This window comes from Abramis brama (genome assembly GCF_963993115.1).
Source record: "Abramis brama genome assembly, chromosome: 22".
NCBI classification, from domain to species: Eukaryota; Metazoa; Chordata; class Actinopteri; order Cypriniformes; family Leuciscidae; genus Abramis; species Abramis brama.
The window spans coordinates 28,803,351-28,875,439 of NC_139984.1; the positions used below are offsets into that span (position 1 = coordinate 28,803,351).

Sequence of the window (72,089 nt, forward strand, 5' to 3'; positions counted from 1 at the left end):
TCTCTCTCTCTCTCTCTCTCTCTCTCTCTCACACACACACACACACAATTTAGCATCTCCAATTCACCTATACTGCATGTTTTTGGATTGTGCAGGGAAACCAATGCAGACACCGGGCCCACCGTGGTCAGTAGCCGTGATTATGCTAAGTAAGACGTGTGCCTGGATCGACATCTTCTGCTGATCCTGGACCAGTATTCTTGTCCAAAAACATAGTCCTAACCCAGTCCCTACCACTAAACGATCCATAACTTATCCCTAAAATCAGAGGGAATTGATGGATGAATAACACTAATGTAGAAGCACCTGACCCTAGTTGTAAGCCTAAACTTGACATTAACTGGAAATATCCCTCCAAGTCTGATTGGTTGATTGGAATGTTGTTCCAGGATTAACAAGGAGGGTGATCCAGGAACACGTTTTACTTGGTGAAATCACATTCACCGAAATCACATTCACCATATATAAACATAGGCAAAAATGTAATTTTACCTTGAGTGCTTTGAGCAGTGGCTGCTGGCTGAAGATGAGATGAGCCAATGAGAAAGCGGTCAGTGTGTGTCTCTTGGTGGTTGCTTCAGACATTTATGGACTGTGGAGGAATTTCACTTCATCTACAAAACTGAGCTCCATGTCTTATGACGCACTGAAAACAGTGCTTTTGGCGCATTGCTGACCACATAGTGATAGTGGAAATGTTGTGGTTTCAGGGAAATCCAAGGAATTTTCAAAGAGCAGGGTGTTCAGAATTAGAAAATATCGCACATGTGATCGTTCTCTCCATGAGCACCAGCACAGGTGTCCTAGATTCACAACATAAACAGAGTCTGTAAATTATAAAATCTACAGGATATTTAACAAAAGTATGTAATAACAGGTTGGTCTGGGGTTAAGGAGAACTAAATATTAAGCTGCTTGAGCATCAAATCATTCATATTATGATAAATGATTTCTGAAGGGTCATGTGACACTGAAGACTGGAGTAATGATGCTGAAAATTCAGCTTTGATCACAGGAATAAATTACATTTTAAAATCTATTCAAATAGAAAACAGTTATTCTAAATTGTAAGCATAATAGACTTCTTTCAAAAACATTTAAAAAAAATCACACTCCAAACCAGTACTTTTCCCAGTAGTGTATAAACAAATTATATAATTTATAGGGTGAAATCAGGTAAAAAAAAAAAAAAATCTATAACATTAGTGTGAGGTCCTTGAAGATCTCTGTGGTCTCAAAAAAGAAATAAACAGTCTTTTATTTGATGTATCATATGGCGTGACAATGCATTTTTGCAGTGGGCCTATAGCAAGAGAAGAACAAATTTCTGTGTAAATCATTAATACATAAGTTCGCTCTGCTTATGCAGTTTCCAGGGAACACACAAACTTGTGAAAGAAACCCAGAATGCACTGAAAGTCACTTGACTTAAATGTAATTTTTACAATAAGAACATATATAGAAATCTACACTATACTGTTCAAAAGTTTAGGGTCAACTAAGATTTTTTTAAGTTTTTGAAATAAGTCTCTTAAGCTCACCAAGGTTGCATTTATTTGATTTAAAATATAGTAAAAACAGTAATATTGTAAAATGAGGTTAAAATGTAATTTATTCCTGCTAGCAAAGCTGAATTTTCAGCATCATTACTCACTCCAGTCTTCAGTGTCACATGATCCTTCAGAAATCATTCTAATATGATGATTTGATGCTCAAGAACAATTTCTTAATATTATTAAATGTTGAAAACTTAATATTTTGTGTAAACCATGATACTTTTGTTTTCAGAATTTTATGATGAATAGAAACTTAAAAGAACAGCATTTATTTCAAATAGAAATATTTTGTAACATTATAAATGTCTTTACTGTCGCTATTGATTAATTTAATGCATCCTTACAGAATAAAAGTTTAAAAAATACTTTAAAATAAATAAATAAATAAATAAATCTTACCGAGCCTAAACTTTTGAATCGTAGTGCAGATGGGAAAAAAACATCACCTAATCTGAACCTTGACTGACAGATAGCCGGGTAGAAATTATGGCATAAAGTGCAAGGATCAATAAATCCAATTGAGCATTATGTTCTGATGGCCAGCTAAATGTCACAAAGCATACGTGTCATGCCGCTTGAAAATGTGTTTGTTTCAGCAGTTCAGTGTGGTTTGTTTATCTTGTAAACATAGTAATTTAGTACTAGTGCATGTTGGGAAACAGGAAGTAAGATTGCCATGCGGTAATCAGCTACAGGAATGTGTGAGCTCTATCAGTCGTTTCTGAGTCGATCGCTTTTCCTTCTCCCTTTTTGCTAAGGCGACGTCTGTAAGTATTTCTCATCGTGTAATATTTGGTTACTGCTTACTTTTAATTTTGTAAGATTATTGAGACGGCTAAATTAGTTTTGTTTATTGCTGCTGGTTGTTTCTACTAGCTTGATTGTGTTTATCATATAGGCTACACTGCTATGTTAGCTAAGTGGTGCTACTTACACTGTTATTGTGTATTTGAGTTTGATTAATAATATAGACATCTCATTGTACTGTATTGCAGTTTCACAAAATTCCCAGTAAACTTCATGGAAATGAATCAACTGCGTCCTGGAGTTTCTTGGGAGTGTTTAAGCTGAATGGAACAAAGCCCATGACAATACGTCATCTCAAACTAGTTCCACAATGAGCTCCTTGTATTCCAATGATCTCCACAGTCAAAAGATCTAAATTCTAAAGAGCACCTTTGGTTTGAGGTGGAACGGTAGATTTGTGGCATGAATGACGTCATCATGGAGCAAAATCCTCTCTAGAAAGTTTCTAGCACTTTGCTGAATCCGGGTCACGAAGGATTCAAGTGTTTCGGAGGGTCATATCCTGTTAGAAAAGTGTACCAGATAAAGTAGCTAGTGGTTTTGATGAATGTACGTGATCCACAAATGAGTTACAGCCTGCTGAAAACAATGACATAAAGGGTTAGTTCAATCAAAAATGAAAATTAATTAAAAAATGTCATTAATTACTCACCCTCATGTCGTTCCAAACTGGTAAGACTTTTTCGTTCATCTTCGGAACACAAATGAAGGTCTTTTTGATGAAATCAGAGCCAGTTCTGTCTCTCCATTGACAGCTACGCAACTACTACTTTGAAGCTTAAAAAAGTTCATAAAGAGATGTAAAACTAATCCATATGAAATGAGCGGTTTAGTAACTAATAGTTACACGAGAATGAACCTCATTGGTTCTTGCTGAAGCTCAAACGTGCTGCGTCACACGAGAATGAACCTCTGGTTCTTGCTGAAGCTCAAACGTGCTGCGTCACACGAGAATGAACCTCATTGGTTCTTGCTGAAGCTCAAACATGCTGCGTAACATGAGAATGAACCTCTGGTTCTTGCTGAAGCTCAAACGTGCTGCGTAACACGAGAATGAACCTCATTGGTTCTTGCTGAAGCTCAAACATGCTGCGTAACACGAGAATGAACCTCATTGGTTCTTCCGGAAGCTCAAACGTGCTGCGTAACACGAGAATGAACCTCTGGTTCTTGCTGAAGCTCAAACGTGCTGCGTTACACGAGAATGAACCTCATTGGTTCTTGCTGAAGCTCAAACGTGCTGCGTTACATGAGAATTAACCTCATTGGTTCTTGCTGAAGCTCAAACATGCTGCGTAACATGAGAATGAACCTCTGGTTCTTGCTGAAGCTCAAACGTGCTGCGTAACACGAGAATGAACCTCATTGGTTCTTGCTGAAGCTCAAACATGCTGCGTAACACGAGAATGAACCTCATTGGTTCTTCCGGAAGCTCAAACATGCTGCGTAACACGAGAATGAACCTCATTGGTTCTTGCTGAAGCTCAAACGTGCTGCGTTACACGAGAATGAACCTCATTGGTTCTTGCTGAAGCTCAAACGTGCTGCGTAACATGAGAATTAACCTCATTGGTTCTTGCTGAAGCTCAAACGTGCTCCGTAACATGAGAATGAACCTCATTGGTTCTTGCTGAAGCTCAAACGTGCTGCGTAACATGAGAATGAACCTCATTGGTTCTTCTGGAAGCTCAAACGTGCTGCGTAACACGAGAATGAACCTCTGGTTCTTGCTGAAGCTCAAACGTGCTGCGTAACACAAGAATGAACCTCATTGGTTCTTGCTGAAGCTCAAACGTGCTGCGTAACATGAGAATGAACCTCATTGGTTCTTCCGGAAGCTCAAACGTGCTGTGTAACACGAGAATGAACCTCTGATCAAAATGTATTCAATGTATTCAACCCGCCCCACGCGTCTCATATGGGTGGCGCGTGGGAACGCATGATTGGCATTGCCCGCCGTATTTTGGACTGCATGCTGCTTGAGCAGAGGAGGTCTCACCTTACACATGAAGTTCTGACCACACTTATGGCCAAGGTAGCTGCAATCATGAATGCTAGACCGCTCATCCCAGTATCATCGGATCCGGAATCGCCTGTCATCCTCACCCCAGCAATGCTCCTGACTCTCAAGACAGGCTCTGCTCCTCCTCCTCCGTCAGGAAGCTTTGAGGAAGCGCATCTCATCAGAGAGGAGTGGAAGCGGGTTCAGGGCCTAGCAGACATGTTTTGGAACAGGTGGAAACATGAATACCTCAAAACATTGCAGCTTCGGCACAAATGGCAAGGAAAAAGGCAGAACCTCCAGGAAGGAGACATAGTTCTCTTGAAAGACAATCAGGCAAAGAGAAATCAATGGCCTACGGGCATCATCACAAAAACCTTTCCAGGAGAAGATGGATTGGTCCGGAAGGTTCAAGTGGAAGTCGTCAAGGATGGAACCAGAAAGGCTTTTTCTCGGCCCATTAAAGAAGTGGTTCTGCTTCTCTCTCCAAAGACTGATTCTGTTAATTAATGTGGGCTCTTTAAAGACCCCAAGCGGGGAGTATCATGCCGCTTGAAAATGTGTTTGTTTCAGCAGTTCAGTGTGGTTTGTTTATCTTGTAACCATAGTAATTTAGTACTAGTGCATGTTGGGAAACAGGAAGTAAGATTGCCATGCGGTAATCAGCTACAGGAATGTGTGAGCTCTATCAGTCGTTTCTGAGTCGATCGCTTTTCCTTCTCCCTTTTTGCTAAGGCAACGTCTGTAAGTATTTCTCATCGTGTAATATTTGGTTACTGCTTACTTTTAATTTTGTAAGATTATTGAGACGGCTAAATTAGTTTTGTTTATTGCTGCTGGTTGTTTCTACTAGCTTGATTGTGTTTATCATATAGGCTACACTGCTATGTTAGCTAAGTGGTGCTACTTACACTGTTATTGTGTATTTGAGTTTGATTAATAATATAGACATCTCATTGTACTGTATTGCAGTTTCACAAAATTCCTAGTAAACTTCATGGAAATGAATCAACTGCGTCCTGGAGTTTCTTGGGAGTGTTTAAGCTGAATGGAACAAAGCCCATGACAATACGTCATCTCAAACTAGTTCCACAATGAGCTCCTTGTATTCCAATGATCTCCACAGTCATAAGATCTAAATTCTAAAGAGCACCTTTGGTTTGAGGTGGAACGGTAGATTTGTGGCATGAATGACGTCATCATGGAGCAAAATCCTCTCTGGAAAGTTTCTAGCACTTTGCTTAATCCGGGTCACGAAGGATTCAAGTGTTTCGGAGGGTCATATCCTGTTAGAAAAGTGTACCAGATAAAGTAGCTAGTGGTTTTGATGAATGTACGTGATCCACAAATGAGTTACAGCCCGCTGAAAACAATGACATAAAGGGTTAGTTCAATCAAAAATGAAAATTAATTAAAAAATGTCATTAATTACTCACCCTCATGTCGTTCCAAACTGGTAAGACTTTTTCGTTCATCTTCGGAACACAAATGAAGGTCTTTTTGATGAAATCAGAGCCAGTTCTGTCTCTCCATTGACAGCTACGCAACTACTACTTTGAAGCTTAAAAAAGTTCATAAAGAGATGTAAAACTAATCCATATGAAATGAGCGGTTTAGTAACTAATAGTTACACGAGAATGAACCTCATTGGTTCTTGCTGAAGCTCAAACATGCTGCGTAACATGAGAATGAACCTCATTGGTTCTTCCGGAAGCTCAAACGTGCTGCGTAACACGAGAATGAACCTCTGGTTCTTGCTGAAGCTCAAACGTGCTGCGTCACACGAGAATGAACCTCATTGGTTCTTGCTGAAGCTCAAACGTGCTGCGTAACACGAGAATGAACCTCATTGGTTCTTGCTGAAGCTCAAACGTGCTCCGTAACATGAGAATGAACCTCATTGGTTCTTCCGGAAGCTCAAACGTGCTGCGTAACACGAGAACGAACCTCTGGTTCTTGCTGAAGCTCAAACGTGCTGCGTAACACGAGAATGAACCTCATTGGTTCTTGCTGAAGCTCAAACGTGCTGCGTAACACGAGAATGAACCTCATTGGTTCTTGCTGAAGCTCAAACGTGCTGCGTAACATGAGAATTCCACTTCATCCATTCAGACTAATATAGACACATGTTTTATTAATTAGAGTCATCACAGACTCAGTACCACATAGGTCACAATATATGATCACAATATATGATAGGAAGCTATCAAAATGTGTGACCTCATAAGATGTGCAGCAGCGCCCTCTTGGGTCACAGAATCTGATGGGTCACAGTTTTTGGATGGATGCTATATCAACCCTAAAACAGTATTTTGAAGTTTGACTCATTTATTAGGCAGTTACAGTGAGGTCACACATTTTGACAGCTGTCTATCATATTTTGTGACCTATCATATATTGTGACCTATGTGGTACTGGGTCTGTGATGTCTCTAAATAATTAAACATGTGTCTATATTAGTCTGAAGGAATGCTATATCAACCCTAAAACAGTATTTTGAAGTTTGACTCATTTATTAGGCAGTTATAGTGAGGTCACACATTTTGATGTGCAGCAGCGCCCTCTTGGGTCACAGAATCTTATGGGTCACAGTTTTTGGTGCAACACCGTAATCGGCTACACAGGATAGTTTATCTTACAGAAATGTAATATATAAAACTGACATTTGGATATTTGACTCACCAGTGACCAAATGTTTAACTTACTGCACACGTAGTGTATTTTTAGTGCATGAGTGTCAGGATCCCACAATTTACCCATTCGTTCCAGCCTGTATCAACTTTTATGTCCTCAAACGCTCGTTTTTTTGGGGTCGACAGCTTATGAAAACTTATTTCTGGGTTTCTTAGCTTGTTTGCTGTACACCTTGTCACATAGCAGCTTTTAGGCATTATTCTGTCTTTTCTTAGAAGCAAGAAATGACAAGGAGGCAGCCTCTCGCAATGCAAAGTCAATGGAGACGGTTGGTTTGTTTTCCCATAGACATCATGATGTCTATGTGTTTTCCCCCTTGGTGGGCGTGGTCTTCAGATTATGACTGTCTCTATTGATGGACCGTGGTTATCATGTGATTGACAGGATGCCCCGCCCTCGTCATAAGAGAAGAGAAGAGATGTCTCTATCGGTCTCTACAAGAGGGAGGGGAAGTTATTTTGATTAAAGATTACGAAGGCACATTCATTTAAAAAAATAAATAATGATGTGCACGGATAAATCATTTATAATAAATACTGCAATCTTCCATAAAAGTAAGAATAGTCAATTTCATGGTGACTTTAATGTCCAACATACTTGAGCTTCTCTAGTTGACAGGATCTGGGTGCTTCAGTAGATCAGACAGCCGAGATTGAGGTGATTGTAGCAGATCCAGCTCTCTGAAGTGTGAAGGGTTTGATCTCAGAGCTGAACTTTCTTCTTCCGGTCGGCTACCATACGGATAACCTACAAACATCGAAGTTGATATTATCTGTGACATCAGAGCTGATAACATACAAGTTTTATATCTTTTAATACACGGAATGAGATGAAGAACATTTTTGCTGCTGGGTTAACCAGTGCTTAATTTGTAAAATATGAGGTCCCGGAGCGCAGAGGGGGGCTGGATCCGGCGACTCAAAACGGGGGTTGGAGGTAACGGAACAAAAAAAAAAAAAAAAAATTACACTGCCTACGTAGCTTCTCTGCAGGGACGGCGCCAGAGAATTTTTAACGCATGTGCTGAGGGGGTGCTAGATCAGTGACTGGGGGAGCTGTGCAAAACTTGGCCACTAAATATTTAATATTCAGTTATGTTAATGATCACAATTAAAGTTTCAATTTTAAATTGAACAAGCGCAACATTCAGCATTCAATCAAATATTCTAAAAGATGTAGGCTATTATTAATAATAATGCTATTTCAACATCTCGTTATTTCGACATAATATGTGTGCGTGCAACAAGCAAGATGTGCATTTGTAAATCCGGTGACGCTGTATTGATTTTTATTAATAAACAAGTGTTTTCTCTGACGGTGTCGACTCAGCTGCAAAGATGAAGTTGACGATCGCCATCTCCGTGTGAACGCGCCTAGAGAAATGCACATAAATAGGCCTAAATGGATTACATTCTTTTTTTGTTTTGAATTATTTCGTTTAAAGACATTTCAAGCTTTGTGTATTTGATGTATTTCTCATGTCTGTGTGAGGCATACACTGAGTTTCGTTAAGTTAGGATGAGATGCACTCCAGTTCACGTGCAATGCAAGTGATCGCGCGGGCGCCACCGCCTCCATGATTGTCTGTTATATTTGCTTCTTATTCATTAAATCCAGGCAATTGGTTGATGAAAAATGTATTAAAATTAAGATCAGGGTTCGTACACTTTTTCCAAGGTCAAATTCAAGCACTTTTCAAGCACTTTCCAGGTCCATTTTAAAGCTTTTTCCAGCACCTTACACTACCGTAAATTACATACCAATACATACTTAAAATTCTTATTTAGTGTTTTTATCACATCAAAAGAGATAAACTCATTAAATAATGCGATATTCAATATGCGATACGATAATGCTTAAAGTGTCAAATTAACTTAAATTATCTTTAAAATATCTTTAAAATGATATAACCTACACATACGTGTTTCACATTCTTTTTGTGATAAGAAAATATCCCTACAACTTCAAGACAGTGAACATCAGTGTTTTACTGTAGCATAAGAAGTGTTATTTTAACATCACTGGGGTTTAGGGGTTCAGGTTATCCTACATTAGGTTTATTTAACAACAGAAACTGATTAATCAAATGTAAAAATAAACACTGCTTAGTTTTCACTGCATGAATTAAATATACTGATTCTTATTAAAGCTACAAAAGTTAGCCTATTCAGCCAAAAGCAGTGAGTGATTTTCTTTGTCTTTTGTTCATGACCCCAGTTATTGCAAGCCGTTGCGATATGCAATTATGCATATTGTAATATATACATTTGCAATATTTCGATATATTGTGCAGCCCTAATATTTAAGCCAATCACAAGTGTTATTCTTCAAAATGTATCACTAAGTATATGAATAATATACTTTTCATTATATTAATGTCCAAATATTGCTTACCAGATAATGTGATTTATAGGCTGTAAAACTGAATTAATTTCAAATATGAAGACTTAGAAATATTTGACAGGCCTTCCCGTTTTGGGACACATTCTTGATAGACAAGGTTTGAACAATATCTGAGTGCACAGGCACCTGCCTGATAAATGTATTTCATTGCCAAGATGTCTTGGGTCAAGCCATAACGTTAGCTAATACATTTACTGGAATAGAGCAGTGTAAATATTGCACAGGGCCATCCTAAACCTTACAGTAACAGTATACTACTTATGACACTGACTGATTTCAGTTCAGCAATCAACGACTGTTGTTATGCACTGGGCTAACGTTTGCAGGTTAATTTGCACGTTACAGTTCTGTAATTTTGGCAATGTTCACTGCATATTCCACAAATGAACATAACGGACATGCAATACTTACATTACATTGTCACACCAAGTACTCTCTGTCACTAACGGCCCTTTCAGATAGGACGCGGACCGCGCTGCGCTATGAAATGAAACCGATATATTTCAATGGCTTGCGCCGCGCGACTCGATCCAAAGCGGAGCTCAACGAGCTCGCGCGCACGCCGCGGTCAAAGCTTAAAATAGTTCAACTGTTGCCGCTGCGTGGCCAATAAAAACGGTGCATCCAAACAACCGCGGAAATCAAAATGAAAACTCCGCCTACTTTTGCTCTGGCCAGCGTAACGCAAATCAATCTGTATCTGATTCTGAAGGGCTACATTTTTTTCTCTATTTAATAAAGAACTATTTCGTCAGAAAAATGTTTCTTGTGAAAGAAATAAAGTGACAAATACAGTTACAAATTCAAGCATTTTCAAGCATTTTATCCAAAATTCAAGCACTTTTCAAACCTTGAAAACACAACATCAAAATTCAAGCACTTTCAAGGATTTCAAGCACCCGTACGAACCCTGTAAGATACAATTTATACAAAACGAAATTCACTTTAAAGAAAGGTTTTCTACAAAACAAAACTTGATGAAGTGGTCAAAATCATGTCTGACCCGCTCCATGTCTCATATTGCGCATCCTATCTTACTCTTGCTGTTCACTTTTCATAAATCAACATAAATGAAAAAAAAACAAAAAACATTATAATATTTTAACAAATATGAAACTAAATGCGCTTTTTTAATGGCTACAACAGTATAGTAGGCCTACAGACTCTCTATTTGTAGCTACAAATTGCTGCACATTCATTTAGTTCTGAATTTTGCACACACAAGTTGAAAGGCATTTGTTCAAATCAAGTTCACGGATAATTGTGCGTGCATTTATTAATCATTACTAAAATCATAACAAAGTAGGCTATGCTATGTACAAAAAATCAGATGAGCCCATGAATATGAACGCAATTACACGTTAAGCATTTTCCTCCCATTGAAAACCATTATAAGAACGCTTAATGTGGCTTAATGCAGATTAGAATGTCCCCTTATTTTGTCGAAATAACGAGATATTATGTCGATAGGCAACTGCTGTGTCCACCGTGGTCTCCACATTCTTGATCAGCGGAAACGATGTTTTGCTTGTTTGGGATCTGACTGGCCAGCGTATTTGAAAAAGTTACAACTAGTACAACAAGCGCGCAAGTCATGTGTCACAAACATTGAACACTACACAAACAGTAATTTTATTTTTTTAATTTAGGCAAATCATTTTCCATATTAGTGACACAGGAGGTGCCGGATCCAATAAAAAAGTTTCCGGATCCATTGTCGGAGGTGACGGAACATGTTCCGGCTCAAATTAAGCCCTGGGGTTAACACTTAAAAAAACTGCATGCAATGTCTGCTTCTTTTAAGCAGTCGGTTTACTAAAGGAATTATGGGAATGAGGCAACAGTGCAAACATACCAAAAAAAGTGAGTAGTTTCTAGCTGGTCATGTGATCTTAACATTGCTCCAAGTAAGATAATGCTTTTTTGGCCACTGATATGATTTGAAACTTAGCTGCTAAAGCAGCCCGTTCTGAAATACTTGGATGCTTGAATGCATTAAAACGTAGCAGTTTTTATTATTATCATTATTTGTGATTCCTCTCATCTCTGCATAATGAAATGTTTAACTGTGCATTTATTTTTGCAAGGACAGAAAATAAGTGGGTAATACTTTAGTTTTAAGGTATAACATGGTGTGGGAGCTACAGTAAATGAACTGAAACTGGTGACATTTTTGAAAATATTAAAACAAATGTAATAAATAAATAAAATATTTTTTACAGGCCTTATTCTTCCCCCTTTTCTAGAGGCAAACCTAGAAAAACAACAATGAAAGAAAAAAGGAAGATGCACTGTTAAGAGATTTCGGAAAATGTATTCATTTAAATAAGAGGACAGATGATGCATGCTTGACCTTCAGAAAGAAACTTGCACTTGTATATTTTGGCCTGTAGAGGGCAGTACGTACTTTCTATACATGCAACTGTTTACACAAGACTTAGATCATGAATTATTAAACCTAAAATGTAATATCACCAATGATCTGAACTGGTTTTCTATTTGTATATATTTGAAGCCTTTAATGCATTGCATAAAAACAAAAACATGAATTCTGCATGTCAAAAAACAAAACAAAAAGACTTCCATGCAGGGGGGTAAAAAAAAAAACATGCTGGGGGATGGGGCGTCCTTGTTAGCATGCCCGCCTCCCATGCAGGTGTTGTGCCGAATTTCGACCCCCTGCCAAATTATTACCCCCTCGTTGAAGTAAGTATCTGATTGCCTAATCCTAACCCCACCCCTAAATTTAACCCCTCCCCTAAATTTAACCCCTCCATTTAACCCCAAATTTGCCACAACACCTGTTCGAATCCTACTCGCAGCGAGGTCGATAAGGGCCAGTTACACACGCAGTACACAAATGAGCATTCTACGTCGTCACAAAAGTTTAAAAAGATAGAGAGTGAAAGATTAAAAGAGAGAGAACAAAAAGACAAGTCGACAGAGTGGTTATCTCCCTTGCAACCCATGAACCAGTGTATAAATGATTTCTACCTGATGATCTTGGATGAATTATATACATTTAAAGACATTAAAGTCAAGTTAAGTCACCTTTATTTATATAGCGCTTTTTACAATACAGATTGTTTCAAAGCAGATTTACATTGACAACAGGAAAATAATGCAACAAAGTCTGTTTCGGCTGTACAGCAGATCTAGAAGAACATAGTGTCGTAGTTCAGTGATGGTTCATTTTTGTTGTATAAAAGTTAGTTATTCATTTAGTTCATTTATCTTTACAGCCGCTCTGGAGAAAACAATGATATCGTCGTCCAGCTCATTTGTATAATACAAAAAAACATTTGTATAATAAAAAGGAAGAGTTGTACTGCAAGTCTTTTATTGGTATGATTAACCAAGCCCTACAATTTAATCAAATAACCCATATTATAAAGACACTTCATATTTAATGGCATTAGATGATTTGTTGACGAATGGTAATTTGTCCTCTGTATTTAACCCGTCCAAGTTAGTGCACACACATTAGCAGCAGTGAGTAGTGAGTTGTATTGTAAAAGGTGTTTTAATTCATCGTGAGGCGTTTCGAGCTCTTCAAAACAGTGAATCATTTTGTGAAGCAATTGGTTCAATTGATTCAAAGTTTGATCATGGTTGGAGCAAAACTCTGCAGGAAATTGGGTCTCGAGGGCCAGAGTTGCCTAGCCCCGTCTTAACCACTTTTTTCTACATCACCCGAAGAACTTTCCACTTCCATCGGCTGCATGCTAATTTGCCCTGTTTAGTAATTGTGGCCCTTAATGTCTAAAATTGATATGATTAAGAACTGCATCCATAATGTCTAATTAATATTACATTAACTTCAACATATGTAAGCCATATTTAAACTCATAGTCAAGTTCCCATTTTCAGAGATTTTCACGTACCATGTCAGAAAATACACCTAACTGTAAATCAGGTCTCTACTCTCTACCTCATCCTGATCAAGCCAGTTATGAATTTTTATGATGTTTGTTCATCATCTGAGACTTCTGCTTTTTGTCGGAAGTTACAGGGTGAAAATCACTATTACTTGTCAACTGAACTAAATCAATGATCATGATTCTGGGCCTAAATTAGTTATTAAAGCGCCAATTAAAGTACCATTCAAAAGTTTGGGATCAGCAAGATTTTTTTTTGTTGAAAGAAATAATACTTTTATTCAGCAAATTATTGGTCAAGCATGACAATTGATCAAATAAGACACTTATAATGTAGATTTATATTTCAAATAAATGCTGTTATTTTGAACATTCTATTAATCAAAGAATCCTGAAAAAAAAGAAAAGAAAATTATCACAAAGTAATGGTGGCGTAATAATACTGAAAATTCAGCTTTGCATCTATAAAGTACATTTTAAAATATATTTAAATACAAAACAGTTATTTTAAATTGTAATAATAGTTCACAATATTACTGTTTTTACTGTATTTGATCAAATAAATGTAACCTTGGTGAACGGAAGAGACTTCTTCAAAAACATTTTAAAAATCTTACCCACCCAAAACTTTTGAACGGTAAAATCGGGCAGGTCTGAGTACTGAACTATGGTATCAAGTTTGTTGTCTCTGCATTCTGATGCGCAGAATCCATGTAATGAACACTGGTGCTTGAACATGATTCAGGAACAGAACTGCTTTAAGGAAGCTAAATTTTAAATGATTAAAATCTACACTATCGAGGCACTGCACATATCTGGAAGGGTTCAGGACCAGACGAGACACTTATAGATCCTTTTAGACTCAGCGTTTGTCCCTCCAGAGGCAGGAAGGTAAAACGCTGCATCAGAGACGTGAAGAAGAGGAAGAGCTCCATACGAGCGAGCTGCTCACCTGGACACATCCTCTTACCTGGAAATCATGGTTTGGATCAGTAAATATGCTCATAAACTAAGTAAAGATGATGACAGAGCTGTATGGACATAACCTACCTATTGAAAAAGGGATGAAAGTGTCTTTTTTCAAAAACATGCCATTTTCATCCAGAAAGTGCGAAGGGTTGAACTTATTCGGAGTGCTGTACTCATTCTTGTCCTGTAGGATTGTCTTTAGCAACGGCAGAACCATCACACCCTGTAATAACAAAACATATAGACTTGAGTGAGTGATAGATTCATTACAGAGGACCTATTATGCCTTTTTACAAAGTCTTGATTTTGTTTTTGGGCTTAACTAAATAGGTTTTCATGCTTGCATGTTCAAACAGGTTATTTTCCTCATATTTCATGTTTTTGCAGCTCCTCTCTTCCCAGTCTGTCAGTAACGCTCTGTTTAGTTCCTGTCTCTATGAAGCCCCTCCTTCTCAAAAGCTCAATGTGCTCTGATTGGTCAGCTGGACCAGTGTGTTGTGATTGGTCAAGCACTTCGAGAGTGTTTGGGAAATGTCCCGCCCCTTACCCTAAACACGAGTTTCAATATACTACTAACTAACTCAACCAGGCCCCGGCCATTTATTTTGCGTATGCCTTGGGTGGGAATTATTTAAATGAGGAATATTGTGACATGTTTGTTCCCGGAAGAAAATTCAAGACTACAATGTAGGCGTTTCAGGGAGTTCAGAAACAGTGTTACTGATATTGAAAATAACTCCCTTTGGAGGGACTTTGTGCTTTTGAACTTTGCAGTCCTTTTTCAAACCGTAACATTACACACTAAAGAAAGTTGAACATGCATAATAGGAATTTTCTTAAGTTGCACATAACTGACCTTGTTTAATCACACAAATGCTGTATGGTACATGTATGGTAAAATGCACTGACCTTTGGGATGAGTCGTCCTCCCACTGTTGTGTCCTTGTTGGCCACTCTGGGAGGCGTAAAGGTGATAATGTTTGCGAACCTCTGAATTTCATGGATCACAGCGTAGGTGTACGGCAGATTTGTTCGATCATCCATTTGTAGTTGACGTGTCTGTCCAATCACTTGATCGATCTCAGACTGGACTTTCTCTGAAAGAAAACAGTCAACTAAGAACATGCTGAAAGTACCTTTTGAGGACAAGCAACATGAAGTCACTTTTGTTGATTGACTGACATCCCACCTTGCACATCTGGATACTTGACCATGAAGAGTAAAGCCCATCTGAGGGTAGTAGAGGTGGTCTCTGTTCCGGCTCCAAACAGATCCACTACACAGTACATCAGGTTCTTCTCTGTGAACTCTGCCTCACTGTCCTTACACTGGGAATGATGGAACACAAAAAACCTTCCCATATGGCATAAAGTATATATTTTCAGAAACTACAATACATAGGTGGGTAGGTAAGGTAAGAGAGAGAGCGAGAGCGAGAGCGAGAGAGAGAGAGAGAGAGAGAGAGAGGGAGAGAGAGAAACCGACTTGGTGTTATTTAATAACTTAGTAGCAGAAGGAATGAACAAATTTTTAAACCGGTTAAATCTACACCTTGGCATTCTTAATCTCCTTACCAATGGCAACATTTCAAACTCACAGTTCAGGGTGTGTGTTGTATCATGTAGAATCTTATATGCCTCCCTCAGCATAGATTTTTCGTACAAGGTCTGGAGATAAAAAGGTTCTATTCTGCCCATGATCTTCATTGCAGTTTGAATAAGACGTCCATAATACATATTTTAACTATAATACATATTTAGACTATAATACATATTTTTAAAATGTATATATTTTAATAATATATACAGTATAAATATATATATATATATATACATATACATGTATGTGTGTGTGTGTGTAAATCAACAGTATATATATATATATATATACAGTGAGGAAAATAAGTATTTGAACACCCTGCTATTTTGCAAGTTCTCCCACTTAGAAATCATGGAGGGGTCTGAAATTGTCATCGTAGGTGCATGTCCACTGTGAGAGACATAATCTAAAAAAAAAAAATTCCAGAAATCACAATGTATGATTTTTTAACTATTTGTTTGTATGATACAGCTGCAAATAAGTATTTGAACACCTGAGAAAAACAATGTTAATATTTGGTACAGTAGCCTTTGTTTGCAATTACAGAGGTCAAACGTTTCCTGTAGTTTTTCACTAGGTTTGCACACACTGCAGGAGGGAAGTTGTTGGAAGACCCAGCCTCGACCCATCTTCAATGCTCTAAATGAGGGAAGGAGGTTGTTCCCCAAAATCTCGCAATACACCAGCTCCTCCCGTGTAGTTCTGGGCTGATTTCTCACCTTTCTTAGGATCATTGAGACCCCACGAGGTGAGATCTTGCATGGAGCCCAAGTCCGAGGGAGATTGACAGTCATGTTTAGCTTCCCTGTAGCCCTTTCCAGCCTTGTGGAGGTGTACAATTTTGTCTCTAGTGTCTTTGGACAGCTCTTTGGTCTTGGCCATGTTAGTAGTTGGATTCTTACTGATTGTATGGGGTGGACAGGGGTCTTTATTAGTGGTGGGAGAAAAAATCGATCCATCGATGCATCGCGATTCTCTCTCCAACGATTCTGGATCGATTCTGAGAATTTCAGAATCGATTCTGAGCTTAGTTTATAACCAGATGTGCGATGACGCAGAGTTTGCTTTAGAAACACCCGTCTTCTGCTTGCTAACAATTCCCCACACACGTACCTTCAGTAAAATAATATTTAATAAAGTTCAGAAAGGTTGAAACGAATTATAAGGACATTCACAGGCTTCATTGTACAGGATGCGCTGTGAGAGACGCGCATGTTTGATGTTACACTTGAAGTGTGCTGTCTCGCGCGTCGATATTCTCCTTAAAAATGCTCTACGAAGTCATCGTTTATGTGGTTTGGAATGCAGTGGACTTATATATTTAAAATATGAACCTCGCTAACAGAAGGCTGCTTTCAGTTTCAAATGCTGATGCGCGCTTTGTGTTGACTGCTCGCGCATGCGGCTGTGCGACTCCGTGTAAGTGGTTTAATATAGGCTACTTGTGCAAAATGAACGTGAACACAGCAAGTTATGTCTTAAGGGATTAAACTGTGAGGACAAACCACATTACTACTTGTATTTAAAAAGAGATCCGAGCGTGAATGCAGCTAAATAGATATCTAAGATATCTCAGTCTAATAAGATGTCAAAGTAAAAAACAAAAGTATGATGAAAATAAATCACTCACAGTTCTTGAATGGAAAATGTTCAGATAATCTTAAATACTGAAAGCACTCTTCTGTTTCTTTGTCATTTGTTTCTATGCTTCTCTTTATTAGGCTATTTGCTATTTATATGGTTTGAAGTTATATTAGTTTAAAATTCTTAAAATAAAACTGTTTTAATGTTTTATTTATTTTATTTGTAATTATAAAAAAAATAGACTACTTAATTACTTATGTAAACTTATGAATTAATGGGGGGGAGATAAAGAATCGTTCTGGAATCGGATCATGACTCCCAGAATCGGAATCGGATCGGATCGTGAGGTGACTGAAGATTCCCACCTCTAGTCTTTATGCAGCTAATGACCTCAAACAGGTGCATCTAATTTAGGATAATAAATGGAGTGGAGGTGGACATTTTAAAGGCAGACTAACAGGTCTTTGAGGGTCAGAATTCTAGCTGATAGACAGGTGTTCAAATACTTATTTCCAGCTGTATCATACAAATAAATAGTTAAAAAATCATATATTGTGATTTCTGGATTTTTTTTTTTTGATTATGTCTCTCACAGTGGACATGCACCTACGATGACAATTTCAGACCCCTCCATGATTTCCAAGTGGGAGAACTTGCAAAATAGCAGGGTGTTCAAATACTTATTTTCCTCACTGTATATACACTGTTGGGGATATTTTGGGGATATTTAATTTTATTCTATCAATCAATAAATTCCACTAGAAACAAACTTTGTTGTATTATTTTATTTTAATACTGTGAAGCTGGTTTGATACAATCTGTATTGTGAAAAGCGCTATACAAATATACTTGATTTGATTTGATTTGTTGGCATATACGTGTTCCAGGAACTGCCAATATCCAGCAACTTCGCACAGCCATTGAAGAGGAGTGGACCAACATTCCACAGGCCACAATCACAACCTGATCAACTCTATGCGAAAGAGATGTGTTGCACTGCGTGAGGCAAATGGTGGTCACACCAGATACTGACTGGTTTTCGGGTGGGTTAGGGTTAGCCTATCCCAAGGCGGAGCTGGGGGGTGGGTGAAGGAAGACGCTGAAGCAGTAGGGGTGGAGAGAAGGAGCGCAGCAAGTCCGTGTCGCAGGTAGGGTGATGACTGACCAGGGTGGAGCCAGAGGGACAAGGGAACCCAGTGAAGCCATAAGGCCAAGGGTCTCTGGTGGAGCCGAGGGTGGGAGGAGCCAAGGCGAAGCCAACAGGTCGCCAGGCCAAGGTGGATCGAAGGGATCAGAGGCCGGAGGCGAAGCGGAGGGATCCTTTCGCTCCGGCGAGGCTGGTGAAATCATGACCTGAGGCTTCACAACACTGCAAGATATCACAGGGGAAGGCGAAGGAACCTGGCTGAGGCGGGGCTGAAGGACAGGCTGAACTTAGTAGTGGAGGTGGGAGAGGGAGGCTGGGCGGGATTACTGATAACAATTCAATGTTCATACAGGATAAAGACTAAGGAATTATACTGGGCTGAATCAATGATGAAGATAGTACAGATAAATAAGGTTGGGATAGGCTGCAAATATTCCCTTTGGGACGACTGTTGCCGGCTCACACCCCTGGTCAGACTCACGTCGGGGCTTCGGCTCCGGCTCCGGGGTGTTAGTTGTCGCTGATTTCACAGGCTCAGTATACGCAGCGGGCGGAAGCTCTCCGTCTGCCGGGGGCTCTGCCGCAGTCGTCACCATAGTGAATGGTGATGGTGGGCTGTGCTCTGGGTCTGGCTGCGCAACATCTGTGAGGTGTGGCTGGATGAGGCTGCTGTCATCCTCCGCTTCGCCCACTGTGAATGCGGATCCATTCACCCACAGGGCGAAGTTGATGTAAGCCTTCAGGGTCCAGCAGGGATTGCCGAGGGGCATAACGAAGTAGAGAACTTAGTCCAGTCCACACCAAAATCCCTCCATTAAACAGACGTTGTCGCAGGTGGCATGATGACAGATGCTGAGGAACTCCTCCACATATACTTCCAGGTCTCTGCCATACTGTAACAAACAGTCACTCCTTTCAGAATTGTGTTGCCCCTCATAGAGCAACGTTAATGGAAGCAATTCCCATATTAGGTCTTGGGTCCGTTCTTCTGTCACACTCGGTCGCAGCAAACAGATGATAAAGAGGAAGATCAGTTTACGAGTCTTTAATAACATATTTAGAAGGTACTCAACAAATATAGACGAAATAGCTCAACTGATGCATTAACGAGAACGGGTCAGCGGTTGCGCTAGTGTGACCACCTTGCTTTTTCCTTCAGTGCGAAAGAGCCCCATCACAAAATGCTGTTTTGGAGAATTTTATGTCTCCGCATTCAAAGAGATAGGAGCTGCACTTGCATGCCCAAGAGGCGTTTCAAATATGGCCGCCGAGTGAAATGACTTGTCTTAAAGGGACTTTGGCTCTACGTGTGCACAATTCAATTCGAAAGGTTCATATTCTAAATAAATTGGTGGCAGCCCTTATTTCACTAAGGAAAATTTGGAACTGGCAACAAGTGGTTAAGGTTTGACTAGTTAGCATGATCCAATAAGCTGTAAGATACTGTAACTACACGATCTCTGTAGGGCAGACCTGAATATTCATAAAGGAGGTGATAACGCATGTTCCAAATCCTAATAAAGCCCTCTTAAAGGAATATAAATACACCAGGACATCTTAGGACGACACTACCTTCTCAATTTCATCAAGATAACAGTCAATGTAGTCTCTGGGGTTGGACGGGTCTCTCTCCTCATTGTGTTTTCTGAATTCCTCCTGCAGGAAGGGCTGAAGTTTAGACATGCTTGCGAATGCCGTCTGGTGTTTTCCTGGCAGCAACGACATGAGGGTGGGAAACTGATTATATAACTGTAAAGAGACAAATAAAGGACAAGCATTTTTCAAAAAATGCAACAATTTAACAAGCACTACTATTCCTTGAATGAAACTGATGTTGTTAACACTTGTCAATAAAGCCAATTTCTTTTTTATTTTTAGATTGTTAGCCTTGTGTATGACATTGTGATAGTAGGGTGAACTCGTACCCGACCCCAGTTTGAGATGGGAAGCTGTAACATGTCATCCACATACTTCTGCATCAGATGAAACTGATGATCATCATACTCAAACCTGTGACCAAACACCAACCCGCTGATTATATTAGCCACGGCACTGGTCACAAGATGCTGAGGGTCAAAAGGCAAACCTAGAAACACAACAACCAAATTAAATAGCAATGATATTAGATTTAAGAACAGAAAACCTGAAAAACCAACAAACATCTCCTAAAAAATGTATTTTCCTTTCTTAAATATATAGTGGCATCCAAACTTCTGAGAACACTAACGTTTCAATCCACATGCTGAATGCCACACATTTGCTCACAAATTTACTCTAGACTTGTACAATAGTTAATTTAAAAAAAATTTCCCTTAATTTATATCTAATTTATTATTATTAAAATATTATTTATGTATTATTTCTGATTATTACATATTTATGATTACTACAATTTTATTTAGTCTCAGAATTTTGGATCTCACATTTAAATAAAAAGAGAAAATTAAGGAAAGATGTGGTTTCCCAGATGTTTGACCTTCAAAAAGACACTTGTACTTGCAGATAGTGGCCTCAAGAGGATAGTATGTACACACAGCCCTTAACTACATGATTATGACATTGAACAAGATTTAATTCCCTGGTTACAATATATTTTCAGATTTTAAAAAAAGTGCATTTATTCTGTTTACATATATTCTTGAGTTTTAAATGAATGACAGCAAATCTTGAAGTGAAGAGTGAAGAGAATAAATTGGTGTCTGGCAATAAAATGATGCTCACTGACCTTGTTCAGTCTGTACAGAGTCACAGAGACAGCGACACTCCTGCAGGATGAAGTTTTCTAGAGTTTTCTTCCCCACACCAAAGTATTTTAGTGTTGCCAGAGCAAAACGCCTCTGTTGACGCCACATGTGGCCATTTGACATAAACAGACCTACAAAACAGAATGATTTTTGGTAATGTTTAAGATTTTGCCAGTATTTAAATCAGATAGGTGCAATATAACTTTTTCTCCATCTGTACCTTTCCCTTTAGTGAGCATGTCATTCACAGGGAAGTGCGGCCGGTCTGTGAAGATGTCCGCCTGTTCCACAAATGCCTCTTTGAAAGTCTCGTATCCAGTGAGCATTATGCAGGGCTCGTTTCCCAGATAAAGTGTGCTCACATCTCCATACCTCTCAGCAATCTGATCAACATGATCTTCATGTTATACAGTACATTCACATACAATAATTTTACATATTTGTATGCATCATATGAGACTCACCCTCTGAAAGGAGCCCAGTGGATCACTAAAGCCTATATTTATAAGGTTTCCAATGATAGGCAGAGGGAAGGGTCCTGGCGGCATGTTCTTTGACTGAACATCTCGCAGGTGTTTCACCAACAGCAGCACACACAGAAATATCAGGAGTCCCTGAACATCCATCCACTGACCCATCAGCTGTGACAACACTGACGCCATGCTTACTGAGACCAGAGAGACCATAACACACAGACATTTAACTTACAAAGACATTTATAATGTAACAAGAGATTTCTATTTCAAATAAACGCTGACACACACAAAAAAAAGTTCCGCTGAAGAACGAGTCTGTGCAATGATGTGTGGTTGGGAACTGGGAACCCCCAAATTCTCAGGTTAAGCTGATTGGGAAGATTTTCATGCACAATTTGAACTGTCGGCTCAGAGGAAAGGCCCAAGAAGGAAACTGATCAGAGGACTGCAAAGCTCTTGAACTGGATATGTGTCTTACAGAGGATGCTCTGAGGCAGCTAGGAGGGCATATGAGAGATCTGGCAAATGATATTGAAAATTTGACATGGCAAGCATGTGCCCACATGCCACTGTCAGTTCATGGGATGCGAAAGACCAATTCATCCAGGCCCTTACCCCTGTGGAGCTCCATAGACACCCACCCAAGCATTGATGCCAGTCTGCCACATGTACATGTTTTCCCCACTCCCTTACCCCTCACCTCAGCTGACATCTTCCCCGGGGTGGCCACACAGTTCCCTTCAGAGCCAGTCTTGAGCCTCTCCAGGAGGTTTGGACAGGAGAACGCTGTTCTATTTCTGCCTCTCGAGGAGGGAGAGGGGTTGGTTGCTTTGAAGGAGTTGTGCCTGAAGAATTGTGAGGGCTTGGATGAGAGTCAATGGGAGCAATTTTGGGATTTGTTGGTTAATTTCCAACGTTTCGCATTTGAGGAAGTGGATGTGGGGCGAACACTTCTGGCGCAGCACGAAATTGTGACTGGGGATGCCATGCCCATAAGGCTGCAGCCCCAAAGGCTCCCTTTTGCCCGTCAGGACGCTGCTGATAATGCCTTGTTGTACATGCAGCGAGGTGGCAGGTGTACATGAAGGGGAGGTGGCAGGTGGTGGTGCGGAGGTCGCTGTGTGAGGGTGTTATCAGGGCTTCTCATGAGACGGGGGGGGGTCTGGACACTTTGGGGTTTCAAAAACATTAAAATATGTCAGACAGTTTTTACTGGGGGCTTATGAGGAGAGATGTGGAGGATTTTTGTCGGCGGTGTGATGGTTACACTGCCCGCAAATTCCCCGTAGGGGGCCTAATGGGGAGAGTGGGTGAGGATGTAATGGGTCCTTTTCCATGTTCGGAGAGGGGTAACAGGTTTACCTGTTGATGACTATGAATTATTTCACTAAATGGCCAGAAGCTTATGCAATGCCTGACCAAAAAGCCGAGACAGTGGTGAACAACCTCTTGTACACCCGCTCTTTTGATGTTGGGGCAAGAGACCAGAACACCTGGGGCCTCATTTATAAACATTGCGTACACACAAAAGGAGGCTCACGCCGCTCTCTACGCAATAATTGGTATTTATAAAAAGCAAACTTGAGGGAAAATGTGCGGTCCTTCACGCAAACTCTGACCCAGGCATACGCACAAAAACGGGTGAAATGAGAAATGGCGACACCGTCGGCAGATGTAAGAAACACGTGAATGTGTGTGAAAGTATGTGTAACTGTAAACCGTTGTGTAAAAGAAATGGCAATACTGCCTCTCATAAATAACATGAAGACTTCACAAAGCAAGTCTTACAATTAACAGCCTACAATGTTACAATGAACACCCGTTTGATCGATCTGCAGTGTAAAACAAACAAAATCAAACGAAGATTACAACAGAAATGCAAATAAACACATATTTGCAAAAAGAAAAGTGAAATATGTTCTGCAATAATATTGGCATGTTATGCAATTCATCCTCATAACACATCTGTAGCTTGTCAGATGCAATCAAATGGATGGTAATAAAATGCCATGATGCCATCACAATGCGAAATGACGTAATGACGTAATGAAAGTTACGTTTCTTGGTTTTCCTCTCTGTGTTTGCCATGATTTCGCAATCGATGAATATTAACTTGTGGGCGTTTCACAGAATATTTATGGGCAACTATGGGCGTGACATGAAGCCGCAAAAGCTGCGCTACATTTAGAATTGATTGTGATTTATTAAGGGAAAACTGCGTAGGATGTGCGTGCGCACGGTTTTATAAATCCAAACATTTCTGTGCGTACGCACGTCCTATGTTTCATCCGTACGCCACTTCTGACGCAAATCCTACGCAAAGTTTTATAAATGAGGCCCCTGGTGAAATGGTTTTTAGGAGGCCACCTGGTTTGCCTGCTGTGCCACCGGACCCTAAGCATGCTAGAAAGCTTCAGGACTCATTGGAAGCCACTCATAATTTTGCAAGGAAGCAGTTGTTAAAGCAGTTGTTGCGGGCACCCGGCAGAAGCGAAATTATGACCTGAAAGCAAAACATTGGCATTTCAGAGCAGGAGAGCTGGTGTGGGTGTACAGCCCTCAGAGAAATAAGGGCAGGTGCCCTAAACTTGACTCCCAGTGGGTTGGGCCAAGCAGTGTTCCGGAGAGGGTCGGAGAAGTTGTTTACTGGTTTCAGTTGCCTCCGAGGGGTAGAAAGGTGGCCGTGCACAGACAGATTGGCAACTTATAGAGGAAGTGCCGCCACAGCCCCAGTCTCCTATACAGTTATGCTTACCCAATAGGGCGGGCCAGGATCACAGTCAAGCACTTCCTGTCCTCTGGCAGTCCCACGTGCAGCCACACCTGTTCTTGAGCTGCAAACTTTGCATTTGAATAGTTTTGCTTCAGTTACACAAGAAGGGCAGCTGCAGCCTCAGGGGGGGGCTTTAAGTGTTGTTTGTGTGGGCTTTAAGGGGTGAGGTATTCTGCTGAAGAACGAGTCTGGGCATTAATGTGTGGGTGGGAACTGATCCAGTTTGGAGTTTGTGGGTCTGTGAGGCATGAGCATCGGCCACACAGGTGCTCACGTTAATAAAAAATTAGTCTATAAGAAGTAATGGGAGTTATGGATTGAAGCCAGTTTTGAGGGTAGCAGGTGATAATGTAACACCAACAGTTGCATAAAATAAGATGAAAATCAAATGTAAATGGTAAGCTTTAATGTAAAGAATCAATCTTTAATTCATTTCAAAGTGGAAATGCTGCCATTTTCCAAACGAAGAACAGGTAAATTTGTGGGGCATGTTTTATCTCACATCTGAAGAATCAGTGAATGTCTGACTAATAGTCCTGAACTTTCAAATGCTGCATTCAGACTCCTAAATATCATACAGGTTTCATCGACAAATTCAGACCTGATAAATCAATTCACACAAGAATAATAATATGACACTCTTGACCTTGTAAACACACAACTGTTGTCAGTTATGAATGTTTATGACAGTGTGTTGCAGTTGATATATGAAGTGCCTAGTTTCTGTTGTTTACTGTTATTGTTAGCAGGTCAATTGTTTTACAGGAAAAAGTCACTTCAAGACTCCTTCAGCTCGATGTAATAAGACGACGGCTGTTGGGTCAGAAACACAAACATCTCTAGACATTACACCTGCTGGATTTGAATAAATACATTTAAAAAAAATAAAAATCACTTCAATTCAGAAATAGAAAACATTTAAGTAATTTTAATTAATTAATCAAATAACTAAACCTGACCTGACTAACGTTAATGCATTTAATTCATTTTAGTATGAAAGACCACAATAAAATGTTATGGTACACCTTGATGTAATTTTATATTTGAGCTATATTTAATAAGTTATAAAAGATTTAAAAAAAAATCGAATTTAGCACTCATTTCAATTTAATTTGGCATATCACAATCCCATGCAGATCAGTATAAAACTCTGGGTCAGAGTTATCTTATTACTATATATTAATTACTATATATTACTATAACTTGGGTGATTCTGCCTCCAACGCAAAGTAAACAGAAAAAGGCAAACACTAAAACCGCTAACAGTCCTTTCACGGTAAAAACACAACGAAGTAAAAGTTGGACTTTAACCCGCCTGAGTTTACAGCTCAAACACAAACTGAAGCAGCATCGTTAATGTCAAACATTCGTTACACTGCATAGATGTTGGTCAGGATATCTGTACTTACGAGAATGATGTTTATTAATCAAACAATGGACGGTCGTGGAAATATATAAACGTAGGCTACAGCCAAAACTTTAGGAGTCTGCAAGGAAGAAACTGTGGAATGTTGCTGTGATGACGTCACGGCGTGTCCGCCTACGGCCCACACAGCGTACAAATTCAAAATAAAATCTGAAAACAGACGTGTGTGTGTGACCCTGGACCACAAAACCAGTCACATGGGTAAATTGATTTTTGTAGCCTATTATTGACATGTAGCCTATGCATCACCCGAAAGCTGAACAAATATGCTTTCCATTGATGTATGGTTTGTTAGGATAGGATAATAGCCGAGATTTGAAAAATCTGGAATCTGAGGGTGCAAAAATAAATAAATAAATAAATATAAAAAAATTGAGAAAAACGCCTTTAAAGTTGTCCATTTATGTTCGCGATTGTGCTGCATTCCCTCACAAAAATAAATGTTTTATATATTTATGGTAGGAAATTTACAAAATATCTTCATATAACATGATCTTTAGGCTGCTTAATATAATGATTTTTGGTATAAAAGAAAAATTCATTTCATTTCCACACAATGTTTTGTTGGCACAAATATACCCTTGCTACTTTTGGACATGGTTTTGTGATCCAGGGTCACACAAACACACATATATATGTGTGTTTATATATAAATATAAATATATATATATATATATATATATATATATATATATTTGTTTCTTTTAGTGCTGGACAACGATTAGTTGCAATTAATAGCATGCAAAATAAAAGTTTGTGTTTACATAATATATGTGTGTAGCCTACTGTGTATAATTATTTGGTATTTATAAATACACACATATAAATGTATATTTAAGAAATATTTGCATGTGTATACTGTATACATTTTTTTCATATTTTTTATACTTTATTGTATTATAGCCTTGGTGAGTAGAAGAGACTTCTTTCAAAAACATTTTAAAAAATCATACTAACCCCAAACTTTTGAACGGTGGAGTCGGGCAGTTCTGAGTAACTATCAAGTTTGTTGTCTCTGCATTTTGATGCCCAGAATCCATGTAATGAACACTGGTGCTTGAACATGATTCAGGAACAGAACTGCTTTAAGGAAGCTGATTTTTAAATGATTAAAATCTACACTATCGAGGCACTGCACATATTTGGAAGGGTTCGGGACCAGACGAGACACTTATAGATCCTTTTAGACTCAGCGTTTGTCCCTCCAGAGGCAGGAAGGTAAAACGCTGCATCAGAGACGTGAAGAAGAGGAAGAGCTCCATACGAGCGAGCTGCTCACCTGGACACATCCTCTTACCTGGAAATCATGGTCTGGATCAGTAAATATGCTCATAATCTGAGTAAACTCATGATTATAGAGCTGTATGGACATAACTTACCAATTGAAAAAGGGATAAAAGTGTCTTTTTTCTAAAACATTCCATTTTCATCCAGAAAGTGTGCAGGATTGAATTCATATGGAGTGCTGTAGCCTACTCATTCTTATCCTATAGGAATGTCTTTAGCAATGGCAGCACTACCACATCCTGTAATAACCACAGACTTTGAGTTAAGTGAGTTACAGATTCATTATAGAGGCCATATTATGCTAATTATACAGTCTTGAGTTTGTTTTTGGGCTCTACTAGAATAGGTTTTCATGCTTTAATGTTCAAAAACACATTATTTTCTCATATTCTCCATTGTTGCAGCTCCTCTCTTCCCAGTCTGTCAGTAACGCTCTGTTTAGTTCAAGCCCCTCCTTCTGAAAAGTACAGTGTGCTCTGATTGGTCAGCTGGACCAGTGTGTTGTGATTGGACAAGCGCTTTGTGTGTGTTTGGGAAATGTCCTGCCCCTTTTCATAACTGCCAGTTTCAACACACTACTAACTAAGGCCATGTCCACACTAATACGTTTTCGTTTGAAAACGCATCTTTTTCTCTCCGTTTTGGCCTTCCGTCCACACTGAGACGGCGTTTTTATTAATGAAAACGAAGCTTTTTGAAAACGCACTCCAAAGCGTATACATTTGAAAACGCCGTTTTCGCGTTGTAGTGTGGACTGTGAAACCGGAGGGATTTAAAAACGATGACGTAAATTTAGTCATGTGACGCATATTGTACCAATAGATATTCATGTTTATACCAGTATTGTGCCTGTTATGTGCTATTCACTTTCACACTGTTGCTAAAAATATTCTACATTGCACACTCTTCATATCACAGTCCTGCAAAGATGACAGAATTTACTCACATTTGCTGTCCTGCGGCGAGACATGAGAACAGTCGCGTTTTAGACCAAACATGTGGTGACTGCGTGCGACCTGGACGCATCAGTGAATGGTGAGATATTTTACTAAATAAAATTATCCTGTCAGAAGAATTGCGCGATAACTTCATTATTTATTTTTCCATCTGAATCATATCAGTGAGCTTTTGTGGGGTTTTACACATGCGCAGTAAATGTGAATTTAGCGTTTTCAGGCGTTTTTCAAAAGTTTCTCATCCACACTGAAACGTCCGAAAACGCTTGAAAACGCTAGTGTGGACGGAGAGCGTTTATAAACGAAAACGCCGTTTTCAAATGTATCCGGATTAATGTAGACGTAGCCTAACTCAACCAGGCCCTGCCCCTTTATCCTGAGTGTACCTTTGGCAGGAATTATTTAAATGAGGAATACTGTAACGTGTTCATTCATAGAAGAAAACTCTAGACTACAATGGAGGCGTTTCAGGGAGTTTAATACAATGGGACCGAAAATGCCTGCAGGTCCCTCACCCTCTTAAAGAAATCGAGTTCGGTCAAGAGCAGGCCAGGATTTTAAGCTCAACTGACTCCAGAGGCTCGAAGGGAGCTCTCCGTAGAGCAGAAACAACTTCAGAGAGGTCCCGGGGGGGATAAGGCTTGCTGGTCAGACGCCCTGCCATATTTACAGAGTCCAACTCCACACAGACAAAAGAGATGCTCTGCACTGGGGAGAGCTTGCTCTTTTCCCAGTTGACCCTGTAAGGGTAGTTTGCCTATAGGGATTTAGGCTGCAGGATTGCCGATTGACTAAAGAAACGTTATCAGCAAAATGGTAGAAAACTGTAAATTTCTTGTCTATTACCACCCCCTGCCATCCCAACGACGGAAATAAGCACAGTTATCATAGCAAAATATGTGGTAGAGCATTGCTGTAGAGTGACGATATTGTATTGCAACAGGTGACACATGAATGTTAATACCGAATCAAAACAAGTTGGCACATCATTTGTAATTGAAAGGGTTTAATGACAATATCTGGTTATGGTTACACTTAAAATAGTTACAAAATAGATGTATGAGATAATAAAAACTTATACCATTAATCATACCTAGCAAATATGTAGATTGTTAAGAGAGATAGAAAGAGAGGGAGAGCAAGAGAGAGAGAGTGAGAGAGAGAGAGAGAGAGAGAGAGAGTGTGTGAGAGAGAGAGAGAGAGAGAGAGTGTTGAGAGTAAGAGACAAAGAAAAGAGGCAAAGAAAGAGTGCCCCAAGAAAGGGACCGAGAGGAAAAGAAGACCCAGAGCAACTGTTACAGTCTTCTTTTATCCCTTCCTTGATCATGTGACTGAAACCCAAATGTAAGACATTCAATCTGACCAATCAGATAATTACAACTTCCCACGCCTTACTAAAGGTGTGACAATTCATAGAACCCCGAAAAACACACATTTTGGCCCACAGGCCTTGAGCACCATCAACACCTCTGTCTTTAGGAATTCCAAATGGCCCTTGTGGTAAGAGAGGAGGTTGAAACAGTAAAGCAAATGTCTTTGTTAATTTTCAAATATCTTGAAATTTTGATTATTTTCAATTCTACAACCGAAGCCCCAGATGGCTGAGGTGCCTAAGCACCACCCAGCCTTGTACTGATATGCTCAGCTCTTGAAGCAAAGCATCGGAACGGTCTGCGTTGAGGAAGAACAAGACATGAAAATAAGCGTTTTTCAGGTTGATCGCTGCAAACCAATCCTGGGGCGAGCACACATACGGATGTGTTTCTGCGTAAGCATTTTGAACGGGAGCTTGTAAAGGGCCTGATTCAAGATACTTAGATCCACGATTGACCATAACCCATCACGACCTTGAGTACAATGAAGCATGGGCTGTAAAATCATACTTCATCTTGGCTGGAGGGACAGGCTCTATTGCATCCTTCACCAGCATACCGCAATCTCCGCTCGCAGGACAGGGGAATCCTTGTTTGCAGAGAGGTAAACAGGATGCCGCTGAAACTGGGGGAATGCCAGGCGAACTGAATCACATCTGACTGCCCGAATGAGCCAGCTCCGTGCTAGCGGAACCAAAGGAAAAACAAACGTCCCCACGGGGGGCAGCGAGGAGTGCTAACCCGGGAGGGACAGCGTCCGAAGTAGAGGCAGTGAGTGTGATGCACTTTCCTGGCGCCGTGGGTCCCGTTAGGGACTGGCTAGGGAGCTGTGAGGAAGCAGCATGTCCTTGAATGCACACTCCCTACCTGTGGCGAAAGAACAGGGGCTGGGAAGGAGGAAGCAGAGCGTCGTTCACTGCCCACGCACACCCTGTATGACCAGAAAGTTAGGAAACCGCTCTATCTTGAGAATTAAGGTACAGCTGGCCATGGGACAGTGGTGAAACAGAGCCAAAGTAAAGGCCACGTCATCTTCCTGCGAAGGGCTCGAGCGGCACTTTGAGGCTTAACAGCCAGAGCTGCAATCGTCTCACAGGAGCTGGATGGGAGCCACAGACGATTCCTCCAGATGGCGACACTTTGCGGGCATAAATGCACCGCAATTGCACACTCCACCTGGGAAATCCCCACGAACCCCCTGACCGCCCCACAGTCGAAGGTAGTGAGAGAGGAAGACCTTTTAACAGATTTTGGCACTAATTTTCCTCCATACTGCCAAATCTCTTCATGTACTTCCAGGAAGAAAGGCACGGGGACGGGGCGAGGTGATCTTCGTGTTGTGCTTCGAGCCCAAACCCAATCATCCAGCCGGGACTGCTCAGAATGAGTGCGCGGCAGCACGGGCAAGCATGGCTGTCATCTCTGAATCCAATTCAGCATGAACAAACACAGCAGAAGCGGGAAGCTCAGCATCATCTTCCTCTCCAGAGGATGATAGCCCTCTCACTGATGCAGCTATAAACATCTGATCCTCATCCGGAGCGCCGAATGGCACACTGGGTTGCTCGTTTAGTTACCGCTTGCAGGTGATTGGGCTCCCAGGCGAGACCCCATGACGTCAGTCTGACGTAACGTCAAACTTGACTGACTGAATAGGAATTACACGATCTCTGAAGGGCAGACATGAATATTACTAAAGGAGGTGCTAACACATGTTCCAACTCCCAATAAAGCCCTATTAAAGGATTATAAATATACCAGGGCATCTTAGGACAACACTACCTTCTCAATTTCATCCAGATAACAGTCAATGTAGTCTCTGGGGTTGGTTGGGTCTCTCTCCTCCTTGTGTTTTCTGAATTCCTCCTGCAGGAAGGGCTGAAGTTTAGACATGCTTGTGAATGCCGTTTGGTGTTTTCCTGGCAGCAATGACATGAGGGTGGGAAATTTATTATATAACTGTAAAGAGACAAATAGAGGACAAAAACAATTTCAGATAATGCAACAATTAAACAAGGACTACTATTCCTTGAATGAAACTGATGTCCATACTACTTATCAATCAAGCGCATTTAATTTCCGTTTCAATGATATGTATGAACTTTTTTATTTTTAGATTGTTAGCCTTGTGCATGACATTGTGATAGCAGGGTGAACTCGTACACGACCCCAGTTTGAGATGGGAAGCTGTAACATGTCATCCACATACTTCTCCATCAGATGAAACTGATGATCATCATACTCAAACCTGTGACCAAACACCAACCCGCTGATTATATTAGCCACGGCACTGGTCACAAGACGATGAGGGTTAAAGGGCAAACCTAGAAACAAAACCGAATTAAAGAGCAATGTTATTACATTTAACAACAGAAAACCTGAAAAACAAACAAACATCTCCTAAAAAAACACCTTTTCCTTTCTTTGACCTTCAAAAAAGACACTTGCACTTGCAGATAGTGGCCTCTAGAGGATAGTATGTACACACAGCCATTCAAGACATGATTATGACACTGACCTAATATTTTATTCCCTGGTTATAATATAGACTTTTTAAAAAGTGCATTCATTCTGTTTTCATATTTTTTTTGTTATATATATAAATAATGACAGTAAATCTTTTCTGTGAAGAAAAAAAAAGGTGTTTGGCAATAAAATGATGCTCACTGACCTTGTTCAGTCTGTATAGTCACAGAGACAGCGACACTCCTGCAGGATGAAGTTTTCTAGAGTTTTCTTCCCCACACCAAAATATTTCAGTGTTGCCAGAGTAAAACGCCTCTGTTGACGCCACATGTGGCCATTTGACATAAATAGACCTACAAAGAAAGAATGATTTTAGGTAATGTTTAAGATTTTGCCAGTATTTAAATCAGATAGGTGCAATATAACTTTTTCTCCATCTGTACCTTTCCCTTTAGTGAGCATGTCATTCACAGGGAAGTGCGGCCGGTCTGTGAAGATGTCCGCCTGTTCCACAAATGCCTCTTTGAAAGTCTCGTATCCAGTGAGCATTATGCAGGGCTCGTTTCCCAGATAAAGTGTGCTCACATCTCCATACCTCTCAGCAATCTGATCAACATGATCTTAATGTTATACATTCACATAAAATAATTTTACATACAATATTGTATATGTCATATGAGACTTACCCTCTGAAAGGAGCCCAGTGGATCACTAAAGCCTATATTCATTGCGTTTCCAAACAAGGGCAGAGGGAAGGGTCCTGGCGGCATGTTCTTTGACTGAACATCTCGGAGGTGTTTCACCAACAGCAGAACACAGAAATATCAGGAGTCCCTGAACATCCATCCACTGACCCATCAGCTGTGACAACACTGATGACATGCTTACTGAGACCAGAGAGACCATTACACACAGACATTTAACTTAAAGAAACTTTAAGTTTTAAGTTTAAGAAACTAAAGATTTAGACTAGAACAGGTTTTCATACTTGATGTTCAAAAAACATCATTATTTCTCCCATATTTGTCATTGTTGCAGCTCCTTCCCAGTCTGTCAGTAATGCTTTGTTTAGTTCCTGTCTCTGAAAAGCGCAATGTGCTCTAATTGGACGGCTGGACCAGTGTGTTGTGATTGGTCAAGTGCTTTGAGTGTGTTTGGGAAGTGTCCTGCCCCTTACCATAACCACCAGTTTCAACAGACTACTACCTACAGTTGTAATCGAAATTATTCCCCCCCCCCCCCATTGCAAATCAGGTTTATTGCCAAAATGTACAGACTTCCAGCTGTTTGTAATGAACCAATCAAACTAAAGTAATTGAAATAGCTCAACATAACAACTGTTTCAAGTGGTTTCCCCAAATTCAACTGAAAATACAAATTCTAATGACTTCTGCAGTCTAAAACAAACAAACAAAAAAAAAAAAAACCTGAATAGAATCCCTCACAACAGCGCAAATCTGCGAAACAGTTGTTGCCTCAAGCACACCTGATGCAACTAATCAAGGGCATCATTAGTTGCATCAGGCGTGCTTGAGCTAGAACACATGAAATATCTGAACTGGCTAGGTTTGTTGACTGCATGTTAGAAATATGGCTAAGTCAAAAGAATGGACCAAAAAGTTAAGAGAAGATATATCGCCCTTCACAAACAAGGAACAGGATACAAAAAGATAGGCACTAAATGTTCCTAGACACATGTTCCTACACCGTTGGAGGCATAGTGTCACAGGAACGAAACACAAGATCCAGTTGTGAATGAAGGATAATTTATCAAAGTAAACAGAGACAAGATCAAGACTGAATGGACTGATGTAGAGGAACAAGGAGAGGAGACTGCAATGGGCTGAAGTCCGATGACCCTCATAGAAGTACATCGTAAATTGAACAGAATAGTCCAAGGCTAGAGAAAGCCGGTGACTCAGGAACTGGAGACAGAAAAGCACTGACAAGGCGTGAGCAGTAGAACGATCTGACACTGAACATGACAAACACAAGACTACATATAGGACACATAAACGAGCCGCACCTGCGGCTGATCTGATTGCTCGTCAGCGCAGCTGCTAACTAAGGCCTCGTTTACACTGCAGGTCTTGATGCCCAATTCTGATTTGTTGCCTATGTCCAATTTTTTTGACCGTCTGTTTACACGTTCTTTCAATTGTGACCCATATCCGATTCATGTGTTTACAATTGCCATACTATCTGAAACATCGCACATGCTTAAAGGGTTAAATTATCTTGCACAGATGGACAAATGCAAAATATGATTGATGCTAGCTCTGCGATATACACAAAAAATCGGAATTGGGTCACATTTCAATAAAGCGTAGCGTTAGTTCTGGCAAGTCACGTTAGTCAAGCTCGCATCAGCTGACCCTCAGCTGATCCACATCTACCTATAGGAATACGACGCCTATCACCGTATACATATACAAGCTCCTTCAGTATTATCAGCAGCTATCGCGTTTCTCAGGAGCTAATTACCCTCCTCCATCCCCAGCTCCTCCTCTCGCCCAGTCAGGATTTGGCATTCTGATTCCCCTTTGAATCAGACTAAATTCTCGAATTAAGTTGTACTTTAAAATCTTGAATTAAAGCCCCACTAGGTAGGAATTCCATTTTGGTCAAACAACGACCCCTAGAGTCGCTGTGGACTACTTGTATTTAACGTTACTGTCGTAAATACCACTCATGCAGAGCAGTCTCTTCACTCACGGCCTGATCCCCTCCCCCCTGTATACCGGTCCCTGTTCAGTCGGATGGAAGCTGTAACGAGTGGAAATAAGGTGTGTCCCCTTTAAGAGCTGCGCGCCCTGTTTAACTGTCGGCAGTCTGTATTGTATGTGCGCCTCGAACACCCCGTAAGTGGGTTGTTTCTGTTTGATGCTCATTCTTGTCCTATTTTTGTCTATCAAGTAATGCTGTGGACGGTAGAACGTGTGACAGACAGTTACACGAGTTCAATTGGGGAATAAACACAACGCGTTACAATCGTCGTACATCGAACAAGCACAGCTATAGCCTCCGAAGATGTCTAAGTTACTAATCCATCAACAAGAACGCCAGGTGCTTTTTAGCTCACACCAACGAGTGAAAGCTTGTCCGAGTGATATACAATATAAGCAATATACTTACAAGTCCAACAGCATGTGAGGACGTGTTGGGGGAAGTGAGGTAGCCTATGCCGTAAAGCAGTCGAATTTTGTAGTTCTTTTTGTGCTCGGGTTACTACCCGAACCCCAAAGTTTAAAAGTACGATTAAAAACGATACAGACCCTGTGAGGCTATGGCAGACGTGTCATTCAACCTATTGTAAGTCGATGTACCATCACAAGAGTCTTGGAAATATATTATGAAGGTTGAAAAGTTACCTGGTGCTGCTTTATATATATTTGCAAACTTTCATGTTGGTTCTGTTCTGTTTACCCCAAGGGGGGTTATTGCTGCTCTCCCTGCTCTTATTCATGCTAGGCTTCATGGATGCGCAGGGAGTTCTCGCCCAGAACGGAACCATACCGCCAATCCAAACTCTATGCTAATTGTCAATCGTATTTGACGGTAGTGGTCCTGACAGAACTGACAGCGTAAACGAGGCATAGGTAATCAAACCAGGACAGTACACAAACATAACATAAACAGGCAAACTTGCGAACCGTGACACATAGTTTGCAGGTTCAAAGTTAAAGGAACAGTGGTTACACTACCTGGACGGGGCAGAAAAATAAAGCTATCAACGGCTGCAACCAGATTTCTAAGAAGGCAGGTTCAGAAAAACCCTTGAGTGACTGCAAAAGACCTGCAACAAGACTTGGTGGGAACAGGCACTGATGTTTCAGCTGCACAGTAAGGAGCACACTAAACGCATGCCTGAACTCCAGGAAGTACACCACTACTGACCCAAAAGCACAAGAAAGTCGGCTCCAATTTGCTTAAAATCATATAAATAAGCCACAGAAGTTTTTGGATTCTGTCTGGAGGAAGAATGAAGCATATGCTGAAAATAACACTGTCTACAGTTCAGCATGGTGTGGCTTGGTGATGCTCTGTGGCTGCTTTGGATCCTCTGGCACTGGAAACCTGCAGCAAATATTTGTGTATATACTTGTATATTATACATAAAGTATATATTTATTTACCTAATTAATCTATCTAAGAAGTACTGAGTTATGGATTGAAGCCAGTTTTGAGGGTAGTGAGTGATAATGTAACACCAAAATGTTCATAAAATAAGATGAAAATCAAATGTAAATGGTAAGCTATAGTGTAAAGAATCAATCTTTAATTAATTTCAAAGTGGAAATGCTGCCATTTTCCAAACGAACAACAGGTCAATTTGTGGGGCATGTTTTATCTCACATCTGAAGAATCAGTGAATGTCTGACTAATAGTCCTGAACTTTCAAATGCTGCATACAGAACTAGGACATAGAGTATGAAACATGTCAGAGAGAAAATCCTCCTAATTATCATACAGGTCCCATCGAGGAACTCGGATCTGATAAATCAATTCACACAAGACGTTATATTACACTCTTGACCTTGTAAACACAAACTGTTGTCAGTTATGAATGTTTATGACAGCGTCTGTTGCACCTGATATGTATGAAGTGGCCTAGTTTCCCACTGTTATTATTGTTTTATTGTTAGCAGGCGAATTGCTTTATAGAAAAAGTCCCTTCAAGACTCTTTCAGCTCGATGTAAGAAAGACATTTGATGACTGCTTCCTAACTGAATAAACCTGAATTAACAAGTACAAGCAGGATGGCTGTTGGGTCAGAAACACAAACATCTTAAATGTTAATATGGGATAATTGCGATCGCTTTTCCACTTGCCCTTCGCGCTTGATCCCATTTAAGGCTTATGGAACTGTGGTAACATTTCATCACTGTGCTAAAACCCACTTCATTAATTTTAATAAGTGAGGGGAGATAATTGGCTGTTCTCAATGGCAGATCAAACTGAGTCTTCATGACAACCATCAAGTAAAAAGTGTACTTTTACTTTTTACTTTTACTTCAACTTGATCATTATTTTCGTAAGTTATAATTTTAGTTATAAGTTATTAGGCTATAAGGTTATTATACAAGTTATTTAAAAAAATGTTTTTGGTAAAAGTTTTAAAACATTTTTTTCAAGGTAAATACAAACAAACAAAAACATTGTTTGCAAGTACCAACAAGTAATTTTTTGTTGCTATTTTACATTTTCTAGACATTACACAAGCTAGATTTTAATAATACTTTAAATAAATAAATAAAAACGACTTCAATTCATAAATAGAAAACAGGTTCATTTAAGTAATTTTACATGAATTGATCAAATAACTAATCCTGACCAGACTAATGCGTTTAATTCATTTTAGTATGAAAGACCACATTAAAATGTTATGGTCTACCTTGATGTGATTTTATACTTTATTTTAGAAGTTATAAAATATTTTAAAAAATAATAATAATTTAGCACTAATTATTAAGAATATTGGTTGTTTTGATGACATCACGGCGCGTCCGCCTACGGGCGTCACAGCGCACAAGTTCAGAATAAAATCTAAAAACTATTTATATAGAAATGTAATTTTTGGTTTTCATGAATGTGAAAAGAAAAGTGATATTTTATAAACATTGTTTTTCTGTAATCTAAATATCACATTCACAAACGTAAATTTTCTAAATGCAATCCTCTATTTTTAAGATTTTAACTTGAAATGAAAATGTATTTTTAATCTATTGAGTTCTCTAAAAACTTAAGAGCTATAAGAACAGTGGTTGTGTAAGGACTTGCCACTTAATCTGGACTGAAAGAGTGAAGAAGGATTCTGGACTATTGTTAGACAATTGACCAAACAGAACAATTGTCATGTTATGACAATGACGATAATTGTTGTTAATGTTTTTTTTTTCTTTTTTTCTTCAAGCATTTAATAAAAATATTATATATATATATATATATATATATATATATATATATATATATATATATATATATATATATATATATATATATATATATATATATATATAAAAGAAAAAAAAAGTAACATTTATAATATTATACTAAAATAGGCTATACATTTTTGACAATTATAATACATATATATTTAAAATAGAATAATTAACCTTTGCATGCATGTTCCTTAAATCATTCTGTGCTAAAGACTTATTTGTTTTCCTGCTAGCATTGGATCACTGAAAAAGGATCCATTAATAACTTTTTCATATATATTTTTATTAAAAATGTGTCAGGCTTTGTTTTGGAGCAGAACATTTTTTTGTAAAATATGAATGTCAAGTTGTTTTAGATAAATTTGACATAGTGTCACATTTATTTGTGTAAAATGACATGACATGAGAAACAGGAAAAACATATTTTGTGTTTTTCTACAACTTTCATAAAGTATTCCGATTATTGTTACATGGCATGACTGGACACATGGATCACAGAACAATTTTTTTTTCCTTTTTTTTGACTACATGAGAAAACAATTACAATTTGGCAGCAAAGGTGAATACAAATTGATGCGGTAACCAGGAAAATTGCCTAGAGTTATTTTTTTCACCTTTACTGAAAATGCATGAAAGAGGGAACAGCAGAAGTGGACGAAGCCTTCAGTCTAATGTCTCAATCTCATTTCTGAATGATAATTATATTTCTTTTGCCAGTTTAAAACAATTATCCCCTTTTTTGAGATTGAAAATCTGTTTTGTGATGTGATGTTTAGGTCTGAAGCTTCGTTAAGATGATCTGAAATTATAGCCCTTATTTGTGAAGTAAACAGAGATATGAATCTTTTTAGATCATCTGTCAATGTATAAAACCATTTATAAGTGTATATAACTGCCATTTTCATTCATTTATATACATATTTTCAGTGAGAAGTGTTTGTGTATAGTGTCTCCCTCCATTATAAAACACATTTTTGGTAACACTGCTAGATGAAAATAAAACACATCTGCAGTTTTGTTTCGCCATTTGTGATCTTTTGTTTTTTTCATCAAGGGCTGTATATCTAAACCATCAACCCGTAGTGAGCAGATCTCTAAGTACTTCTGTTTCTAAGCAGCATAATCAATTATAGAAAACCTGAAAGTGAGTAAAATGTAAGTATTCGCAAATACAATAACGCAGCCCAAAGTACTCAGCCATAAATATCTGCAAAAAAAGTGGGAAAATCAAACCAAAGTGGGTTGTGGGTAGGAAATGGATAACAGCAGAAGACTATTCTAGATTCACAGTGCATGTCTCCACAAAACAAGAAAAATAACACTGATATGAATGATAAAGAAGAGTCTCTCCTCTTTCTCGAGTTCAAATTCAGTTTGAGAATGTTCAGTGTCTCACAGCACTCCGATAAAGAGCATGTAATGTATTGTGATTCCATTCCTTCTAAAGTCTCCCAGCTTCCTCATCATGACCTCCAAAGGTCGTTTGACTTCACTGCACCGGCTCACAGATGCCGATCAAACTGAAGCAAACATGCTTTTCTCCTCGTAATAAAGGGCTGAATCAAACCGTGCTTGTTTTTCTCAGTTAGGTTCCACTGTAAGCTTCACGAGGGAGCTGCGAGGTCTCGTCGATGGTGACCACCAGTTCTTCTGGTCTGATGGCGTTCGGGAAGCCGGAGTGATTGTACACGATGTCCACTGGACGAGAGAGTTCGCTCATTTCATTGACGCTGCTGCTGATGCAGTTCACCTCACTCTTGCTCCTGCGGTCGTCTGAACGAGGCCCAAACACCCACTCTGATGAGACACACAGATTACAGATGATTATCAGTCAAAGGATCCACTGCACGAGGGGACATTATCACTCTTAAAAATAAAGGTGCTTTATTGCCATCGATGGTTCCTTTCCACTCCACAAAACGGTTCTTCAGGTTATTAAAATGTTCTTGCTCACTGAAAAATGGTTCTTATATGGCATCACAACAGTTTTGGAACCTTTATTTTTTAAGAGACACTCAAAAAATATTTACTCGTAAATTTAAGATTTATGTATCTGGATACATAATAATGCACATACAATTTCCCTCCTCTTGGATTACTAAACTAATCAAGTTAATGTGATGCATATTTGTCAGTCAGACATAAAACGAAACTGGTAAGATTTCTGCAATAGCACTAATAAACTGAATGCGTTTCAAATACACAATGACCAGGTTTATATATTTTTCATCAATCATTTTCATTTTCATACATTTGAACTGCTTTGCTTGTTTCACGGCAAGTTTGCTTTTTAACTAAATAAAAGTAATTGTTTTCACAATGAACAGATTTATGCTGATTCTAAGCTATTAAACAAATTAATTTAGAATTTTTTTAAATAAAATCAAATATGTTAAAATAATTAATAATAAACTATACAATGATTTTTGTTTTGTTTTAATCTGACATGTTTCATTTATGCATGCCTGACAGATATGCATCACATTAAGCTTATTATAGTTTGCTTGTGTTTCCATCCAAAATAATTGACATTTTATTTGCAATTCAAATACACAGATCTTAAATTTAGGCCTAAAGATTTTTTTGAGTTCATTAAAAAAACAATGGTTGCTGTGCTGGATTCTGACAATATAAATCATTCCAGTCAGGCTAAAAGACATACAGTAACATCACAGATGTAAAACACCCGTTTTGCGGCTGTATATATCACCGTCAGTGTTGGGGTAAATTACTGTAATTTAATTACTTTTCCCTCGAAAAAGTAAAGGATTACTCTTAATTTTTCTGTAATTTAATTACAGTTACTTCTGATGTAACTGAGCTAAATACTGTGTATAGACCAATCCGATCTCACGGCAATTCGTACGCATGCATTTTATGAGGTGGCTAAATCGTACGACCTCACTCGTACAAATTCGTACGAATTAGCCACCTTGTAAAATAAGTAAATGTCATGAGGTATAAACCAGTGGTTCTCAACTCATTTTGTATGTCTCTCTTATCTGACACACTCAGTTCAGTTCATGGAGTCTCTCCTGTGTGCTGATGATCTGAATCAGGTGTGTTCATTTAGGGAGACACACAAAATGTGAAAAAAAAAAAATCTAAATAAAACAATAGTGGGTTTAACACCGAAATGTATTGTCTGATGTTAAAAAGTATGTTTATTATGTAACCTTCTCCCTTTAAATTGTTTGGTCAGTTTAAGGATAATTCATGCAATTATTATTTATTTGAAAGAATTAAAACAGTTTCATGCCTATCCTTGTATTTTTCAGCTGGCTGAGGTTGAGGATTTAGAATGTAATTATTAATAAGTAATTAAATACATTTTAGAGAGAGTAATCAGTACAGTAATCTAATTACACTGTTGAAGAGGTAATTAGTAACTAGTAATTCATTGCTTTTTTAGAGTAACTTACCCAACACTGATCATTTCTGGCATTTCAACACTGGCATTTAATATTTTATATGTTGCAATTTGTTGGTATAAATTAAGAAAACCTAATTTTATGTCAAAAATATGCTCACATTTGTAGAATATATATAGTGATTCTCAAATGGATGGGTCCTTGCAATGTAAAGGCCCTTTCACACCAAAATTGCAATGAATAAGCCTTAGGCTCAAGCAAATGCAAATTCAGTCCTGTACAGTACAGAGGCTTCTGCTTCATCACGCTCCTTTTCGAAGTGAATTTCGGCTTTTGCATAGTTTGTGCTGTTTAATAATTATTTTAAACTTAGGAAACTAGCATGGAAACTAGCAAAAAACCTTAATTAAAAAATTGAATAATCAATTAAATAGGAATTTATACCTTATGATATTACACTGTACCCACATTGGACCAGCTGTTTGGAAAATGAATGTATGGATGATTCAGATGCGGGCGCCATCTTCTGGCGAAACGCGGAAATTCATTCGGCATGAGCATCACAGTGCATTATGGGTATTCTCTAGCCTTTGAGTGTACATCGGTTGTACAGTCGTTATTGTGGTGCATTGTGGGATTGATTGAGTGCACTTGATAACGTCCACTATGGTTTCGGACAACACTACAAATGGCCGTTTCCTCAAATAGTGCCCTATTTAAGGGTAAGGGAGGCAAATTCGGACACAGCCCAACACTCTTACTTCAGCAATAAAAAAAAAAGAAACACAAATGTGATGTTTATCTTAAGTAATTAATTTTTGCTTATTAGTATAGTTGAATTGGATTATCGAAGGTCAGCAGCAAGCAAGACGTTAATAAAGTGAGATTTCATACATAAAGTATATTTGAGCTATTTCACATATTTAATTAATTTTGGTTAGTGTAATATTCTGAGTTTGCATTTCACTTATTTTTATGAGGAATTTTTTATTTAAATTGGTCACCTTCTGAACAATTTTAAAAAGTGACCTTGCATACCAACACACACACACACACACACACACACACACACAATGTCATTGATTATTTCTACAATGATGTCTTTTGTATTTATACATAAAAGGCTCGTACATGGTGGATAAAGAGAATAAAGCGGCCATAGAGTACTTTGTTTTGAAATGGCCATAATGAAGTTGGGTGTTTTTCATGCCAAAAGCTTGCTGTGAATAGGCCTTTACTCTGTCACTGTCCACACTGATTCGTTCCTAGTTTAATGACAAATAGAATGACTTCTCTCCAGAATAGGGAAAAAACACAGTATTTTTGTCAGACCAAATTTATACTTTAAATGGAACTTTCATGATTCAGAGTTCTGACTCTAATCAACTCACAATACACAGAAAAATTCATCTATTGAGTCCATTTCGACAAAACAATGTGAAATTGTTTGTTGTGGAAAATGGTCTGGAGACAGATTCAGTCAGAAAACTGTGACCGAAAGCACAAGACACAAGACACAGAGAAGCAGTAAACAGCCTCTGGCAGCAGAAGTGAGATGTTAAACCATGATATGCATGCTGTACTGACAGAGGTGGAGATAAACATTAATATTCATATTCACAAGCCATTAATGCCATGACATTAATGTACATTTTGTCTAGCACAAAAGAGGCATGCACACTTTCACAGACACATTATACAAACATTACACACGTTATCATTCAAGGACATAAACTAAGTTAAAAATAGCCCATGAGTTGATTAACAGGTCTGATTTCAATAATTTAATGAAAAGCATGATGGAAAATGACAAAGATGTGCAGGCTTCTTTATGAAAAAAAAAAATATATATATATGAGAACCTCACGAAAAACAAGAACATGTCCGGATCATATTTCACAATTCATGAAAACAAAATTTATATTCCAGTTAGGAAGCAACAACAGCTTCTTTCTGTAATGCAATACACACTACATATTATATATGAGCCCCAGGCTGATGTCTGACTGCATTAATTAAATACCTTGCAGTTCACCTATTGATAATTAAAGTACTACACTGCTTGATAAATGATTCAAATAACTCGTCCGGTCTGAATGCTCCATCAAACTGCACACTTAGTTCAGATCCATGACAGAAGTCACCAGCCTGGCAGCGCTAAACGCATTCGCCTTTGACTCAGAAAGCATCCTGGAATTAAGATGAGCAGATAATACAGCAGAGTCAGACTGAAGGGTGCGAGTAAACAAAAGTGGCTGATAAGCAGAGACATGTGATGGCATGAAAACTTCCCACATACACATTTATGCCAATTAGGCTGAACTGCTTCATTGAAAGAGGGAGAGGGAAAATAAGCATGGCAAAATAATCGGATATTATTATAATTCCGGAGAAAGAACACATGCTGTAAGAGAACTGGCTCTTCTATACATTCTGCATGCCTGAATCATTTATATATATATATATATATTGCATTGACTTTTTATTTGACAGGTTGTGTAAATAATCCTCCAATGTTATGTTATTTTTTAATTTTTTTAATAATTTTAAAAATAGTTCATAATAAACACTAGTGCTGAAATATTAGTGCTGCTTGGTCAATGCCATTATTCTAGGGTGTTCATGGTGGAGAATCAGCAATAATAATGAGGCTTTCCATTTCACAATAAACAAGCAGACGAAATGCAAACTAAATAGTGTGCATTACTATAGGATAGAAACAGAGAGCTCCCTACTTCCTGTCTGACCCTGGAGAGAGAAATACTACAGTGAGAATCTCACCAAACAGACAATCTTCACATTTACACCTCCAGGATCGACACAAATGCACAGAGCACATTTATAGCTCATAAAGGATGAGAGCTCGCTGTAACCAGGGCTTTTGGGGAAATCTCTTAGGTATTGTTGAGTGCTCATGTCCCCTCTCTGCTTCTTTTGTGCGTGTGTGTGTGTGTGAAACTCGCCTGCTTCATCGCTTCAGGTAAACGTCAAGGTCTTTGAAAAACAGAAGTGAGGGACTGTAATTCCTTTTCACTCCCTTCCGGATACTCAACTCTGAGCTTTCAGGAATCAGCCGAGATGTTTGTGGAGGTGAATGTAAATGTGTGAATGTACAACAGAGGTGCATTTTGGCACTGAGACTCCGTAATGTAAGAACTGATGCAGACAGTAGTATGCACCATCAAGGACCTTGCAAACAAAATATCATGAGTCTATTAACACTCACGTATATGCGTAAATATCAAACATAATGGAGCATCCCCCAAAAAAACACTTCAGCAAAACTCATCATAACCCTATGTGAATGCTTAAACACACCAAAAGCTCACAAAACCCCCAAAGCACACAAATACACACTTTCAGTAAACTATTTCATATAATATTATGAAAATGACTATAATACTATATAAAATGACTATAGTACTGGTAAATGGCTGTAATAAATGAATAAATGAGCTATAAATGTATAAGGTCCATGTATATGGTAAATGTTTTAACTGGTCCAGCGTGGTCAGGCTGATCTGTTGGCTGGTTTTAGAGAGGTTTTACAGGAACACTCTCTGAACTTTGGCTAACGTTCTGACAATGTTCTCTCAATGTTATGAACAAACGTTCTTCGAGTAACATTGATAGAATGTTTGTTCAACTGGACTTTAGCACAAACCCGTTATTTATACATCATTCATGGAACTTTTTTTCTGAAACGTTTTACAATGTTGAAGGATGACGAAATGTAATGTTCACATAACCAAGAAAAACGTTTTGAAAACATTAAACACGTTTCGAACGTTCAGTAAACATTAAGAAATAACGTTTTCATAACCTGATGGGAACATCAGCAAAACGTTCTTAGAATAATTTTTTTGTTAGCTCGGTATAGGCACTTTTGCTTAGGGCTGGGTATCGATTCAAATGTTCCAATTCGATTCAATTTCCATTCGCAAGCTCTCAATTCGATTTGATTTCGATTCTCGATTCTAAATTCGATTTTTGATTCCCGATTTGATTCTCGATTCGACTCAATGAATATAGATTTAATACAAATCCTATATTTATAAAAAAGAACAGTGAACATAAGTTTACAAGTGGTTAATTAATAAAAATAAATTAAGAGCCACAAACCTGAATATAAAACTCTTTTTATTTTAGGTACACTTGGGTACATTAAAACAGAACCCAACTCTATATTTCAAATGCATACAATGAATAAACAGGATTCTGATGCAAGATTAAAAAAATATGCTGAAAATTGGACAAGTCAGAACAATTGCATGTCTTAATCAAACAGGATCAGGTTATTTTATGTTTAATATAAAATAAACATAAAATCTCACAGCATTAGCTGTAACATGGAGGCTGCAAGCCTATGAACAGTGTAGGGAAACTAATACTGGCTTTTGGGTGATAAATAAATAAATGTGGAAAAAAAATCGATTCGTGGCCTTTGAGAATCGATTTTGAATCGACCACATTTTAAAAAACGATAAAAACTTTTTTGCCCAGCCCTACTTTTGCTGGTTTAGGCTGAGAAACCAGCTTGAGACCTTAGGCTTGTTTTATTTATTTTTTTATCAGCAGCAGTGCAATGAACCAAACAGGTGCAGACAGAGTTGCATTTTTGTAGTTCAGTGTTGAATCTTTCTGATATTAATGCATACCCAAAACACACAAACACTTTGCACAGTGTTTCGTCAGAGTGTTGTTTAGTTGATCACACAGTATGCATTTCCAGAATGCACTTACCCAAACACTCATGCACGAGATCCTTCACCAGGTGCCCCACGATCGCGTACGCCACGGCCACCACCACCAGCGCAGCCATGACCAGGTACAGCACCGCCTTGGGCAGCGGTATCGAGTCCCTCGGCGGCGTCCTGTAGTCCGTGTACTGCAGGTCACTCTCAGAGTACGAGTACTGAAAGACGTGCTCCGTCCCGGACGTGTGATTGGAGTTGAGCGGCGGGTGACTAGCGCTCATCCCGGTCAGATCGGGCTCCAGAGCCGTCACCATGGTGCTCGTAACAGCCTCCACCCGATCCTGAACAAATCCCGCTGATTTATTCACAAGAGGCAAGATCTGAGAGAGAAAATAACTCCAGTCCTTGATGGCTGTGGTGTTGCATAAAAACATAATGCCTTTGGATGTTAGCCTATCACTTCTGGTGGAAGTGACCTCCGGCATCACCGGAGGATGTAGTTGCGCCAAACTCTTGCTGAAGTCTCGTAACGTTCAGTTTATCCAAATGAGGGTATCAGTTTCCTCATGCATCAGTGCAACATGGATTGTCCTGGTTTAATACGAGAAAAATTTGGACCTAACGCAAAAAATGATTGGTAAATAAATAAGAATTCCAAGAACATTCCCAAATTCAGCTGCGTTATTTACACATAAACACGACATTCGCTTGTTAAATGAGATACATGTTCTGTAAATGAAAATGCTGCAGTAAGAGCTTTGACTATAAATAATTAGTGCGCCGTGTTCTATTCAGAGCATTCCCAAATTTAAAGAATTTCCACGTATAAGACGATCGTTCACGTCCACATAAAGTCGCAAGGAGCAATAAATATCCTGCAATATGTCAAACACGTCGTTCAAATGAATACATCTCATAATATTAAAAACGTTTTCAAAGGCAAGGACGTTCTCAGAGAAATAGTTTCACAGAGGATGTTTGCGATGATCATTCGAGTTTGTTTGCTGTGGAAAGAATTCTGGTTTCCTCGTTTAATGAGACAAAATGCAAGCAAATATTATTTAGTAAATGGAAAATGGTGCAGTATACGAGATTTGAGGATAAATAATAGAACATGTCTGCGATTATATTAACTATTCGAAACATTTTCAAACATTCTGTTTTCCAAATAACAACATCTTTGCGATGATATCGCGTCCATAAAAAGTCGTTAAGAGTAATAAATATCCTTAGCAGGCTAATGTCGTAACCTATACACGACGTTTCTCATTATATAGAAAATATACACAAAAATTCCAAATTCATGTCCTTCTCCCAAGAAAGTGTTTCCGCGTAAACGAAATATTCGCGTCCATAAAAAGTCCTTAAGAGTAATAAATATCCCTCAGCAGTCTACACGTCAAACCGCTGACGAAACGATCAAACGCGTCAGCATTTTCCTCACGAGCTCCAAACACGCGCGTCAGTTTTGTATGCAGGTGGTGGCGGGATTCAAAGCGAGCGCGTTCAAGAGCGTAACGAGGGTCGCCTTCAGCGGGTCTAACCCCGCGTTGACCTGGAAACTGGTTTTATACGGTTTTCCCATCCTTTTCTCAAGGTAGTAGCCTATAAGGACGCCGCCGCCTGCACTGGGAGCGCGCGCAGATCAGTGCTGAAGGGAGCGCGCGCGGAGAAAAAACCGTCAAGGCTACTCGAAGGTAGCAATAACTTTCACAAAAACACTTCAAACATAAGCTTTTTTATGACATGCATGGGAACTTTCAAGAGGAAAAGAGAATTTCATTGCAGACATGTTAGAGTTTTACCATTTCAAGGTTAAACGGGACAGGCAAAGTGAACGGAGACATCACTTTAAATGTGGTCAGAAATGGTCTTAAATAATCACATTTATACAATCACCATGACTAGCATGGTAAAGATGGTGGTCCTGGGTCTCAAACCCCTTACTGTGGCTAATGTGTCACCTAACTACACTCATAACTAGCCGTGCGCGCCAAAGAAATCACGTGTTCCTTTTTTCTGATTACGTCTCGAGATATCCTCTCTTGCTCCTGATAAGAGATGAAGAGAAAACATCCTTCGTGTGACCCGTGCCTCACGACTCCAAGAGCCGAGAGACAGAGATACATATCTTAATGTGACCAACTTCGTTGACTGGACGACATGAACATAAGTATGTATATGTTTACCCTACCTGAAACTCTCCCCATTACCTTACTTACAAAACAAACATAGACAAGCCTAAGATGTTTTGCTGGTCTAGTTTGCTGGTTTTAGAGGGGTTTGGGCATCTGTCGCTCAGTTGTTCAGGCTGGAAGACCACAGGAAAAACTAGGCCTGGAAAGAAGACCAGCTGAACAAGCAAGCAAGATAAGCGAGATAATTAAGCCACATTATTGGTGCCACCAGAAATACATAAATTCAATCATATTTGGTTTAGTGCCTTCAATGCCATCTGTACAGTGATTTTTCTCTACACAAGACAAATATGACCTCATACACTGAATGCCCATACTTCCCAAGAGAAATTTGTCATGGATAGAGATTTAAGGCTTATTTTTAGAAACAATCCATTTCATGAAAAAGTATTATTCTTATGAGAATGCATGAATGAAGAGGTAGGGCTGTTCCTTTGCTGCACGTTTGAATTTTCAGTTACACTTTATTTTAATGTGTCCCTGTTAAGAGTGTAATTATACATTTAAGGACTGAGTAATATTAATTAGCTACATGTACTTATTATTGTGTTAGGGTAGGATTAGGGTTGGTTTAGGGTTAGTTGCACGTAATTATGCCTAATTATAGTTATTGCTACAGTACATGCAACATGTGTAACAAGGGCACATTAACATAAAGTGCTCCCGAATATTAATATTTTATTACAAAATCCAGATTCCCGATGATTGATGTCAGCAGGACTCAAACCTTCAATTCTTTTACCTAAAGTCAACCAGCATATTTATGACCATAAGACCATTATGCATGTAGTGGTTTTGAATTTAGGCTGAGAAATTTATTTAGGTATTTATTTAAGCCATATGTTCAGCTACATGTGTTTGAAGAAAAGCTTACATTTGTTTGAGTAATTTTGCAAATTTAGCACCAAATACTGTAATATTAATACTAATTAGTTCTTACAGGTAGACTTAACATCTAAATTTCTTGTACCGTATTGCTTTACTAATTTTATTTTTCAAAATTACTTTAAAATGTTATTTTCTTAAGTCAGACGTCCCTGACATGTAAATTAAGGTTAAAGGTGCCTTGTGTAATGTCCGCCAAAAAATCAATTCATACTCCACATTCCATACCAGATGGGGGCAGTATACCTCCAGAAAGTGAGTTGGTCTACTCTAGAGTAACAACCGAGAAACGGCATAGTCTCTCCGCCCCTACCTTCACAGTGATTTTGAAATATTCAATTCAATTCAATTCAAATTTATTTGTATAGCGCTTTTCACAATACATATTGTTTCAAAGCAGCTTTACAGAAAGTGCATTTCAGAAATGTACATAGTTATATTAACTAACTGTATATAAAAATACAGTTAGTTAATCATGTATTAATTTAGGGCATAAACATATCGCCAGCGTCGAGTCGTCTCTTCACAGGCTTCGAGTCGTCTCTGCACGGGTGTTGGGGCATCTGTAGTTTCCATAGGAGGCTGGATACAAACGAGCTGACGATCTGTATTTACCTGGGACTAGCGTCCCGAGATAACAACAGAAAAGCAGATGGGAAATAATTAGCGTAGCTGCTGTTCATAATATTAATGCATTCAATCTGATTCAACTGTAGTAGGCTATAAAAGGTAAAATATGACATCTTCAAGCTACTCCCCTTCACCTTTACCAGTGAATATGTTCATATTCGTTTTGTTCATATTACATTTTTATTGTTAGTTTGAATTACATTAATTTGACAGACAGCATTCGCTGATGTTGACCAAGCTAGCGCCAACATAACCAGAGCTGCCAACTCTCACGCATTCACTGTGAGACACACGCAATTGACACTTCACACGCTCTCACGCCACACATCAATTTTCTCACGCACAGAAAAATCGCGAAGCAAAGAGGACACGGAGACCGACAGACTAGACAGAGCAGGTTAGTTATGATATAAAAAAATCTCAGCTCTCAGATTCTGTCAATTTTATTACGTTTTGGCGCTTGTAAATGTTACACGATCCCTATCGCACGTGAACCGATCATCTCTACTAATAGTAAAAAAACACGAACACTGTTGAAAGATACAGTAGGCTACGACTTACCAAAATGTATTCCTCATACATAATATCGACCAATCAGTGTTTTTTATCAGCGTGAAGAGGTCAATAACACAGTTGGAGAACAATTATGTCAGATTTACCTCAGGAAAGCCATTTAATAAACATAATATAGGTCACGTAGTTGGCAAGAAAAAAAGAGCTATAGAGATTGTGCTATATATGTGTACTATATTACAATACTATATTTATGTACGTTATATATACGTTTATCGAACAGCCTTCGATACATTTCTATGTTATAACTTCCCGAAAAAACTACACAAACATATAAAACAAACTTCTAACGAAATACTAACAGCATCTTACTTACCAATCCAAAAGAAATGTTGCAAGTTCGGAGTCGAACCTCATTTCTTTCATGTCCATTAGTTGTCTGGTTCTGTTCCTTTTTTTATCAGATTTTATTTGAATGTAGTAGTGGGCAGTACTTTCCACACGATTGACATCAGGTTCAAGTACGCCCACAAGCCGTGCGAGTTATTCGTGTATTGCATGTTTGGCTGGTGGTTATGTTGCCCGCATACCGCCTCCCATGGCCGAAACTGGTATTACGACACCTGTCGGGCCGTGGCTAGTAATGTTAATGCTAATTCAGGTTGATATCTCTGCAGCACTATAACTTGTCATTTTTTTAATGACATCATCGCCCTTATTTCTTCTCATTCTTTTGATGCGTGTAGCTCATTTTTTGGATATTTTTAACTCAATTCTGACACATGGCACCTTTAAAGTCACCATGATATCAAAACATTTTTAATGGAATATTGCATTTATTATAAATGATTTATCCGTGCACATCATTCTTTCTTTTTTTTCTTTTTTTTTTCATGTGCCCTTGTAATCTTTAATCAAATAACTTCCCCTCCCTCTTGCAGCGACATCTCTCCTCTGATGATGTGTTTACTACCTACGTTTGTTCTTGTTCGAGAAGCTGTTTCATTTTGATATAGGCTATGTCACAATGAGGAAGAAAAGACTTTGACAAAGGCTTTTGTGCCTCAACTATCATATGTTTTAGCACAGCAGAAATGCTGTACTGACCAGTCAGGAATGGAACTAATATAACTTTGTGAATGATGTTGGAAACCATCCACCATTAGCTGAAGAGTTCACCGGCACTGACCCTCATGAGTCCCTCTTCAAATACAGCGCTAACCCCTTTCACTTTTCTCTGCAGGAGGTCATCTCGTCTGCGCTTGTCAATTACCTCCTGTGATATTTTGCACACCTTTGTGTCCACTGGCCTCGCAGTCTCCCGCTCTCTGATGGACTGGAGTCAATTAAGAGCATATCAGAGCTTTCAGCAAGAAGAAGAAGAGGAAGCGACGGGAGTCAGTGACCTCACACAGCAAAGGGCTGAATCAGGTATAGGGTTTTGTCGTGGTGGAGGGAGGCGTGTGAGACTAAGTCTGAGCAAGATGTGATGATGAATATATCAAAAGACCATTTTTTAAAGCTTGGCTGAAAGCACCAATGCTCCTTCTTAGAACCGTCTTCTTGTCTGCAGGTGAGATTAAAGGGATACTTCACCGATTAGCATTAAGCTTTGTATCAGTAGAAACCCGGTAGTATTTTGGAATGCCCGTGCTTCCCTCCCTCGTGTCCCCCTGAGACGAGAGATTTCTGTATTGTGTGTCTGTAAAAAAACCTCCGATGATGCAAAAATCGTCATTTAGCGCCATGATCATCGGAGGCTTGTTTGTCCAGAGGCGAGAGACTACAGCCAGTAGGAGGAGCTCGTTCCGGATGTTTTTAACCCACTCATAGGGGGATCTCACGATAAAACAGCGTATTTTCAGTTTCGAGTCGACTAGTAGCCTAGTTGTATCATTTCTTTGATACTGCCCTCTGTAACCGGTAGGCGTGGCTTGGGAGTGTCCTCGTAGGGAAGCGAAGCAAGTGCATTCTGGGAGTCGTTGTCTTTCATCCACATGAGCCAAAAATACATTTTCTGGCTTTTCTCAGTCTAGAGGGCACCAACTTCTAAAATAATTTCACATTTTTACTACATAAATTACCCAATTTAAATACACATTCATCTTTCCAGCAGTGAAATATCCCTTTAATATCCTACGGGGAAGAAAAACACACGTTTTATTACATTTTATGTGCATATTGCTTATCAACATCAAGATATGTATTTTAAATGAATTACTTTTGTTATTATTTTCCATTATTTCAGCAAGCACTGTTGATTGCATGCCACAACAAGTTTACAACAAATACCCTTTTTTCTTTTCCAACATACCCCAGAGAATATGGTGTTAAAAAAGAAAGGAATTTGCATTGTAACCTCATTAGTTACCAAATTTGAACAGTCTACATACTGTAGGCAGCAATTGCATAAGTCATTCAAATAGTGTTCAACAGAGCTTTATCTTGTTGCTAAGATAACACAGTATTTTAATATGCATTATGTATGTGGTCTTTCAATAATGTATGAGAGTTTAAAGCTTTTAAAGTTGTATTGTTTTAAATACAGTGGTCCATAACACTGAAATCTCTGCAATGACGATATCCGTTCAGTAATCTCTCAGATGGAAACATCTGCATTACAAGAATAAAACACACACTCTCTCTCTCTCTCTCTCTCTCTCTCTCTCTCTCTCTCTCCCTTGCAATAAAGCAGTGAGCTACCACAGGGTAGATTAAAGGTTTCACATTTTCTGAAGGCAATCATTTTAAAGGCATGCACAGGGAAAATGGAGATATTCTGGGTGGATAATCTGAGCGGAATGGCTTATTAAAAACATCCTAATCCTCTCAAAAAGTGTGCTAATTTCAAGCGCTGCCATGTCATTGGTCTCCAAATATGCACGTACTAAATTGAGTTGGTTCACTCAGCATTGAGATGACTGGGCATTTTGGCAGAGGAACAGTAATGAACTTTAAATTGATGACCGATATCAAGTAATGAGCAGTTGCCAGGCCCAGACAGAATAGGAAATTCTGCTGATTTCTGCAAATATATGTTTTAAAGCTTTTTAACAGTTATCAAGATTGAGCCAAAAACCTAGGACTAGTTGGCGAAAGTAGGTTTTTGAAATAATCTCCAATATTTAATGAACAATTTGATTCGACAGTGGTGGTGGTCCTATAGAGGCAAAGTTGTTCAGAATAGGGAGTTCTACCATATAGTATGAATGCCAAGGGCATGTGCGAAAAATCGTGTGAAATGCATTCCTTTACGCACATAAAAAACGCAAAGGCGCCCCTATAGGTGGCTGATTTCTTTGTAATTTCTCACAGGCCGTGAGTCAAACAGGCTTAGCGAGTTTCTTTCTGATTGGCCTCCGTTAACCTTCTCTAACAGCTGCTTGAACTTCATTGGCCGACGGCAGCCGTATTTTTCAAGATATGCGAATGCCCATGTCACATTGGACAAAGATACTGCATGCCAGTTTTCAAGTCAGTCTGACTAACTGTTGAGTATCTATAGCCGTTCGTGTTTTTTTATTTTTTTTATAGGGCTACCAAGTGGCCAGTCGCCGCATGTTTTTTCACACTACCACAGACTGAGCCTGTACATAAGTGTACCGAGTTTGGTGAAATCTCATTCTGTTCAAGAGGGATAGGCGTTTTTGTAAAAGTAGCCACGGCCACTTCAAAAGTTTTGGCGTCCCTTCGCAGACGTAAAATAAAATGATTTAAGGATAATTATTGACAATCAGACTCCAGAGATTATTTATGCACTGGTTTGGTTCTGATTGGGCAAAAACCTAGGACTACTTCGCAAAAGTAGTTTTTATAAAAAAATACAAAATACCAGAAAACTTCACCATTACGTACTTTTGATTGCTGTAGCGCCACCATCAGGCCGATTGGGGTGAGCCTTGGTGATGTTAAAACCCCAAAGTTTCAAGTCTCTACGACATACGGTTTGGTCTGCCCGATCACTTTTAGGGCAGTATGCTGATCCTTGGAAATTCTAACAATTACAATAGGGTTTCAGCGCTATACGCTCGAACCCCTAAATACTAATGTTCACGTCAATTAAACATGAAAACGGAAACTTTTAAACTCCAGCAATTCAAGTAGCTTTTGAAAACCTCTCGAATTGTACCGTCATCTGACAGTTTCCAAGTTTGGTTCTTTAAAAGAGTTTGTTCCAGACAGTTGTTCTGTTTCGTCTTTCATATTTCATTCATAACCTTTTTGTCCCAGCCAGGGACGGCACATCTGGGTGTTTTGTAGATCTAGGCCAGACATTTCATCATCCAAGTCCTCAGGAGAGACGTTAATCGCAGAGTCCCACACTGATATTAGTAGAGCTTTGGTGTTTTTTAGCTCTGGGTCTCTAGAAGCCAGAAAAAAGACAAGACAAGAGGTCAAGTGGTTGAAAGAGAAGTAAATATCACACCACATTAGTGTATAACCTAAAGCACTCATAAAATATCTGATAATGCAAATCAACAGTGTGTTCAAACCAATGTTCAGGACATTCTTCAACATTTTTCCTTGTCCAAAACATATAAATGACATAAGGCATGAGTAAATAATGACAGAATTTAATTTTTTTTTGGATGATCTGTTCTTTTAACCTACTGTATATTTATTCAGCATTCTGTAATATCAAGCTCAACGATGCAGTGAGGTGTGTGTTTTGATGGTGTTGTAGGTTACAGCGTAAGAAGGAATTTGTGATTCATTAGGTATGAGTGAAGCATTTGGTAGGTGCTTGTGATTCTCCAATCAGAACTAATCAGCACAGATTCACATGAGGATGGAGGAAGAGGAGCTTTCCTCTCTTCCTCGTGATCTTCACGGCGACACTGCGTAATAAACAGTCACAGTTGTGTGGAGCTGCTTATCTCAGATGAAAATGCTCTGATGAAAATTGCTCGGTACTCTCAGCTCACTATACACTGCTTTAAATCAGGTATGACCTCAGAGGGAGCAGCACATTGCACATTGTGTGTGCGCACGTGTTTCTCTCTTTCTGTGGATGCTTTTTCTCCATGTCCTTGTTTCCTCTTCCTGTCATTTGAGAGGCTATGTGTGTAACATCCATCAGTGAATAAATTAATTTCATTCATTCTTTACAGGGCTTTTCAGGCCATGTTCCTCAAGTATTCTGGTTAGGGTTTGTTCTAAATCTTTACATGCAAAACATTTTTTTTTCTTATTCAGTACTTTGTCTTGTTTTCCATTACAAATATCTAAACATTCTTAAATCAAGATGCATTTACTTGAGAAGCAAAATGACTTAAGATATCAAGTCTATTGAAAAATCATTACAATTAAGTGAGTTTTGCTTAAAGTCCAACTTGAGTATTTTCTCCTTAAAGGAGACATATCATGCTTTTAAATCGTTCCTTTTTACATATAAATCATACATTTGTAGTCTATATAAAGCGGAACTGCAATGCTTGGGTCTGAATTCCTCATTATTATAGCTCCACAGGACCCTTTTCTACCCCTTTTCTGATGTGTTTCTGAGAGCAACTCGTTTTGGTGCGGTCTCTTTAAATACAATTGAGACACTTCATACCCCGCCCCCTCTCCAGGTTGTAGCGGTGACACTCGGTTCAACTCCACCCCGTTCGGCCATTTTTGTAGTTTGATAGCAGAGATACGATTATCTAGCGGCACAGAAACGTTTTATTCACACGTTATTAACAAAATGTCAACAACGGAAGACTTGTCCAGCCAGCCTTACATGTTCGAGCCAGAGTCGGAGTCAGAGCGAGATGAAAATGAAGACGACGAACCTGCAGAACAACGCCTTCATATGGATGTATCGCGATGGTGTGTTACTGTATTTACACATGAAACTTTGGTCTTCCGACCTTTTACCACCGTGTCGATTTATTTTGATTAATATGTGCGAGGGAGAGAGAGCAAGACAGCGTCTAGTTTGGAGACAGTGAAGTCTTGTTTACACTTTCGCCTGGCTCCGAAGAGAGGGAGTGTGCGCGCGCGTGGCCGGGTCTCTCTCTCTGCTCGTTCTTTCAGTTAAACATGCGCACTGTCACAAGCGCGGCAGTTCATCTACATTAAACGGTGTAGTGAAGCGTGTGGGTTACTACATCCAACAACCGAACATTTTAACTTACCCTCTCATAACTTCTGCATCCTTTAGCTAAGGATGGCTGAAGCGAAACAGTCGTTCCGAAGCTTTGCGAGATCCCGAAGCGCAGATGTGTCGAAACACTGATCCGAAGCGTGATTCGAAACACCCATGTCACGTGACTATGACCAAACGAAGCCTCGAAGTGTTTCACTAAGTGTTTCATCAGGTGTGGTCCGCCGAATCAGCGTTTGATTGGAACGGTCGGGAACAGACCACACAATCGCACATCTGTATAAAAGTGAAATAAACGCATTTTGACCTCGTGGGTTTTTGTGAGAGGATTTTTTCAAAGGCTGGAGAAATTATCTGTAAAAAAAGAAGTAGGCTAAGTCCTTCCACAGCAGATAAATTAATATTTTTGAATAAAAATCTCTAAAAAAGTGAGACATTGTGGCTTGATTTCTTTTATTAATATTCATTTTTCATGACCAAAATAACATGCACAGTGAGGAGCCTATAGGTTACAAGCTTCACATATTAGAACATTATAATAATAAAAAAACAACACATTTTTTTAATGGCTCGTCAAGGTTGTTTCAGATCAACACCTGCAAGTGACCACTAGGTGTCACCGTTGAGACGGGTGTCGGATTGATTCGAAGCCTCGAAACAATATGGCACATTTGGTTCAACTGTTTCATTGGTTCACGAGGCCTCGATTTTGCCATCACTACCTTTAGCTTGGACTACAAAATTGCAGCGAGAAATAAAAATGGCGGATTGCTCGAAGTGGTGGGCCGGAAGTCAATGTCCTTATTTGGCAGTTCCGCTCATAGATATCATATAAACGCTAGATGTCTTATGGCGCAGTAACTTCCGGCATCACCGTTCGGCCATCTTATCTCAGTGAAGCTGTGAATTAAGGTGAATGATCAGCACGCACACAAATCCTCTTATCTCGCTGAAATCTTGACGGATTTACAAACGGTTTGGTTTCTTACAAACGTTATTAACGTGGCTATAATTCAGAATGCTTGAACATGTATGTTATAATTTTTCATATGTATGCAGTATGTATGCAGTGTCATAACTACATCTCTGACGTTTATAACAAACCAAACCGTTTGAAAATCGGTAGAAAATTGAGCAAGTTATTGTTATTTAAAAGTACATGCACCATTAAACAAGTGAGCGAGAACACTGTGGCAAGATGGCCGCCACGTGCGGACGTCGACCTCCATTGGCCAGCAGCGCGCACGAGATATCTAGCCTTTATATATGATATCTATGGTTCCGCTGCAAATACTGTGACATAATAGTAAAAAAAACGTCATAGAGAACAGAAAAATCGGAACAGGTTGAAAAATATGACCAAAACAGAATATAAAGATATCAACGAAGCACCTGAAGAGAATAATTTCAACTTTTCTGTACTTCTAAACACTCCAAATATACAACAAAATGCATTTAAGGGCTAAAAAAGTGGATTTAGCATGATATGTCCCCTTTAAAACTGCAGTGAACCAAAGACAGTCTCAAAAACACAGTTTGAAATCGCTGGTGTTGCTGACGTCACAAACTACCTTGTAACCAATCAGATCAACGTGTGATCGTCAACGAGTGGATCTCTGAGCTGAGTGAGTGAGTGGAGGCGGGGCTCATTTGCATATTTATAGAACCGCGTATACTAAATGAAGCAAGGGTGTAGAGTTACATTCAAGCTATTTTAAGACATGAAGAAATTAACTTTTTTCAGAGAATAAATTTTTTTTCAAGGATTTTTATTTTATTTTAAAAATATGTAATTTTGGTGATCAAAGATGAGTTTTAAGGGATACAATTATTGACTACAGGACTTTTAAAATAAGAAGTTTATAAATAATTGAAAGGGAAAACAATGGGTTACTTAACGTAATCCCGGGTTCATTGACACAGAGTGAGGTGTTCCCTATTAAAAATTGCATACATTTTAAAATCTATCTATCTATCTATCTATCTATCTATCTATCTATCTATCTATCTATCTATCTATCTATCTATCTATCTATCTATCTATATTCAAAAAGCTATTGTGTTCCTGCCTTGCAAGCGCTGCTATTTCTCTTATGAAATGCAAATCTGGTTGTGTTTTCATGTCTCCATCTGTGCTGGCTAAAAGTGAGGTCATTTGCTGTGCAGTGTAAACAGTCAAACGGAGAGCTTGATTTCTCTCTCATGTAATGTTTCAGTTTAATTCTGTGAGTCCTCAGGTGAGCTCAGCACTAAAGCAGACTCAATTTCAGCGCCGCCGCACCATATCTCCATTAGACACCCTTTATATCGTTCATTTCAAGATGACCCAGAGGCCTCTAAAAATAACATTAATGGCTGATGGGGATTAAGTCTTTGGGAACATGCTGTAGTGGTGATATTTAGCCCTGAAGTCTTAACAAACTCATCTGTTTGGTGTGGCAGACTAAAACGTAACTGTCCGCGTGAGCTGAAAACATATTAAGGTTGCTTTCATGTTCAAGTGCACTACTTCAATATCTTGTTGCTTGACTATTAAAAAAAGACAACAAAATCTATGATATTTAAAGTAAAGAAAAATTACATTCTAAACATCCAAGTCTGACATCATAATGTCACGATCAGAGCTGTTATTTGTAGCCATTATGATTCACCGTTAATCAATTTGTTGAAATGCTAATGTGACGATATTCAAACTAATGGCAATGCATGCACGACACATATACTCTTTCAAGGCCAACTTACATTGTTTACATTTCAAAGCACCTTCATTTCACAGAGAATAAAAGAGTGTTACTGTTGTATAATTAGTAAAACATCAACCTTGATTGCAAGAGACTACTGGCTTCAACACAAAACATCAAATAAAGATATATACATTATTTATATATGCACTAAAACATTTATATTTCAGTATAAAAGCCAAATAAAATGGCACAATTGAATTAAAACATGTTTGTCTCTTCAATAAATGCACTTTTTCTGGCCCAGCGTGCATTTCAGCATTCATATGAAAGTAATGAAAAGAGCCCAGAATAAAAATCTCGGTTACGTGTGTCTCGGTTACGTTACCTGAAGAGGGAACGGGACGTTGCGTCGAAATGCTGTGGGAACGCCTCTGCGTGATTGCGTCATGAAGCACGTATGAAACCAGTCCAATGGCGTGACAGAACGTCATGTGACGTCATCGACCAGAAAACTATAAAGCACACCTGAACCAAACAGTGTCAGCTTCTGATAAGCTGAAGCAAGTCGATCACGGGCATGCCGGGAGTATGGCAGGGTGACGTAGCGTCTTGTTCCCTCTTCAGGGTACTAGGGTTACATATGTAACTGAGGCGTTCCCTTTCAAGGGAACTTGAAACGCTGTGGGAACACTAAAACCCACGCCGCCATAAGAGCAAGTGTCCGTCTGTGTGAAATCAATGCGCACATCTAGGCGAAAGCACCTGCGCCCCTGGATTGGAGCCGAGGTCCAGCTAGTGAAGCCTCGCGAATGTATGCAGTGAGGACTAGCCTGCCGCATCACAAACATCTTGGAGGGAAACTCCTGACAGTAATGCTTTAGAAGCAGCCATACTCCTAGTGGAGTGGGCCCTTACAGCCAAAGGTGAAGGCTGACTGGCCGACTCACAAACAAGTGAGATGGCCCGGCCCGGCCCGAGGATAGTGTCGAGAAATATCGGCCCGACCCTCATGATCTCCCCCCAACCACTGTTTGCTTCACATGAAGTGGCAAGTCTGTTTCGATAACTACAACATTCAGCTCCTCAGAACTGGATAATTGCAGTACTGGTACCTCATTTGGGGTGGAAGTAACCGCAAAGCGTGCTTCCGACCCGGAGATGAGACACTGGACTTGGCAGGTGAAGGCAGAGAAAGCTGCTCTGCCTCGGCAGAAGTGGGACGCGAGCCGCGAGGAACGTGAGCCAAGGCGTCCTCCTCAAAGAGCGATCGGCGGGAGCAGAGCGTTCTCAACTGTCTCACAACAATGCTCATATTCAGCCCCCTCGAGAGATGACTGAGCGTGCTGCACTCCCAAATGAACAACGCACAATACATGTGTATCCCCACCCGTGATGTAGATTGGGTAGGGATGAACACACTATTGGAATGTTGTTCGCTCACCATTATAAATGTAATCATTTTTTTTTCATATATATTTATGGGATAAAACTCCTGCCTAGCAAATTCTAAGACAGACAAAAAACACCAGGGACATAGATTCACATAGAGCGATTGCTGAAGACACAGAAGCTGATGCTGTTTGGTTCAGGTGTGCTTTATAGTTTCCTGGTCGATGATGTCACATGACGTTCCGTCACGCCATTGGACTGGTTTCATACGTGATTCATGACGCAATCACGCAGAGGCGTTCCCACAGCGTTTCGACGCAGCTTGAGTTCCCTTGAAAGGGAACAATATTTTGCATTAAGTAATATAAAAATCAATATTTTGATTTTTTTTCTTCTTTTTTTGCATTGTAACATTTTCATGGTAACACTTTACAATAAGGTCTCATTTGTTAACATTATTGTTAACATGCACTAACAACGAGCAATGCATTTGTTACTGCATTTATTAATCTTTGTTAATGTTAATAAAAACAGTTTTTCATTGTTTGTTCATGTTAGTTCACAGTGCATTTTAACAAATATAACTTTTGATTTTAATAATGTATTAGTAAATGTTGAAATTAACATTAAATAAGATTAACAAATGCTGTAGAAGTATTGTTCATTGTTATTTCATGTTAACTAATGTAGTTAACTAAACCTTATTGTAAAGTGTTACCATTTTCATAACAGTTAAGCACATGCCCCCCTAAATTCTCATTATTCTTGATTCTGGTTGTTATTTGACTCCCAGTATTTCTTTACTGAATTATAGTAAAATAGATCAGCATAAATTAAAGGTGGTGCAATTAATACTAGCATGAATACTTTGCAATTTAAAGGGGACCTATTATACCCCTTTTTACAAGATGTAATATAAGTCTCAGGTGTCCCCAGAATGTGTCTGTGAAGTTTCAGCTCAAAATACCCCACAGATAATTTATTATAAACCTTTTTGTAAATGTATATTTTTGAGTGGAAGGAAAAACTTGCTGTTTCGTGCATGTATCTTTAAATGCAAATGAGCTGCTGCTCCCCACCTCCTTTTCCAGAAGAGGGTGGAGCCTTTACAGCACGTTCCTCGGATACTCTGCCAAAAATGAACAAAACATCTGTTGGGTTTTGATTATCATCTCTATCATGGTCACACTCACGTAACATTGCAGTTCTTCGTCATCATGAAAGTTTATTATCTGCATGCATTTTAAAGCCATATCTCATATCACATTTCTTACTTGAATGTTGCCGGCCAGGAGATAAACATGGCGCGGACTGTGTACAGCTCACTGAGGATGGGGTTTATGCTAATTGTGCATAGTCCATCAGCAGTCGTGGGCATGTGTGACATCACAAAAGCTAGAATCTGCAAACGGTTTGTTCTGAGACACTGCTTATGATTTATGGAGATTAATAATAAAAAAGGAGTGGGTGGATTTTTACCATTATAGGGTGGTTGTGTACAGCACACATTTATGTTCAAAGATCATGTAAAAATGTATTTTGCATAATATTTTAATAATTAATATAATAAAAATAATATAGAATATACATGATTGTAAGATAGGAATATGTGACAAAATATGCCTAATTGTCATGAAAATAATGTCACAAATCAATATAGAATTTTTAAATAGAAAATTAAGGTTTACATAACTGGCACAGGTTTTCAAAAAAATAAAACTAACTGTACAAAATTACAACATTTCTAAAAAGTCTTTGTTTTTTTAAGTAATTATTTTATAATCTTTTAAGGAACTAATGCTGTTCCATTCATTTTCTATTCAGTGACTTGAGGAAACTAATAACAAAAGCGAGCGCATTCCTCTACCTCTCACGAGCGATCTGCTATGTTCACATTTATCAATCCTGCAACACCATCAATCCCGCTCTCTTTTTTATTGCTACATTTATTGCTGTTGCATTGTACAGCCTGTCACTGCTCTGGCCACTATTGCTCTCAAGGTTATGTGTGATGTAAATTTCAGATCCATCACAGCAGCTGTCAGAAATTATGAGGGATCTCCTAAACTTTATTTAAGATTTCCTATCTAAACAAGGCCAGCATCCTGTCCTTCAGGGCTGACAGTTTGGATTTTCTCTGTACTGTAACATTTCTGTGTTTGGTTACTGTATTTGTTCACTTTTAACCCATATTACTTATCATCTCCAAGTGTCTAAAGGAACAGTAAGTTAGAAACTTCACTTCTAGACAACTATCAATCCGCTAGCAAGCACTCAGAACACCCTTGCAGCTGCATAGTCAACACCCTGGTGACCACTCAGAATATCCTATATTAGATTAGATTAAATCTTTAGATTAGAAACCTTTATTAATCCCCTTGAGAGAAACTCAATTGCCACAATTACAAACAGCACAAACAATAAACATTACAGCACAATCAATCCATACAATAGTTACTCAGCTTCATTAAAAAAATCTCACTGTGGCAGGAATAAAAGACCTTCTAAATCACTCAGTAGAACACAGAAGCATCATTAATCTCTCACTAAATGAACTTTAAAGTCCACTAAATATGCTATATACAAATATGCTAAGTCAAAATCCTAGCAACCCATGACAGCTACTTAAAATATCCAAGCAACTACATAGCAACACCCTGGCAACTACCCACAACACAATAGCAGCCACATAGCAACTCCCTGGCATCCACTCAGAACACCCAAACAACTACAGTCAACATCCTAACAACCAAATATCCCAGCATCTTATACACACAAAAAAAAAAAAGGTAAAAAATGGCAACCCCCTGGCAACCACTTAAAATATCATATAGCAACTACATAGCAACACCCTGGCAACCACCCACAACACCATAGCAATCACCTTTAAATGGCCTAGCAACCACATAGCAACTCCCTGGCATCCACTCAGAACACCCAAGCAACTACACAGTCAATATCTTAACAACCAAACAGCAACACCCAGGTAACAACTCAGAAAAGCCTTGCAACCCTATAGCAACCCCCTGGCAGCCACATAGAATATCCTATAGCAACTACATAGCAATGCCCTGGAAACCACCCACAACACCCACAATGCCCTAGCAACCACATAGAAACTCTTCCTGGCATCCTCTCAGAACACCCAAGCAACTACATTGTCAACATCTTAAAAACCAAACAGCAACACCCGGGTAATCACTCAAAATATCCTAGCAACCTTATAGCAACCCCCTGGCAGCCACTTAGGATATCATAAAGCAAGTACATAGTCAACACCTTAATAAGCACATAGCAACACCCATGTTACCACTCAGAATATAGCAATTGCATTTGCAAGTTTAATGTTTAATTGTGTTATAAGAAGTGGTTTCAGTCTTGATGTGGAAAGGCCCCCCCACCCCCATCCTCTGCATTGTGTTTTGTGTTTTTTTCCGCTGGTTATTTGGTGGCCTAAAGAAGACTCCTATCCTTGTTGATTTTTTCCCTTTCGGGTGAAATGAAATTGACCTCACGCAGTAACACAACCACTCAGTCTTCAATCAACTTTTGCTGCCCTCCTCTTCACTCCATTCAATCCCGCTTCATCTGTATGAGGGGAATTCTGCAGCAATCTTTCACCTTAAGCAAAGATCCGCTCTCTATTTCACAGAGCGCAGTAATGACTTCTGCCACAGTCACAGAGTCGCCATCCAATGCTCCTGAATACATAACACGAGAAAAGAAAGTCTTTTTGAATTTGTAAAAATGCAACTGATCTCTAAGAGAGAGGTTTATTACTCGCTGTATTTGAAGTCCACATGAAAAGCTGTTCACAACCCATCTTACTGTAATCTGACACATTTCAAAGTGGCACTGGATATTGAAATGATAAAAAAATGTAGGGTGGGACATGACAGTATCCAACGGGAATATATTGGGTCAGGATAAATGTGTGTGAAGGCAGCCTTGGTTTTTTGTCCTTCTTTCGGCCTGTTTTGAAGGATGCAACCGATGTATCCTTCGCGGCCTTAAATCACCCATAATCCTTTACACACATAAACTGAGTACTAAGCTTGTCTGAGTTAATTATGAAATGTAAGACAAAAATACTGTTTTCAGATGTGAAAGTGTTGATGTTATCTTTTGTTTTGCTGTATATTAATCACTAACACTAAACTGCCAGTAATGTAAGCCACTGGGAGACTACATATGGCTGTCATTCACTGTAGTGCATTAATAGAAAGCCAGTTAATATAAATATTTGTACTGCAAAGTATTTTTCTGAAATTAAGTTTTAATAGTATTTAATGTATTAATACAGCCGTCCTTTTGAGAAGCACCATATAAGCCCTGTGTCTTGTTAGTGTCACACTGCATTTCTGAGTGCTCTCTCTTGTCTCCAGTGTTATGGTTCTGACCTTCTGCCCAGTTTCCTGGATTTCCCTGTGTGCCTGTATCTTGGACTTTATTGTTTGGATTATCTATCTTCCCTGTGGTTTTGGCCCTTACCTGTCATTTGGATTTCGATTGTGGATTACCCTTAATAAATGCGGCTGTAACTGGATCTTCAGCCCCTGTGATTCAGAGCAGTGTTGTGACAAAAAGAAAAATTTGTCCCAGGAACTTTTTTCCCCCAGACCTGTTTCTGTCTGCGTTTCCATCGCGCTCTACCGTGAATTAGGGCTGTGCAATTAATTGAATTTCGACTTCGATTTCGATTTTGGCTCCCAACGATCACCAAAATAGTACAATTGAGTAAAAACTATTATTTTGCCATGTTCAGTTTTGTTCTGAATGACACGCGCACATCCGCCCCTCCCGAAGCCATAAACTCTCTCAGCCTATACAGTCAGGGAGGCAAGTCGTGTGCATATCATCCGCTGGAATTTAAAAACTCAGCACGAGTAAAGATGGCAGAAGGTGGGCAGCCATGGCAGCGTTTGGGGAGCAAAAAAGGCAAAACCAATTCCGTTGTCTGGGAACAGTTTGGCTTCGAGGAATCTGACGATGAGCAGAAACATGCGATTTGCGACGTGCAAGACGTGAAACATGCGACGTGCAAACGATTTGCTACATGGTAGTGGCTGCAATGCAAGGGAACACCACAAATTTGTTTAACCACTTGAAAATTAAACAGAGTGACCAAGTGGTTATAATTTTTACTTGAATTCTTGAGTACTTTTATACTTTGATTTTAATATCTGTTATATTATTTATACTTTTTAATAGTTCAAAAAGTACAATAAATGTTCAAATTTCGATTTTTTAAGAACTGTTGAAAGGTGTCTTTTTAATAAATGCAACACGTTCCCAAAGTCATGTGAAATAATCGTTACATAATCGTGATTTCAGTACTGAACAAAATAATCGTGATTATGATTTTTTCCATAATCGAGCAGCCCTACCGTAAATATTAGGCAAATTAGTCCGATGACGTATGCCTGCGCGCGACTTTACAGTTCCCGCTTGATTTTGTCCTCCACATATAAGCTTAATAAAGCCTGAACCTCGTATTTTTTAAACTACATTGTTGATTTGGATAGCAAACAACTCTTACCACACAACATACTTTAAAGTCAACATGAAATCAAAATTTAGCCTATTTACTTAGCGCATATTACTAGTCTTGTGGTGAATAATTAATCCATGCAAGTTAATACACAGAAAAAAATTGTTTGCTGTGGTAATCTTTAATTGAAATCTGAAAAGTTACTTTCGGTCTGGAATCCTTTTCTGATGACGTCAGTTTGACGGCTTGGGTTGAAAACGCTTAACCACTCCCCTCAAACCGTCAGTCTGCTATGAGCAGAGATGGAGAAGAGGAGCGCTAAAGTAAAACCCTGCCCTATATACAATATTCTGTTTCACTTGGAAATACATCACAACACTGGAGAAAAGTTGTTTGCAACTTCCGGTTCACAGGGACTTTAAAAAAAAGGTGGTTGAAATAAAATGCTGCGTGGAGTCAACCAATACAATTTTTGCATGAACTCAACCGATCAGCATGTTCAGTGCCCAAGTCCCACCCCCGAATGTTCCTGAACTTTGAAAAAGTACTACCTCGCGATCAGGGACTTTCTGAGGGGGACATTTTTACCCAAAACTTCATTTTGACCCTGGTTGCAGCCCGAGTGCCACGCCAAAGTCCCTAGTTCCTGGGGAAAGTTCCTGCTGTGGAAACGCAGCTTTAGTCTAGAACTAGTCTAGACTAGTCCTGTCTAGTACTTTTTTCAAGTAACCTGATACATAATACATAACTCACGTTACTCATAATGCGTTACCCTAACACTGTTATTGTTGCATTATTTATTGCATGTGGAGCATATGATTGATTTCCTTAATTTATTTACTCACCCTCATGTCGTTCTTGTGTAACGCATCTTGCATAAAAAGTTAATCATATTAGACGCTGTTGTCCATACCAATCATAATCAACAGTAGAAACAAAGCCAGGCTCAATTCAGATCACTGAAGGTGGAACACACAATTAATAAGATATATGGCAAAGAAAGTAATAGTGTAAAAATGAGCAGTCGACAGTGACCTGCCTCACTAAGTATGGAAATTGAAAGCTGTAAATTGAGAGCATCAGCACCTCCTCTGGGTTTGGCAGGAGGTCCTGACAGACCCCTTGAGTTTACAGTGGGACAGAAGGTGAACCGCATCTGTTTGATATTCAGTATATGTATCTTATGGGACACGGCTATAAATCCTAAAGTTTCAATGTTGGATTAGTCTTGGATACTGAGGGAGTGAAGTTTGGAAGGGCAGACCGCTATAAGGATTAACTCATTAGCAGTTTGTTTTTATAGCATTATGATTATGGGACTGAAGGCAGTGATTAGCTTAAAGGAAGCAGACAATATTGTCAGGAATAATGTCAAACTCACCCTCACACATTTTCTCACTACTGGTTGGGTGATGCAACCTGTCAGGAACATCTCATATTTCATCCTGAAAGAAAGAAAGAAAGAAAGAAAGAAAGAAAGAAAGAAAGAAAGAAAGAAAGAAAGAAAGAAAGAAAAAAAGCAATTTATATTCTATTTTCAAAACCATTAAAAATGTTTGCATTGTGATATTATTTTCATGGCAATTAAGCACATTGAAATGCTCTGAAAAATCTCTCACTCATTACTGCATAAATAAATAAACACACTATATTTTTTTAAATTATATATTTGTAAAGTATAATTAAGTTGTAGTATTTTTGTTCACATAACTTTTGACCAATGGATTTCCATGACTTCGCCTGTGGTTTTTCCATTTGTGTTTTTCCATCCTGTGGTTTATCTTATTATACATATGTGACCCTGGACCACAAAACAGTCACATAGGTACATTTTTGGAAATTGAGCTTTATACATCATCTGAAAGCTGAATAAATAAGCTTTCCATTGATTTATGGTTTGTTTGGACAGGACAATTTTACTGAGATACAACTATTTGAACGTCTGGAATCTGAGGGTGCAAAAAAATCTAAACATTGCCTTAAAAGTTGTCCATTTATGTTTGCGATTGTGCTGCATTCACTCACCAAAATAAATGTTTTATATATTTACGGTAGGAAATTTACAAAATATCTTCATGGAATATGATCTTTACTTAATATCCTAACGTTTTTTTGGCATAAAAGAAAAATCGATCATTTTGACCCAGACAATGTATTGTTGGCTTTTGCCACAAATATACCCGTGCAACTTGTGACTGGTTTTGTGATCCAGGGTCACATATTTTATATCAAGAAATATTTAAGCCTATCTAGAAAAAATTATATTTAGGAACTTTATAACTTTTCTAGGTTTTCTTAAATATATATTCATAATTAAAATATAGTAATAAGAATCATCATGAAAAGAACCTAAAAAGGACTAAATGTTCTTAGTATAAAATTTTGTTTTGGACTGAACTTTTCTTGTAGTGAAATTCATGCACCAAAAGACTCAATATACTTGAATATACACATGACCAAACAGCGCTAGTGGGGTGGTCATTATTGTTATTTCTACATCTGTTAATTATAAACTTCATCTGAACTCTGTGATTTAAGCTCAGTTTAATATCCTCGCTGTAGAAATGAAACACGCCTGTGATAGAGTTCGTTTAACTCATTAAATCTGTGAAAGCAGAGCTGATTAGAGCAAGACATCACAGTGTCTTTAGGTCAAAGATAGAAGACACACACAGATTTAAACACACACACTTTGAGTCACTGTCTCTGTATGAGAGCACGAGTGGTTATCATTATCCTTTTCACTAATGAGCAGATACTAGAGCCTCATCTCTACATAGTACAGCATATCAAATCAGACAGCCTCGTTTTAAGAAGATTAATTTGAAAACGGGAGAGGGGTCTTACGTCACAGTGTAATGCAACCAAAAGGCATTTAAACTCATCCTGCTAAAATTACCTCACCACTGCTGATTAATGGGGTCTTATTCTGATGGAAGGTGCTTTCTATGGTTTCTACCTGATTTAAAATGAAGCTGATGATATACAGCCATTTTGAACAGTCAACTATTTCTGGACTTTAAAATCCTTCAATTACCAAATAAGTAAAATGTCAAATCAAAATTGAACCAAAACTTTCTGAAAACACACTTTTGTACCTGATTCATCAGAGCATGTTATTCCAACAAAAAAAAAAAAAGGTTTCTCTTCATATTTTTTTCCCAATTAAACCAATTTTCATTTTTTGCATTTGCCACAAATTTCTCAAATTTTTCAAAAGTTAGAGATAAATCACCTAATCCTGCATTTTATTATTTTTGAATATCCTATTCTACTTGGAAATATGCCTCACAAAAGTTTTACTTTTAGAGAAAAGTAAAATGACTTGTTGTTTTTAAGAGACTTGCTCAAATACCCAATAATGATTCATGGGGATCAAATCCACAGATTTATGATTACCAGTTTTCAGCTTTAACCGCTATACCACAATACACAAGAACTATAAATCAAAGGTCAAGTAGTAATTTAACTAAAATTCAACTGCAATACAATCTAAGGGTCCACTAAGTCTGTCTTCTGGCCCAGATTTACTGACGGTAGGCTATCGTGTGAGATGTTTAATTCATGCATCTGCACTTAGATTCAAAGGAGGTCAAAAGTCCTAAAATATGATGCATTATAAAACACTATTACACTGTGAAGAGAGAAACACAACTGATGTCAGCAGTCGATCCCAATGCCAAAGTTGTAGTGTTTACATTAACTCTTTCCCCGACAGGATTTGTTTTTAAAGGTGCCAGCCACCAGCGTTTTTGATCATTTTCAAAAAAATGTAATGGCCTCCAAAATATTTTGTTGTATGAATATCTGAACATGCAATATATCAAAAGTAACATTTTGAACAAAACGCTTAGAAAATCACATTACTTTCAAAGACTAAAAAGTGCATAAGCTATGCTTTTATTGCTTGTTTCTACTCCTTTTTTGCCTGTGTATTAATCGGGAGATTCTTTACTCTTTCAGAAGTTGCATAATAGCGCCCCCCTACCGTAGAACAGTGAAAACATGGAAAGCCGGAAAATTCCGACAGTGGCGGGGAAAGAGTTAAAACTTTTAACAGGTTTGCTGAGTTCAGAACCACATACTAGCATAATATTATTTCTGCTATAGAAGGATATGATAAATGCAGTACAAGTAGTATACCATACTACGAATTCAGCAGTTGAGTCAATGTAATTCAATCAACAAACATTTTCCTTCTACAACCAACTTGCGCCAGTAATAGACCAGCAATGCCCATCTGAAACTAAACTCATGTTCCTCACATAAAGCTATCATAATTATGACTACAGAAGCCGTTGAATATAGCACACTTTTTCATTATATCCATGTTTTTTGGACATTTTCCAATCTTCTCCTACAGGTTTGGAATCACCAAATGATAACAGAATTTCATTTTTTTTAGGTGAACTAATCCTTCAGTCTAAACTAAACTGACTTAAAGGTGCAGTAAGTGATTTCTGGAAAATGCTGTTGATATTTGAAATATATCACACCCCTATTTTGATGTCTCCGCCCCCACATTCACGTACCGCTTTACAACACAGGCCACGACTATGGCGGAATCTGCCTGCCGCCCGAGGGTATGATGGCATCAATAAGAGAAAGCAATTTGTGTTACTATGATAATTCAGGTCGAATGTCTAATTCAGGGTTCGTACGGGTGCTCGAAATGCTTGTTGTGTTTTCAAGGTTTGAAAAGTGCTTAAATTTTGGATAAAATGCTTGAAAATGCTTGAAATTGTAACTGTATTTCTTTCACGACAAATACCTATCTGACTGAATAGTTAGTTTATTAAATGGAGAAATAAAATGTAGTCCTTTCAGATACAGAGCTATTTGCGCTACGCTGGCCAGAGCAAAAGTAGGCGAAGTTTTCAGTTTGATTTCTGTGCTTGTTTGGATGCCCATGCAGTTTTTATTGGCCGCGGGTAATCATCACAGAGCGCGGCGGCAAAGGTTTAACTATTTTTAACTTTGACTGCGCGCGGTTTGGACGACGCAGCAACAAAACGTCCTCGCGCGGCGCAAGCCATTGAAATAAATGGGTTTCATAGCAGAGCGCATTCTGCGTCCTGTCTGAAAGGGCCATTAGGGACTGAGAGTACTTGGTGTGATAATGTAATGTTAGTATTGCATGTCCGTTATGGTACGTTCATTTGTGGAATATGCAGTGAACATAGCCAAAGTTACAGCACAGTAACTGTAACGTTAACTACCCGCAAATTAAAACCTGCAAACGTTAGCCAAGTGCATAACAACAATCGTTGATTGCTGAACAGAAATCGTGTCAAATGGAGTGTCAAGTAGCCTACTGTAAGGTTGAGGATGGCCTTATGCAATATTTACTCTGCTGTATTCCAGTAGATAAATGTATATATCTTGGCAATGAAATACATTTTTATACATTTTACATTTTACATTTTTAATACATTTTACTTTTCTTTCTTATTTTCAATGAATATAGGCTATTTATCAGGCAGGTGCCTATGCACTGTGCACTGTCACAGTCTTCTGGGTTAAAATGTGAATTACAGGTTGTTGTTGCACTGTTCTCAGATTTTGTTCAAACCTTGTCTATATCAATAATGTGTCCCAAAACCAAGGCCTGTAAAATATTTCTGTTCAAATCCTGTGTCTTCATATTTTCAGCCCTTAAAATTACTTCAGTTTTACAGCCTGAAAATCACATTATCTGGGAAGCAATATTTGGACATTAATATAATGAAAGTATTATTCATATACATTATCTACTTAGACCAGGGGTGTCAAACTCACTTCCTGGGGGGCCACAGCCCTGCAGAGTTTAGCTTCAACCCTAATTATCCTAACAAACCATACATCAATGGAAAAAATATTTAATCAGTTTCCATATGATGTATAAATCTCAATTTCAAAAAATTTACCCATGTGACTGGTTTTGTAGTCCAGGGTCACATATGTGCACGCTGCAGGTTTGTCGCCTGTCGCTTTAAATGCTCGAGCTCTTCAAAACAAGATGGATTCTGATTGGCTATCGATGTTTTTATCATTCATCAGCTGGGGAAAAAAAACACT

General features: G+C 38.8%; 2 protein-coding genes, 1 long non-coding RNA gene and 1 pseudogene across 4 annotated transcripts; all 4 read right to left on the reverse strand.

Annotated features, from left to right (window-relative positions):
- Nucleotides 1-7,402: 7,402 nt before the first annotated feature.
- Nucleotides 7,403-10,352, reverse strand: LOC311072926. The gene is made up of 3 exons (XR_014604084.1): nucleotides 9,874-10,352; nucleotides 7,657-7,806; nucleotides 7,403-7,493 (listed from the first exon to the last, which is right to left on the reverse strand). It is a non-coding gene; the product is annotated as an uncharacterized lncRNA (long non-coding RNA).
- A 2,147-nt stretch (nucleotides 10,353-12,499) lies between these two features.
- Nucleotides 12,500-26,164, reverse strand: LOC311072915 (cytochrome P450 2J4-like). Its single transcript, XM_084098276.1, has 10 exons — nucleotides 26,042-26,164; nucleotides 21,848-22,050; nucleotides 21,604-21,766; nucleotides 21,365-21,514; nucleotides 20,565-20,725; nucleotides 20,212-20,388; nucleotides 15,499-15,637; nucleotides 15,219-15,406; nucleotides 14,391-14,532; nucleotides 12,500-14,310 (listed from the first exon to the last, which is right to left on the reverse strand). The coding sequence occupies exons 2-10, from the start codon at nucleotides 22,043-22,045 to the stop codon at nucleotides 14,135-14,137; spliced, it is 1,494 nt and encodes a 497-aa protein (XP_083954402.1). The 5' UTR covers nucleotides 22,046-22,050; nucleotides 26,042-26,164; the 3' UTR covers nucleotides 12,500-14,134.
- A 952-nt stretch (nucleotides 26,165-27,116) lies between these two features.
- On the reverse strand, nucleotides 27,117-33,022 carry LOC311073178 (cytochrome P450 2J4-like; annotated as a pseudogene). The gene is made up of 8 exons: nucleotides 32,827-33,022; nucleotides 32,584-32,746; nucleotides 32,346-32,493; nucleotides 31,838-31,998; nucleotides 31,457-31,633; nucleotides 30,733-31,048; nucleotides 27,438-27,530; nucleotides 27,117-27,355 (listed from the first exon to the last, which is right to left on the reverse strand). The product of its transcript is annotated as a cytochrome P450 2J4-like (transcript).
- A 5,389-nt stretch (nucleotides 33,023-38,411) lies between these two features.
- LOC311072922 (uncharacterized protein) lies at nucleotides 38,412-47,825 on the reverse strand. Its single transcript, XM_084098292.1, has 2 exons — nucleotides 46,198-47,825; nucleotides 38,412-39,880 (listed from the first exon to the last, which is right to left on the reverse strand). The coding sequence occupies exons 1-2, from the start codon at nucleotides 46,634-46,636 to the stop codon at nucleotides 39,669-39,671; spliced, it is 651 nt and encodes a 216-aa protein (XP_083954418.1). The 5' UTR covers nucleotides 46,637-47,825; the 3' UTR covers nucleotides 38,412-39,668.
- Nucleotides 47,826-72,089: the final 24,264 nt, after the last annotated feature.

What these genes read in the sequence shown, in the direction of transcription:
- LOC311072915 (XM_084098276.1), bottom strand. Translation starts at nt 22,045, where the DNA reads ATGGCGTCAGTGTTGTCACAGCTGATGGGTCAGTGGATGGATGTTCAG. An exon ending in CACTGGGCTCCTTTCAGAGG is followed by an intron (nt 21,767 to 21,847) that starts GTGAGTCTCATA and finishes CATGTTGATCAG; the next exon opens with ATTGCTGAGAGGTATGGAGA. An exon ending in CAAGTATCCAGATGTGCAAG is followed by an intron (nt 15,407 to 15,498) that starts GTGGGATGTCAG and finishes GTTTTCTTTCAG; the next exon opens with AGAAAGTCCAGTCTGAGATC.
- LOC311072922 (XM_084098292.1), bottom strand. Translation starts at nt 46,636, where the DNA reads ATGCCGGAGGTCACTTCCACCAGAAGTGATAGGCTAACATCCAAAGGC. An exon ending in TCTCGTGCATGAGTGTTTGG is followed by an intron (nt 39,881 to 46,197) that starts GTAAGTGCATTC and finishes GTGTCTCATCAG; the next exon opens with AGTGGGTGTTTGGGCCTCGT.